Below are 72,089 nucleotides of genomic sequence, written 5' to 3' on the forward strand. Positions count from 1 at the left end.
AGTCTAAGTCTATAGCAGCATAACTAAGGGATGGTTCAGGGTCACCTGATCCAGCCCTAACTATCAGCTTTAGCAAAAAGTAAAGTTTTAAGCCTAATCTTAAAAGTAGAGAGGGTGTCTGTCTCCCTGATCCGAATTGGGAGCTGGTTCCACAGGAGAGGAGCCTGAAAGCTGAAGGCTCTGCCTCCCATTCTACTCTTACAAACCCTAAGAACTACAAGTAAGCCTGCAGTCTGAGAGCAAAGTGCTCTATTGGGGTGATATGGTACTATGAGGTCCCTAAGATATGATGGGACCTGATTATTCAAAACCTTATGAGTAAAAAGAAGAATTTTAAATTCTATTCTAGAATTAACAGGAAGCCTATGAAGAGAGGCCAATATGGGTGAGATATGCTCTCTCCTTCCAGTCCCTGTCAGTACTCTAGCTGCAGCATTTTGAATTAACTGAAGGCTTTTCAGGGAACTTTTAGGACAACCTGATAATAATGAATTACAATAGTCCAGCCTAGAGGAAATAAATGCATGAATTAGTTTTTCAGCATCACTCTGGTAAGACCTTATATTTACACTGTGTGAATTTACACTGTATGAGGACCACAGCTTTCAGGAAATCAATTGACAGTATCAGTTGACATATTTCCACTTATGAAAATGCCTGTAAAAATCCATAAATTAGCCACATCATTGCAAAAGCCACAGTGTTCAATGTGAAAAAAGTAGCGGCTTATAGTCCAGAAACTACGGTACAACAATTCACATTAAAATTGAGGAAATGCTTCAGGCAGTTTTTCTGGCTGTTTACATGGAATATGATGCCACACAAATTATATTTGTGCCACTCAAAAAAAACAAAAAAAAAAACAATTTCTGTCCAATGCGCATCAGAAACCCCAAAAATGTGTACAGATATTCCCACCTCAATATCCATGTGTATTTTTCCCTTATTCCTTGTTTTTTTGTAGCATTTTTTATTGGTGGTGGTGGTGTGTTAGTTGCCAAGAAAAAAAAGAAAAAGGTGTTTTGGACTTTGGGGGGAAGATCTTGACCTGCACCTGTGTTTTCCGCCCCTCGAGCCTGCTTCTGCTGGGGCAGTGTGTGTCTGCATCCTGCTCAGTGTGCCAGGAGTCAGCGTTGGGGCAGAGCTCTGTAGTGCAGAGACCTGGTTAAGCTGGAAAGAGAAGTGCACGATCCGATCCACTGAGCAGATCTGTGCGCACGTCTGTGAATCCACGTGCTCTCGTGTTCATACAGACCAGAACAGTAAAGTCCACTTCATCGTCAGACTCTCACACTCTGAAGATGACTCTCACAGTCATCTTCATGCAGTTCAAACAAAAAAAAGAAGAGAAAAAAATTGATGCATTGGTCTAAGACGCCTCATTATTTTGACGCACAAAATAAATAAATAAAATAACTACACCAGACACTAACTACACATGCTAAAACTCTCCAACACGCACACTAAAAACACACTCCAAGCACGGAAAATAACACACAACTTTCAATACTGATTGCTGTCTGCTTTTTGCTCCACAGGAAACCACAATTTTCCTTCGTTCAGCAACCAAATTATGTGGATTGGGGATCATTGTTTATTAGGTAATACATTTTACAACAGTGATAAAGAAAAAAGCTGTGTTTTTTTTTTTTTTACTTACACATGCACACAAGCGCAGCCATGTGGGGTCTGTGGGTTGTCATCAAACCCACATGGAGTTGGTGATTTGAAATGGTAAGCTCCTGAGTTTTCCACCAATGGTAAACACCCCTTTCTCCAGCTGAAGATGAGTGAGTCCTGTTTCTTCCCATCCCTCTCTCTCCTGCAATACAAAGAGGAAATTAATCTTTTTTTTTTTTTTTTTGCTGTGGGTGTCTGCAAAACGTGCAGCAAATATGAGAATATTATGCAGGCAAAAAACCTCCCTTAAATTATTTATCATAAGTCAAATTATACCTGGCCTATTACAAAATTTAGAAAGTGGTGTACAGGTTGAATTCCACATGTTCAACAAGCATTTAAGCAGAGTCTCAGAGTGGAGTGGATTGTGTGCTACATTCGCTTAATTACATCATGTGACTTTTTACACGGTGGCACCTCAGTCAACTCCAGAGTGTTAAAATCCTCTAAACCTTTTGTGGCCTACAGGGGTGAAAGTAAGATTAGATTCTTGCAGAAACTGCGCTAATCATTTTTTTTTTCTCTCGCGCTCCACCTGCTTGCATTAAATATATTAAAGACTGCTCTTTTGTGACTTTGACATTCTTAAATTCTGTGCATGTCCTTGAGCACATGATGTATGATGTTTGATACATACCAGACTTTATAGCAAAACATTTGTTTTCAGGTAAAGTGCAAACATATTTATGGGAGAAAATAAGATCAGAACAACATGTATAGCTACACAGTTGTGCCAAATTTAAGGAAAACTAAAAATAAAACTATGGTGTCTGAAGGAACCAGACTCAGCCTCAGCCCCTATAAAAGCCTGGATCCACTTCTTCTAGCAGTCCAGACCCTGTTGGAGTTGGTGAGCAGGGATAAGCAACACGTGGATGTGCTGTATATGCATGACTGTAAAAAAGTGGTTGTTCTTTTCTAAGAAGCAGTCTTTTTTCTGGAAGACCCACACATCTGTTAAACACAACAAACACAACTTTGCAAGCATCATCAACCACTGCAAAGCAACCAAAGGCACTCTGTGCTCTCAAATCCAAAATGCAGCTGCAAAAAATTCAAATAAAATGAAGCAGCCATGCCGACCAGTTTTGTCTGTACGGAAATCTTCCCGTCAAGTGTGTTAACTTCAATCATGCGCTGGACTCCAGAGGGAGCCGATCCATGTGTATGTGTGTGTGCGTCACAGTGTGCGTGTTTGTAGTCCAGAGTACAGATAACTCCACAGTCTCCTCTATCTCAGCAGGGCACAGATTCAAGCTGTCGTCTTTTATTGTTTTTGTCTTTTAAACTTATTTTACTGTAGGGGTGAAAGTTGCTCTTCCGAGGCATATCCCTGCGTACCAGCTGTAGAGGACTGTCCATTTTATCCCTGTACGGCATACCGCTGTGTTCTGGTTTACTTTCACCTCTGGTGGCCTATCTTTGGATGGTTTGCAGTGCATAATTGTTGGTAAGTGCATTTTAAATGAGTCCAAGTCCACTTTGTTATTTACACAGTGCAAAGCATTTGCTCAAAGTAAGGCACAGGGTGAAATAGTGATAGATTTAGTCACTTAATTAACCATAGGTATGTTTTGATCATAATATGAATTGCATAAATCAGAGTGACATGTCTTTCTGCAGCCTGTAGACATCATCAAGGCACCAACACTGTGCCAGACTGCAGTGCATAGATAAGGTCAACTACAATTGCTATTTAAACAAGTACAGTGGACAAACTGGACAATGACAGCTGTGTAAGTTGGAATCCAGTAATGAAACTGTGCTGGGTGTAAGATGGGGCCGCCATATGAAACAAGTGACAGCCAGCCACCAGGACCCTACGATTAGATTGATGAATACCTTCTCTGAACGAAGAACAGCATGTGGCCAGTATGACATTGAAGAAATGTACTAACAGCTCAAAAAAATGTGAAAATATTAACCTGATAGTGTTTACAAGAAAATAACAAAGAAATTCAATAGCATTGTGTCCCAACCTAAATGTCAAACAGACATTTTTGCATCAGAAATTTGGCATGTGAAAATTTCTAGTAGGTATTGAGATTCCTTGACATGACTATGATTTAACTATGCAGGTTCCGTGGCACACAGATCTGATAAATTTGATGAGATATACTGTGCACAACTGAAGTGGCAACCATCCACAGTTGTTGGCATGTTTAAAGTTGCTAACAAGGCCACATAGTGGGTTCACTGGTCCACACCTTTATCTAACCAAACTGACAATTTCAGAGGAGAACACACAGTTGTGTTTAGGATGACTTTACTTTATTTACCAAAAATTAGATTTGGTTTGCTGTTGAAAAGATAAAAGCATCCACTGACATTGTTTCAGACATCACAGACACCGGATCATGAAGGATAAAAGTTGCTGAAAGGTTAAAAGATTTTTTTCGGTGTTACTGAATTTTGCAGACCCCACTCCCTTACACACTTTCTTGCTCACTCCCTGACTGCATGAATCCTTTGCATGCCCTGCAAATTGCAGGTAAAGATTCCTTCAGTATTTCAAAAATGCTCAGAACATTATAATGGGGACAACTAAGCAGCACTTGAAACAATTCACTCAGCAGGAAACCGATGGATCGCCTAGTCCGGGTAGGGAATGCGGTCTTCCCAAAAGTGAAGAAGTTCAAGTATTCGGGGGTCTTGTTCATGAGTGAGGGGACAATGGAGCATAAGATAAGATAAAACTTTATTGTACGTAAAACGGAAAATCGACTTACACAAACTGCCAAAGCCTCAAGACGTGAAAAACACATCGAACATTCATCATGAAACACTCAGCATAAAATCATTTTAAAACTAGTGTGTGGTCTGCAACAACGTGTTCATTTGGTCTCCCTCTGATTTAAAAGTGCGATGGAGTGAGGCACAAATGAGTTCTTCTATCTCTTTCTCCTGTAATGATTGACTCTGAAGCGCTTCCCAGAAGGAAGAAGCTCATATTCACTGTTCAGAACATGGGCTGAGTCTGTAGAGAGTTTATCCGCAAGTTGTAAGGCTTGTTTCCTGCATTTCCTGGATGGAGAATCAGCGCAGCAGGGGTGGTATTGCATTTCCTCTACTGTACTGTTAAGGAAGCTGAGCCAAAAGGTGAAGCTCTTGATCTACTGGTCAACCTTCATTCCTGCTATCAGCTATGGTCTTGATGGTTGGGTCATGACCGAAAGAACTAGATCACTGGTACAAGCAGCTGAAATGGGCTTCCTTAGGAGGGTGGCTGGTGTCTCTCTTACAGATAAGGTGAGGTGGTTTGGGCATCTGGTAAGGATGCCCCATGGGCACCTCCCTAGGGAGGTGTTCCAGGCATGTCCATCTGGGAGGAGACCCCGGGGAAGACCCAGACCTCAGTGGAAATGTTATATCTCCACACTGGCCTGGGAACACCTTGAGTTCCCCCAGTCGGATGTGGTCAATGTGGCCTGCGAAAGGGAAGTCTGGGGCCCCCTGCTGGAACTGTTGCCCGTGACCTGATCCTGGATAAGCGGTTGAAGATGAGTGAATGAGTGTTTCAACAGCATGGCCATATACATTGCCATTTTTTTCCAGTATACTGTGTACATGTATTACACCAAAGGTGATTCTCTGCATACCTGAAATTCCAGGTGAAAACAGTTTGGTGTAGTGATAGTAAGTAAAGGATTATTCCTGTACCAGTATGTCTTTGATATCTTGCATGTTCAGGAAATACTTACTTTGGCCAAACTTTTCACTCAACCCGCATATGTAACATCCAACAATGCATGTTGTGATGTAATACAAGAAATTCAGCACTGGTTGCGTCACCGACATTTTAGAATATGGTGGAATTGCAGTGTTGCTGTCTCATTAAACACATTTGTATCACAGGTGTGACACACACGCTGCCATAGGACTTGCACTTTTTTTTTTTCCAATCGTGGCTAAAGCAAGTGCCTGGCTTTAATGTGATATTTTTTAATATGCCTGGGTTTGGGATGAGCAGCAATCCTCTGATGTAATGATCTGTTTTGTCAATCTTCCATAAAACGTGGAAATCCCCTGTCAAATCCACATGGATCATTTCAGTCGAGCGGACAAATAAGCAGCTGTGTGAGTCTCAGCGATCCTATCAAATGAACGGGAGAATGAAGAACAGAGACAGAAAGCAGAGGCAGAAGATAGAGCTGTTGTTATTGCCTTGCCCTGTCTGAGATTTTTCACCCACAGCAGTGTTGAGTGCAAATTGTGCACGGCCAGAGTTGGAGAACCCACAAAACAAGCACTTTCGTGTGAAAGATGAATCGGGTCTGGGAGCCGGCAAGTTTATTTGTGTTGCTAAACTTTGTAACAGAGGACTCTCTGCAGTGATGGCAAATGACGAAGAGGTGCGCACAAATGGCTATTGCAGCCACAGCTGGATGAGTTTGGTACAATATCTCAGCTTGTCTTCTGGTGTCAACACAACTCAAAGCAACAAAACAACAGCCGCGATTGCTTTTGACCTTAGAGACTTTACAATCATGAGGGATGCCTCAGATGCAGGATTGCACAGGTTATTTCAACATGACGTACTGAGTTCAAAGATGAAACAGTTTATCATGTTAAAGTCATTCATACTGTAATTGCAAGTGTTCTGTCATGGCACAATTTGAAAATTCACATACAACCCCTGGCAAAAATTATGGAATCACCAGCCTCGGAGGATGTTCATTCAGTTGTTTAATTTTGTAGAAAAAAAAACAGATCACAGACATGACACAAAACTAAAGTCATTTCAAATGGCAACTTTCTGGCTTTAAGAAACACTATAAGAAATCAAGAAAAAAGACTGTGGCAATCAGTAACGGTTACTTTTTTAGACCAAGCAGAGGAAAAAAATATGGAATCACTCAATTCTGAGGAATAAATTATGGAATCACCCTGTAAATTTTCATCCCCAAAACTAACACCTGCATCAAATTACATCTGCTCGTTGATATTGACCCTATGTGTCTTTTTGCAAGGAATGTTTTCACAGTTTTTGCTCTATGGCAAGATGCATTATCATCTTGAAAAATGATTTCATCATCCCCAAACATCCTTTCAATTGTCCAAAATATCAACGTAAACTTGTGCATTTATTGATGATGTAATGACAGCCATCTCCCCAGTGCCTTTACCTGACATGCAGCCCCATATCATCAATGACTGTGGAAATTTACATGTTCTCTTCAGGCAGTCATCTTTATAAATCTCATTGGAACAGCACCAAACAAAAGTTCCAGCATCATCACCTTGCCCAATGCAGATTCGAGATTCATCACTGAATATGACTTTCATCCAGTCATCCACAGTCCACGATTGCTTTTCCTTAGCCCATTGTAACCTTGTTTTTTTCTGTTTAGGTGTTAATGATGGCTTTCGTTTAGCTTTTCTGTATGTAAATCCCATTTCCTTTAGGCGGTTTCTTACAGTTCAGTGACAGACGTTGACTCCAGTTTCCTCCCATTCGTTCCTCATTTGTTTTGTTGTGCATTTTTCGATTTTTGAGACATATTGTTTAAGTTTTCTGTCTTGACGCTTTGATGTCTTCCTTGGTCTACCAGTATGTTTGCCTTTAACAACCTTCCCATGTTGTTTGTATTTGGTCCAGAGTTTAGACACAGCTGACTGAACAACCAACATCTTTTGCAACATTGCGTGATGATTTACCCTCTTTTAAGAGTTTGATAATCCTCTCCTTTGTTTCAATTGACATCTCTCGTGTTGGAGCCATGATTCATGTCCACTTGGTGCAACAGCTCTCCAAGGTGTGATCACTCCTTTTTAGATGCAGACTAACGAGCAGATCTGATTTGATGCAGGTGTTAGTTTTGGGGATGAAAATTTACAGGGTGATTCCATAATTTATTCCTCAGAATTGAGTGATTCCATATTTTTTTCCTCTGCTTGGTCTAAAAAAGTAACCGTTACTGACTGCCACAATCTTTTTTCTTGATTTCTTATACTGTTTCTTAAAGCCAGAAAGTTGCCATTTGAAATGACTTTAGTTTTGTGTCATGTCTGTGATCTGCTTTTTTTCTACAAAATTAAACAACTGAATGAACATCCTCTGAGGCCGGTGATTCCATAATTTTTGCCAGGGGTTGTACAAAAACAAATAATTTTCTGAGCTGGAAGCAGGACTTTGGGGTATGTCTTTTTTGTGCTAGAACATTCTATGTACACTGTTTCTTTAGCATGTGTAAGAAATCAACAGTTGCCTTGTGATACAGAAAGTGCCTTTGTGCCGCCAATTTGACTCCACCGTGTCATTTACAAGAATACCACAAGAACCATTTCCGTAACGCTCAGCTGAAATTTCACGAGGAAAGACTGAGTTACATTTCCATCAGACTTCCCTGACAGCTCAAGTCTGCATATACACGGTCCTGTTTCCAGGAAAGGAATACACATTTATGTCTACCCTTGGCTAGTGTATGGGAAAATGGTAAAGCAAAAAGAAAAAAGAAAATCTACTTTGCCACAAGAAATACTGTTTAATATTTTGCAACACTGAAGCAAAATACAATGCAAACATTGTGGTTGTAGAGGGGCGGCATGGTGGATTATTGGTTAACACTGATGCCTTCCAGAACGAAGGTTGGAAGATCCCTTCCCACTCTTTTGGTGTGGAGTTTGCATGTTCTCCCTGTCTCTGTGTGGGTTCAATCCAGGTGCTCCAGGTTTCTCCCACATCCAAAGACATGCAGGTTAGGTGAAATGGTAACTTTAAATTGACCGTAGGAGCGAGTGTGAATGTTTGTCTGTATGTGGCCCTGTGATAGACTGGTGTCCTATCTAGGGTGTACCCTGCCTAATGCCCAAAAACTGCTGGGATAGAGTTCACCCCCTTCCCCAATTGGAGTAAGCAGATATAGACAATGGATGGATGGATGGTTGTAGAATCTGAAGTTAGCAAGCACTTGTTCAGTTTGTACGTGGAGCAACAGAATGTGGAATTGAGCATTGTGACAAGTGCTCAAAAACTACCACTATTTTGCTGATATTGTCATATTTTCAAAGAGTTTGTTTTGGATTGTGCCCGATAATATTTTATTCTTCATTGGTTTAGATACATCAGGTCTCACTGTTGGTTCCTTAGTCAGCAGGGTATCTCAAAAAATTGTGACCAGTTTTCAAAGAAATTTCAGTGTCACCCTTGGGAAAAGATGGGGTTGTTGATTTTTTTTTTCTTCTGGATGCATGTCAAGGGGTGGATGTGGACTTTAAACTTTGATCTTTGGTCCTTATTCCTTTGAATTTCTAATCTGGAATTGTTATTCCCGTATTTTCTGTAGTAAAAATCATTTTTGTTGTTTATTAGCTTGGAATGTCCTCTGACTTATACTCTGGTGTGACTTATTATCAGTGATGCTAGTAACGTCTTACTTAGTAACGCGTTACTCTAATCTGACCACTTTTTTTAGTAACGAGTAATCTAACGCGTTAATCTTTCCAAATCAGTAATCAGATTAAAGTTACTTCTTCATGTCACTGTGCGTTACTATTATTTTTCATTGTGGGTCGATAGCAGCATTAAACTTGGTCTGTGGGCAGGAGGTCGGGGTTCGACTGAACTGCCCACTTTCAGCGAGCTGTGAGCTTTTCATCCACGGTTTTTTTGCAGCTGCTCGACTCGTCGTCTCCTCTTAAAGCACGGTGATCAGCACACCTGCACTGAGCTTTACAAAGACATTTTTATACTTTTTTCCCTCCTTTATTTAGAATTCTGAGCTGAGCCGCTCCGTATCGTCTCGTTAAAAACAGCTGATCCTCCGCGACGCGTCAACAACTAACACTATTTTCCACTCAAATGCACCTAAACTCTCTTTCTGAGGACCACATGATGTGAAAACGCAATAAAACTTTCTTACCTGTAAATCTGGTCATGTTTTCTGCATAAATAAATGTTATCCATTCTTTGTGCTCAAACGCCAAAGCAGGGGCGAATCCAGATGGAATGGGGGCGTGGGGGAGGGATGTGCCCCCCTCCCCCACAACACCCCTAGATTAAAGGTCCAGTTTTGAAGCCGTTTTTTTTTTACTACAACTACTAATATTGCTTGAAATAATAATAATTTCGACAAGTAAAATGTTTAGAGAGAATTTAAATGTTAGAAAAATGTTAGAATTTAATAGTTACATTTATAAACAATGTAGGTTTGAAATTGCAAGTTTTACTGTTACAGTGCTGTCAACAGTTAAATATGAGGTCAAGAAAGAGGTCTTTATTTTACTTTTTATAAAACAAGTATTTATTTTCATTGAAGTCAAGAAAGGGTGACTATAAAGTAAGTTTTGGCAAAACAGGTATCATTGTCATGTTGAGGTGGCAGAGGGTTGTTGTCGGCAGCTGGGGAAAGTAACTAAAAAAGTAACTAGTAATCTAACTTAGTTACTTTTACAATTGAGTAATCAGTAAAGTAACTAAGTTACTTTTTCAAGGAGTAATCAGTAATCAGTAATTGGATTACTTTTTCAAAGTAACTGTGGCAACACTGCTTATTATATACCAAAAAATGTACAAGTTTGTTATTGTAATAATACTAATTATAATGACTACTAACATAGAACTTTCCCAAGAATCAAAGCACTAAAATAAATAAACTCCAGTAATAAAAAAATAAATAAATGCCAGTTAAAAAATATACTATAACAATGCACAAAATTCCCAAATTAAATCATAACACAGAAAAAAGTGTGACTTATAGTCCAGTGCGAATTATAGTTGTATGCAAGAGTTTGGGCATCCTTGATGATTTCCATGATTTTCCTTTATAAATAATTGGTTGTTTGGATCAGCAGTTTCATTTAAATATATCATATAGCAGACAAACACAGTGATATTTGAGACGTGAAATGAAGTTTATAGGATTGATAGAACGTGTGCAATGATTCTTTACACAAAATTAGGCAGGTGCACAAATTTGGGCACCCCAGCAGAAAAAAATACATCAGTATTTAGTAGATCCTCCTTTTGCAGAAAGAACAGCCTCTAAATGCTTCATATAGCTTCCAGTTAGAGTCTGGATTCTGGTTGAAGGAATTTTGAACCATTCTTCTTTACAAAACACCTCCAGTTCAGTCAGGTTTGTTGGTTTAGTAGCATGGACAGCCCACTTAAAATCACACCACAGATTTTCAATAATATTCAGGTCTGGAGACTGAGATGGCCATTCCAGAACATTGCACTTGTTCCACTGCATGAATTTGTTAGTAGATTTTGAGCAGTGTTTAGGGTCGTTGTCTTGTTGAAAGATCCAGCCCCAGCACAACTTTGTCTTTGTCACTGAGTCTTGAACATTGTTCTCAAGAATCTGCTGATATTGACTGGAATCCATGTGACCCTCAACTTTAACAAGATTCCCAGTACCTGCACTGGCCACACAGCCACACAGCATGATGGAACCACCTCCAAATTTTATTGTAGGTAGCCTGTTTTTCTTGGAATGCTGTGTTCTTTTTCAGCCATCCATTGTTATGTCCAAATAACTGAATTTTAGTTTCATCAGTCCACAGCACCTTATTCCAAAATGAAGATGGCTTGTCCAAAAGTGCTTTAGCATACCTCAAGCGACTCTGTTTGTGCCGTGTATGCAAAAAAGGCTTCCTCTGCATTACATCATCTGTTTGTGCTAAGTGTGCTGTATAGTTGAACGATGCACAGAGACACTTTCTGCAGCAAGATCATGTTGTAGGTCTTTGGAGCAGGTCTGTGGGTTGACTGTGACTGTTCTCACCATCCTTCACTTCAGCTTATGTGAGATATTTCTTGGCCTACCACTTCGGGCCTTAACTAGTATTGTGCCTGTCTTCCATTTCCTTTTCCATTTCCATTTCCTCACTATGTTCCTCACAGTTGAAACTGACAGCTGAAATCTCTCAGATAGCTTTTTGTATCCTTCCCCTAAACCATGATGTTGAACAGTCTTTGTTTTCAGGTCATTTGAGAGTTGTTTAGAGGCTCCCATGTTGCCACTCATTAGAAAAATATGCAAAGAGAGGAAACATTTGCAAATGGCCACCTTAAATACCCTTTCTCATGATTGGAGTCACCTGTGTAAGGAGGTGAAGGGTCAATGAGCTTACTAAACCAATTTTGTGCTCCAATAATTAGTGCTAAATGTATTCAAATCAATAAAATGACAAGGCTGCCCAATGTATGAACCTGCCCAATTTTGTTTAAATAATTTTTGCACACTTTCTGTAAATACTAGAAACTTTATTTCACTTCTCAAATATCAGAGTGTTTGCTATATGATATATTTAACTGAAATATATGATCTAGACAACCAATGATTTATAAAGGAAAATCATGAAAATGATCAGGGATGCCCAAACTTTTTCTTTGGTGCAACCTATACTCCAGAAAATATCTTCAGTAATCGGAATGAAAGATCACTATTCTTCATTTATTTGATCCTGTGTAGAGGATCAAAGCTAACCAGCTCACAATCAGAGTGAAAATTCACTAATCAGCAACAACTGTCAGATGAAACATAAGTGAAGAGGAACAAAGACAAGTGCGTATACTAAAGTTCTTCAATCAAGTTCAAATTTCCTTCATCAAGATCGAGGTTCATGATAAAGTATGAGTAATAAGAATAAAAGTGCCACAGCTAGAATGAAAGGTCATTAATAGTGATAAGGATCAAAGTTGAGTGATCAGGAACTGAGTTGAGCAATCAGAATGGAAGGTCATTGCTGTTCATCACAGGTCAGGATTGAAGATGAGTGATGATGATCTAAGCTCCGCAATCAGGATTAAAGTTTAGGATCAAGATCAGCAATCAGGATCAAAGGTGATGGTTCACATCCTATAATTGTTTTTTTGTTTTTTTTTGTATTGTTGTCCAGAAGCAAATTAAGATCTAGATTTAGGGCACGGTATTTATTTTATGAACTCACTTAGTACTGTTATTTTATTTATTTATTTATATTTTTGGGGGGGGGGGGGGGTTAAGCCTATCCCAACAGAAATTTGGCAACAGGCAGGGTGCACCCATGACCAAACTATGACAGAGCCAACATGCATAGATGAACACATTCACACTGTCATTCAGAGCTGAGGCCAAACCCACACAGACACGGAGAGAAAATGCAAACTCCACACCGAAAGGACCAGTTTGTGAGGCAGCTGTGCTAACCACTAAGTCACAGTACCAACGCTGTGATATGTGTGCTGATATTTGCAAGAAACAAATTCAGCTTTTTGCTGACATCATCACAATGGTGATGTGCAAATGCACATAGCGAGGATGTTGTAATGTAAAATCAGTCACTTGGTAAAGACGTCCCTCTCACAACCTCTGTGGATTTCACATGTGAATTAATTGTTCCTGAATTACAATAAATATGATTTAGTGAAAGACCTGAGGAAAATTATGTAAATGAATAAATGATGTAATACACAAATGTGTGCAGAAAGAAGTTATGAAATTTAACACTCTAGTGATCACTGAATGCAAGACAGCTTCCACATACCCAAAATAACTGCAATAACAACAAGGTACACTCATGTACCGAGCATCCCTATACAATGCTGTGTCATTCAATCAATTTGTTGTTGGCTCGATCACTGTGGTAGATAAATTAGGAGGTATTCACTGAAGCATGTCTGTTGTGCTCTGATATTAAATTTAGAAATAAAAACTTCTAGCTGTGTTGTTGATCTAACCGTGATATCCCATTGGCATTTGGGAAAATATAATATTGGTAGCTCAGCTTTCCTAAACTGGAACTGATAGATTTATAATGGTTGTCAAGAAAATATTGATGTGTTTTTGTGGGTGATTGATTAGGGTAGGCGTATGACAAAGAGCTAGCTCATACTGGAAAAACAAACAAACAAACAACAATCAATGGCCAGTGTGGTATAATAATAGTAATAATAATAATGTTAGTCACAATTTTGGGTTTCAGCCTGCTCTTTCATGTGTGCTCTAATGCTGCTGTAATTTCAAACTCTGCAACTCCCATCGACTTGCCTTTTCATTCAATGGAACCGCCTGTCTTGTGTGTCCTCTCACTTCCTCATCTGTTTCCCTATTTCCTCAGTAGCTCCACAGTATATGCACAAGTCCATCTCATCAATTGATCAACCTGTTCTCTGCTCATTACTGCACAGCAGGGGGCTCTGTCAACAATATACTGGGATTCAGTTCCACGTGTGTCCCCTTCAGCATAGTCCTAATCCACCCTGCTATAAACAGGCAACAGCCTCAGCTTCACGCAGTGATTTCTGTGGAGAAGCACTCAGGTCCTGTATGGAACTTAAGCCAGTCCTGCCTGTTTGAACGACCACACCAAGATGCTCACAAACTCGATCTATGCAACGCTTATCACTTTGTTCGGATAAAGCAGGGAAATGAATGGAAAACAGCCTTTAATATGTCTAGAGGGGATTACAAATATTTAGTCATGCCATTTGGACTCACGAATGCACCTGCTGTGTTTCAGAATTTGTTTTTTTTTTTTTTTTTGCAAGAGTACCTAAACAAGTTTGTTTTTGTGTATTTACATGACATCTTAAAATTTTCCCCGATCTTGAAACTCGGTATGCAATGCAATGCAAAGCAAGTTCCACAGACCTAGGGTGTCCTTCCTGAGCTTTGTAATTGCACAGGGGGAAATTAAAATGCATCCGAAAAGGTAGCATTGGTGCGGGATTGGATCGTTCCTAATTCTCGAAAAGAAGTACAAAGATTTCTGGGTTTTGCTAATTTTCATTGCAAGTTCATATGCAATTTCAGTACGGTTGCAGATCCACTGCAAGATGTCACCTCATCCCTCTGTCCGTTCGTCTGGACGCTGGAGTACCATGAGGCGTTCAGAGTCCTAAAGAATTGCTTTACCGCGGTCCGGTGCTGCTCCTTCCAGACCCCTCTCATCAGTTTGTGGTTGAGGCCGATGCTTCTAATGTGGGTGTAGGAGTGGTCCTATTGCAGAGAAATCCATTGGACAACAGGCTGCACCCGTGCACCTTTTTGTTTAAAAAGTTGACTGCTGCCAAGCATAATTATGGCATTGGCAGCCGTGAGCTGTTGGTGGTTAAAGTGGCCTTGGAGTAGTGGCAGCAATGGTTAGAGGGGACACAAATTCCGTTCCTGGATTACACCGACCATAAGAACCTAGCCTATTTACGTACTGCTAAATGTCGCAATGCCCACCAGCCCAAATGGGCCATATTTTTCAGACTCTTTAATTTCTGCTGTCCTACTGTCTGGGCACCAAGAACGGTAATCTGGATGCTTTGACTCAGCAGGGGGACCCGGTGGACATGCCGGGACCATCTGGGTACCATTTGACCCGGCTCTTGCTTTGTGTCTGCCTTAACTTGGGAAAAAGAGTCGAGGGTCAGATTGGCACTGGCAGATGTGCTGGTTGCCTGCCAGTTGCCTGTTGGGCAAACCTTTTGTTCCCATGGCATTCAGAGGGGACATGATTCACAGGTGCCATGACATCCAGGTTTTCTTGTCATCCAGGGATTAAAAAGACTATGTTTGTCGTGCAGCAAAGATTCTGGTGGCCAGGGCTATGTAAAGTTGTTACTGATTATGTTAATGCCTGCCATGGATGTGCTATGCATAAGTCATCCAACCATCCTCCTGTGGGCACGTTAATGTCGCTTCCTGTTACCACTCGCCCGTGGCCACACATCTCTCTGGATTTCGTAACCAGTTTTCCACCCTCTAAGGATCATATTGTGGTTTTAACTGTCATAGACAGGGTGTGTAAAATGGTTCATTTCATTCCTTTGCCAAGTCTTCCCTCCACAAAAGGAATGGCCAAGGTGATGCTGTCACATTTTTTTTTAAATGACACAGGTTTCCTCAAGGCATTGTATCAGACTGTGGGCCGCAATTTGTTTCAAATTTCTGGAGAGAGTTCTGCCGTCTCCTCGGGGTCACACCCAGCTTAACCTCGGCTTCCATCCACAGCCCAATGGGCAAAGTGAAGGACTTAATCAGGAGCTTGAGAAGGGTCTCTGGGTTCTCACTTTACAACACTCCGTGTCATGGTCATCACAGCTTACCTGCATTGAGCTAGCACATAACAGTTTACCCTCAGCATCCTCCGGTTTCTGTCCTTTCCATGTAGTTTATGGTCATCAGTCTTCTTTGTTTCCACCTGTTAATTTCAACTCCTCTGTTCCCTCAGCTCATAGCCTGATTCTCCATTGCCAGCAAACCTGGGAGTGGGCCAGGAAAGCTCTGTTACATTCCACGGTGGTCTACAAGACTGCCACTGACTGAGGAGTTTCACTGAGCACAGAGAGGTTGCATTTCAGTTTTATGCAGCTAAAATCTAGAACAAAATTCCAGAAATGGTTAGACAGGCCTCGACTCTGACGATGTTTAAATTCAAGCTGAAAGCAGTTTATTTTACCTGTGTATATGACAATTGAAAGTATTTTATCTGCACTGTTTTCTTTTAATGTAATTCTTTAATGATTATTTAGATTTCATGAATTGATTACCAACTGTTTTGACCAACCTGCCTGTTGCAATGCACAAAAAAATCCAAAATTATAGAGCTGGTAATCTGGAAAACTTTCATTTATACGAGAATGCAATTAATATTCCAGAAAAAATGGTGCATAACAGCTTAATTAAAAAAAAAAAATACAAAAAACAAACAAAACACACACTTATAGTGAGGCAAATAGGTATTTGATCCACTTTCAATTTTGGAATTTCTCCCACTTAAAAATAATGGATAGGTCTGTAATTTTTATTTATTTTAAATATACTTTGATTTAATTTAACTTTTTTTTAACCAGGCTAGTCCCATTGAGATAGAGACCTCTTTTGCAAGGGTCTTTAAATGTGGGAGGAAACCGGAGCACCCAGACAAAGCCCACGCTAACATGGGGAGAACATGCAAACTCCACACAGAAAGGCCACAGGTGACCTTCTTGCTGTGAGGAAACAGTGCTACCCATTCAGCCACCATGCTGCTGGTGGCTGTGAAAGACAGAATAAAAAAAACAAACAAAAAAATCATATTGTATGATTTTTAAATAACTAATTTACATTTCATTGCATTAAATAAGTATTTGATACAATGGAAAAACAGAACTTAATATTTGGTACAGAAACCTTTGTTTGCAATTACAGAGGTCAGACGATTCCTGTAGTTCTTGACCTAGTTTGCACACAATGCAGCAGGGACTTTAGGCCACTCCTGCATACAGACCTTTTCCACATCTTTCAGGTTTTGAGTTTCAGCACCCTCCAAAGATTTTCTATTGGGTTCAGGTCTGGGAACTGGCTAGGCCACTCCAGGACCTTGAAATGCCCATTCTGCCCTGATCTCTGACATCAACAAGGCATTTCTTTTGACACAACTGCTGCTCACTGGATGTGTTCTCTTTTTTGGACCATTCTCTGTAAGCCCTAGAGATGGTTGTGTGTGAAAATCCCAGGAGCTCAGGAGTTTCTGAATTACTCAGACCACCCCATGTGGCACAAAATTCATGCCACATTTAACCCTCTGGGGTCCGACGGCATTTTTTTGGACAGTTCAATCGCCTGGCATAAATGATTTATTATTGCTGCTCTCCCTGCATCCCACAATCAAGTTTTATGTCTCTTTTTTCAGGGCAACCTATATTTTCAAAATATATATGCTATAGTTGTGTTTTATGCGTATTAAAGGTTTACAATCAGAAATAAGAAAGGCAAAAGTAAAGTGGAAATGATTTTCCACACACATTTATTCAAATACATAGCAAACTATAATAAACAACTGTTCTGACACTTTATAAAGGTCATTTGGGCTCTTGGGGGAAAGACTGTACAAGGAAAAGCTTCAAACAATAAACACAAATGCACATTTTGAACAATATATACAAAATGGTCTATGCGTTTTGTTTGTCTACATCTCAAAGCAATTTCTTTTTGCTATTACACAAATGTCACATCACAAACTTCTACTATGAAGTTGATTGTGTGTTTGTTCTCTCCTGCTCTGAAAGCAGCTTTCACACATTGAGGCTCATTAAGTTTGAAGAGTGGCCTCTCCCCCTCACTCCATTGATATGGTAAACAGTGCTTTACGCCGGAGCGAGAGAGCTTGCCACAGGCTTATTCAGTAACAATCACAGGAAAACTAGTCAAGCAATCCTGATACTCACACATTGTTTGAGCATGTGAGATTGTATCAGAGGCTCTCCGTCTGCTCACTTTCACTTTCGCTGTGTGTAATGGTGCAGGGCGCATTGGAGCAGCCAGGGGGCTATTGAAACAAGCCAACTTGTAACACATCACTCCTAAAAACAATCTTTGGTGTGTCACATGAGGTGAATCTGTCCTATGATTGGATTTTGAAAAACCATGTGATGGTGAACCAATTCCGATTGGACACCCACATTGCTCACATCATCACACAGCTTCTATGAGGAGTACAAAGATGAGGGACAGTGACTCAAAAGTTCACAGAGTTAACTACCAAAAAAAAGTAAGTTTCTATCTCATTAAAAAGTTATTTATAATTTAGTAAAGCTTGGTCTCAGCCATCGTATATGATGCCGTCGGCCCCAGAGGGTTAAGGTCACTTATATCCCCTTTCTTCCCCATTCTGATGAACTTCAGCAAGTCATCTTCTGATGAACTTCAGCAAGTCGTCTTAACCACATCTAGATGCCTAAATGCATTGAGTTGCTGCTATGTGATTGGCTGATTATCTATTTGTTTTAACAAGCAACTGACCAGGTGTACCTAATAAAGTGGCCTGTGACCGTGTGTGTCTTAATCAGAAGCACCTGGGGGGGTTCTCTATCCGCTCCCCTCTCCCTTCGCAGTTGCTCACATTTTGTGTTAATCATAAATAAAAATAATCCTTGGCGACTGCTTGAATCAGCTGGCAGATACTCTTGTGTCGCCCCCATACAGTATTTCACAATCAGAACACGAAAAAGACCGCCCCCTGGTTCCGTTCACTCACTATATAAATTTATGAAATAACCACTCATGAACTGTTATTCATTGGGCCTGTGTAATTTCCAAGCACTGAAATTAAATTTCCTTTTGTAATTTGTTTTCTTCAAATATATTTTTTTAAAACATTAGTGCTTGACGAGTGTCCAGGTATTAATGCTGTGAGATGCTCCACATGGTCAGTTTGCCTCTTCAACCCTTCTTTCAGCAGCAATTAGTAAAGCTTACTTTTCTCTTGGTACGGCCATTTTGGAACATGTGGCTTCTAAATCTAGGTGTGTGTAGGAGTGGAGTTTGTGTTTAAATATTCCCCTCGGCAACCAGATGGGGTGTATATCAAAGGAAGCCATGTAGAACCAAGAAAATAAGTAGGGAAAGTACATTCCTGGTCTGCAATGAGCTGAATTCCGCCAAGCCAAGTTTGAAAATGCTTGTACAGTATTCAGACCGTTGTGTTATGATTAGATGTTGTTTACTCAAAGAAAGGCTGTGTTCAGTAATTATAAGATGCCAACTGCCAGGTTCTAACAGTATGCCTTCTTGTTTAATCAGTTTAGTTGGAGCTCAATGGTGCAACTTAAGCACCAAATTCTGTTTTTGATTTGTACTTGTACTCAGTTCCAGTTGTTTTATTTCTTAAGTTCTGACTCTTTGTGAATTCTGTCCACTGGGAAATCACAGATCCTGTTGTCCTCTTTAGCAGTTTATTTTTCCTTGCTGATTAGCTTGAGGGTTTGATACAGATACCGAAGAGAAATGCAGACGCCAAATTGATCGAAAGACATGGACATGCTTCACTGCCAAGTTCAGCTGGGACAGATTGTTGTACTGCACATATAAACCACACAGATATACAATACACAAAGTGTAAAGGAGACACACTGTGCAAAATCCATTCTGATAATTTAGCAATTAAATATCGCTCAAGTTTTATTCTAAATGTTGAAGCTCACCCACTATTCGGTAAACTTTATTGTTTCCAATAATCCCCCTGGTGGCCCCCTGCACTTCCCAGAATGCACCACAGCGCCAGCAGAGTTCCGGCATCTCATAGCACATGTAAACTATAGCTAGTGAGGGTGTGGATGGCGTTGATCCAGCGAGTTCACGAGCGATAATGATGATGACAAGTTCTCCCAAGTTGAGAGGGTTATCTAGAAGAGGTGGAGCACCTGTGATGGACTTCTGCCATGCCCTGATGTTGTCTTCTTGTCCATACTTCACGAGGTGTGTTTACATTGTTCCCTAAACCAGTATCACCAACTGAACGGTCCCTCCTAATAATCACTCCACCCTGCCTTCACTACGCATGCTTCATTTCCGACCTCAGCTGCGTCATTTCTGTCACCTTGTTTCTGCTTCAAACTGCATCCCAGTCATCGATCTCAGTGACAGATATCTGAAGCTTTTGTACTACAATCATTTCCACATAAATTCAGCATTATTTCATAATGACAGACGGGAAAGAGATCAGAGTGCCACTGCGGCGCCCACATGATTTCAGAGCGTCTGTGATGATTCACCAATTATCACCTCGTTTCTGCTTAAAACTGACTTTAAAATGATTTAAGAGGTTTTACCATGTCATTTGATGGTTAATAATCACATTATTCCCTTTTACTGCCGAGAGGCAGTCTCAGATGTGCTGCTGTGGTCCCAAATGATGCATGCACAGTGTAGGCAGGGTGGACCAATTTTTAGGGGGGACGTTCGGTCAGCGACACCAGTTTATGGCACAAGGCTGGTTTAGGGAGCTCTGTTGAAACTGACCTCTTGCGTGAGTCACAGACCTCGAGATAGCACAAGATTCACAACTGTGAAACAGCAAATTAACAAAAGTTTCTGGTGAAATGTTTTTTTGTTTTAGAATTTTGCTACATACAGCAGTCTCAAAGGTTTACAGGCCCTAGCCGAATGTTTCTTTTCTTTTGATCATTTTTCAGAGAATATGAATGCTAACACAAAAACTTTTTTCACTCATGGTTAGTGGTTGGATGAAGCCATTTATTGTCAAATGACTATGTTTACTCTTTTTAAATCATAATGACAACAGAAACTACCCAAATGACCCTGATCCAAAGTTTACATACCCCTGTTCTTAATACCGTGTATTGCCCGCTTTAAGATCAACGACAGCTTGGAGTCTTTTGTGGTAGTTTGGGGATGAGGCTTTCTGATGGTAAAGCTGTCACTGAATATGTTTCAGACTTTATTTGCATCAATTACTAAGAAATACAAACAGTATGGCACTTTATGGTAAGTCTGCATACATAGACAGTTCTCAAAAACTGAGTGACTGTGCAAGAAGGAGAAGAGTGAGGAAAGCCACCAAGACACCCAGACAACCCAGAAGACGTTATAGGCGTGTGTGACTGTGATTGGAGAAATGCTGTTTGTATTTCATTGTAATTGATGGAAATAAAGTCCAAGACATATTCAGTGAAAAAAAAAAAGTTTTTGTGTTATCATTCATATTCTCTGAAAAATTGCCAAACAAAACAAATATTCTGCCCTGGTTATGGAAACACAGTGTATTGTTTTAATTTAAAGTGTGGTGCACTCAGATGGGCCTTACATAAGTGGGTTTGTGATGCATGCACAGGCTGCTTACCAGAGAAAATATCTAATAAAATTCATGGCACATATTGTCATCTGTACATATTCTTGTCATTGACATTATACAGTGACACATTGATATACTGTTGACTGCAATGGTGTATTAGTCTGATGTTGTTTTATGGCCACTATCGAGCGAGTAGCACTTTATGTTTCAATCCCATTGTTGGCACTGTCTTGATGTCTTCAGTGGGGAAAGGGGTAGTAACGTCCTACATTGATAGGCCCACAATACCTCCAGAAGGCTCAACAGTGACACCTTGTGTTCCAGGACCTCTCCGCTCTGCTTTTACTCGTACTCATCATTGTGCAGCCTAGTTGCAGGAAAATATGTACAAATATGGTACACAATGAGGAGGAAAAAATCACTAAAAACTTGTGAGGAAAATATTCAGAAAATGTTTATGTTAACTTTTCTCACAGAAACACAACATGTCACTTTGCAACCTCATCACAAAATAGACAAATATAACGACTTTCGAGATGCAGAAGCTTGAAACTTGGTTGCATCTTCATACTGTTGTATTTAATATCATTTATGTTACCCGAATGAATAGGGGATTTGTCTATGTGTGTGAGAGTGGTGAGTGTATGTGCGTGAGAGAAAGAAAGAGACATCTCTCTCTCTCTCAGACACATCGCAGATGTTGTCAATAGCAGTAATATGCACCTGGTTTTCAGGGCAGTTACAGTTCATTGAATTATTTGTAGTGACACTCTCAGCACACGTTGTTGCTGATGACAATATGTTCCCCACCATAAAGGTGATACATGTATTGTTGCGAGTAATAACACTGTGTATGCTTGGTGACAATAACTGTCATAATGTACATAATGAAACTGAACTGAAAACAGCCATTCAACCAAATAAAAATAAACACTTCGGAAGATACAAAAGTTCACCTGACCACTTCACCTCAGGGAGCTTTGGTGGCTGCTTTCCACTGGTGTGTTTGTTCAACTGAGTCTGACTTGTCAAGTCTGCTTCTCATGAACAGAGGGATAAGTGACAGGCATAACTGTAATAGGCTGATATTTATGTGATGTCCAAAACACACCCATGGCTAATTAGGTGGTTAATCCAGGTCCTGCACTGCTAGCATATTGGTTTGCGCTAAGATTTCCTGATATGGAAATAGCACTGTGCCTTTGGACACACCCCAACTGCACCTGTGCTTTGCCTTTCTGAACAGGCACATCAACTGTCAAGACAGATTTCCTTGTGATGTATTAGCCCACTACAAATGCACATAATATGACCCCTTTAAAGCTTTGCAACTTTCTTGCCAAATTCTGTTCCATCAACATAATGGTGACTCATGATATTTGGCCTGTAGTGTGTTTCCCTGGGATATAATCTTTTTCTTATGCTTCGTCTCCCTTCTGTCGGGTTTTAGCATAAGTGAAATCACATACTGTCACCATTATTAATGGATCCTACAGACTCTGGACTCTATGTTTTGTCTGCGACTGCCGCATTATGACAAAAACCACATTCATTACCTCGCACATTCTCACACGCGATATTTAGAAAGCAATCCGAATAGTAATAGTTACCATGACAGTCATTCGTTTGAACACTGGAGTGAAACAGGATTCTTTACTGTGGGTTTGGGGTTGCAGCAGGGAATTGGGTGCAAGCGTGGCAGTGGAAAAAGGAGAGGAGGGGTACGTAGCAATGATGGTGATAATGCATAACGGATGCCCCTTCTGCCATGTTGGGGACTGTTTTTCTTCTCCAGGGCCACTGATGAGCCCCAGATGGAGGGGCAGCTGCTTTTGGTTTTTGAGCCTGGGGTAGTGGACGTCCCACAGGGGAAAATTGTGTGTGAGTTAGCATGCAGGTCAACAGGGCATGCTGGCATAAAAGTGTAGACTTGAGGCTATAACTTCACATGTACCACTTGACCAGGAGGATTTGTTGTTATTAGCAAGAAGGGCTTTGAACATGCAATGCAGACCCTACACCTTGGCTAAAAATTTGGGTTATTGTCTGTCCTGCATGCGTCCTGGTTCGACTCAAGATCTACATCAAGATGTTGGCCCTGCAAAACCTCTGTGTACAGTTAGGTGGATCAGTATTTGTCATCCATATAACCACAGCCCACAGATGTGTACACTGTGGATTTTCTGCCCAACCAAGAGAGACAACACAAACAAAGGGGCTAAGACAAAACAAATGTATCAAACCATAGGATGTGGCACAGCAGACATGGATCTTTGCCTTTTTTTCCCCCACAGACCACTGGATGCACGAGACAAATGAAACATAACAGGGGCGATGAGTTGGAAGAGTATGAAAGTCATTTCATACTCTTTTGGGGGAGGTGATGGTCTAGTGGTTAAGGTGTTGGGCTTCAGTCCAGAAGATCATGGGTTCAAATCCCCACCTGACTGGAAAATCACTAAGGGCCCTTGGGCAAGGCCTTTAATCCCCTATTGCTCCCGGTATGTAGTGAGCGCCTTGTATGGCAGCACCCTGACATCGGGGTGAATGTGAGGCATAATTGTAAAGTGCTTTGAGCGTCTGATGCAGATGGAAAAGCGCTATATAAATGCAGTCCATTTATTTACCATTTCAAGATATAGCAAGTGTTATAGAAGTGAGACCAATAAGCCAGACGTTGTTAATGTAGCTGAATTCATTTCAGATAGTGAGAAAATGCAATTTTTTGTTGCTGTTGTGTGGGCCGCTGAAGAGGAGGTACTGCTGGCTCACCACCACCGGATGGCGCCCTGCTTGGAGTGCGGGCTTCAAGCACAAGAGGGCGCCAGAACCACTGGGAGTGACAGCCGTCAATCATCCTCAACACCAGCTGTCACTCATCATCTCATCATCACCATCACCATAAAGGCCGGGTGGCGACTCCACCTCCTCGCCGAGAAATCTCCTACGATACAAGGTAATCTCTCTGCTGACTTATCCGTCAAATAATAATCTGATCTGTTTTGCAGCTGTTTTTTCCTGGTGGTATTTCCTTGACTGGATTTTCGGAGCTGCACGTGTGTATGATTGGAGGTGGAGGCTCTCCCTCCACAAGAATCAATAATCAAGGTTGCTGGGTGTGAGGATTCACACTCACTACCTTCTGTTTTTTCTGCCAGCAGTACCAGGGCCGACAACGGAGGACAGAGACCACCTGGGGACTCGGGGCTTGGCGGCTTCGGTGTTCTTCAGGCCGTTGGTGGTAGAAGCGGTGTGGGTCCCGGCTCTTCGTTCATCTGAGGTCTCCTATCTTCGAGCCTGCCCGCAATCCTCTTGTGTGTGATTGGCAGTACCTTTGTTTATTTTACGTTGTGTTCTTGTGCAACATTAAATTGTTACTCCTTCCCTTATCCATTGTCCGTTCATTAGCGCCCCCTGTTGTGGGTCCGTGTTACGACACCTTCCCAACAGGATTTCTCGGCCATTCGTCATGGATCCCGAGGGGCGTCAACCACAGCTTGAACAGCCAATGGGAGAACAGGGAGCGCAGGCGTCAGCAGGAGGCGTGGTAAGTGATCTGCAGCAAATCCTTACCGCTTTCACTGCTCAGTTACAGCTGGTAACTGAGCAAAATGCAAGCCTCAATCAGAGGATGGAGGCTCTCACCGCCAGAGTGGAAGCACGCGAGTCAAGCGTCGCTGCAGTGTCTCCTCCTGCTGGTCCGGGGCCTAATGTAGATGTTCCACTGGCCGTTCAACTACCCCCCCCACCGTCCCCTGAAGCTTACATAAGTCCTCCTGAACCGTACGGAGGCTGTGTGGAGACGTGCGCAGACTTCTTGATGCAGTGTTCGCTCGTTTTTGCACAGCGTCCAGTCATGTACGCGGCAGACGCCACCCGGGTGGCTTATGTAATTAATCTGCTTCGAGGTGAGGCACGCGCTTGGGCTACAGCGCTCTGGGAACAGCAGTCATGGCTTCTGACGTCATACGCTGGGTTTATACGGGAGTTCAAACAGGTGTTTGATCATCCCAACAGAGGCGAGACCGCCTCGACCGTGCTGCTGTCACTGAGACAGGGGCGTCGGAGCGCGGCCGATTACGCTGTCGACTTCCGCATCGCGGCTGCGAGGTCGGGTTGGAATGACGTCGCGCTCCGCGCCGCCTTCATAAGCGGACTGTCTCCAGTACTGAAGGAGCATTTACTGGCTAAGGACGAACCGCAGACTTTCGACGGGCTTGTCACTCTGGTTATACGCTTAGACAACCGTTTGAATGAACACCGTCGGGAGCAGGCCGGGGGGCGTGGCCGGGCACAAGCCGTCCCTCTCTCTTCCGGGTCTGACGGGGTGACGTCGTCCTCACGCTCCATTGCCGGTGGGCTCCGTGTGGCAACAGCTCCCCCTGCTGACGAAGCTATGGACACGAGCAGGGCTAAAGTGAGATCAGATATTAAACAAAGGAGACTGGCCCGCGGGGAATGTTTTTACTGTGGCTCATGTGAGCACCTGTTAAAAGACTGCCCCAAACGGTCAAACACCAACGCCCGTCCTTAGACACTGGGCTAAGGGTGGGCCATAACATGTGCACGGGAAGTTCCCGCAAATCAGCACGAATCCCAGTGGTAATCCTGAGTGGGGATTTAACCCTTCACGCCCCAGCACTGGTGGACACGGGGTCCGAAGGGAATCTGTTGGATAGCAGATGGGCAAAGGAAGTGGGGCTCCCCCTAGTGGCTCTGCCTTCGCCCTTGAAGGTACGGGCACTAGATGGCACTCTACTCCCGCTAATCACACACCGGACCCAGCCTGTGACCTTGGTTGTGTCTGGGAATCACCGGGAGGAGATAGTGTTTTACGTGACATCTTCTACCTCCCGAGTGATTTTGGGTTTTCCTTGGATGGTGAAGCACAATCCCCGGATCGATTGGCCGTCTGGGGTCGTGGTGCAGTGGAGCGAAACCTGCCACCGGGAGTGTTTAGGATCCTCGGTTCCCCCCGGAATGACGGCTAAGGAGGAGGTTAAAACCCCTCCCAATCTGACGGCGGTGCCAGGGGAGTACCATGATCTGGCTGACGTCTTCAGCAAAGATCTGGCGCTCGCCCTTCCACCACACCGACCGTACGATTGTGCCATCGATTTGGTTCCGGGCAGTGAGTTCCCGTCCAGTAGGCTGTACAATCTCTCATGTCCGGAACGCGAATCAATGGAAACCTACATCCGGGACTCCTTGGCCGCCGGGTTGATCCGGAACTCCACCTCCCCGATGGGTGCTGGTTTCTTTTTTGTGGGCAAGAAAGACGGCGGACTTCGTCCATGCATCGATTACAGGGGATTGAACGAGATCACGGTTCGCAATCGATACCCATTGCCCCTCTTGGATTCGGTGTTCACACCCCTGCATGGAGCCAAAATATTCACCAAACTCGATCTTAGGAATGCGTACCATCTAGTTCGGATCCGGAAGGGAGATGAATGGAAGACGGCATTTAACACCCCGTTGGGTCATTTTGAGTACCTGGTCATGCCGTTCGGTCTCACTAACGCCCCCGCGACGTTCCAAGCCTTGGTTAATGACGTCCTGCGGGACTTCCTGCACCGGTTTGTCTTCGTGTATCTGGATGATATACTCATCTTTTCCCCGGATCCTGAGACCCATGTCCGGCATGTACGTCAGGTCCTACAGCGGTTGTTAGAAAACCGGCTGTTTGTGAAGGGCGAGAAGTGTGAGTTTCACCGCACTTCTCTGTCCTTCTTGGGGTTTATCATCTCCTCCAACTCCGTCGCCCCGGATCCGGCCAAGGTTGCGGCGGTGAGGGATTGGCCCCAACCAACGAGCCGTAGGAAGCTGCAACAGTTCCTCGGCTTCGCAAACTTCTACAGGAGGTTCATTAAGGGTTACAGTCAGGTCGTTAGCCCCCTGACCGCCCTGACCTCCACCAAAGTCCCCTTCACCTGGTCGGACCGGTGCGAGGCCGCGTTTAGGGAGTTGAAACGCCGGTTTTCATCTGCTCCAGTTCTGGTGCAGCCTGATCCTACTCGCCAGTTTGTAGTAGAGGTGGACGCCTCAGACTCAGGAATAGGAGCCGTGCTGTCCCAGAGCGGGGAGTCCGATAAGGTTCTCCATCCTTGTGCCTACTTTTCCCGCAGGTTGACCCCCGCTGAACGGAACTATGACGTGGGCAATCGAGAACTCCTCGCGGTGAAGGAGGCTCTAGAAGAGTGGAGACACCTGTTGGAGGGGGCTACGGGGCCTTTCACGGTTTTTACGGACCACCGGAACCTGGAGTACATCCGGACCGCCAAGCGGCTGAACCCCAGGCAAGCCCGCTGGTCCCTGTTCTTCGCACGCTTTGACTTCCGGATCACCTACCGCCCCGGGACCAAAAATCAACGATCTGATGCATTGTCCCGGGTGCACGAAGAGGAAGCCAAGGTCGGGTTGTCGGACCCCATCGACACCATCCTTCCCGAGTCCACTGTCGTGGCTACCCTCACCTGGGATGTGGAGGAGATCGTCCGGGAGGCCCAGACTAAGAACCCGGACCCGGGAAACGGTCCGAAGAATAGACTCTACGTTCCACCAGAGGCTAGGGCTGCCGTCTTGGACTTCTGCCACGGATCCAAGCTCTCCTGTCATCCTGGAGTGCGTAGGACCGTGGCAGTAGTCCAGCAGCGCTTCTGGTGGGCGTCACTGGAAGCCGACGTCCGGGACTACGTCCAGGCCTGCACCACCTGTGCCAGGGGCAAGGCGGACCATCGCAAGACCAGGGGTCTCCTCCAACCCCTGCCTGTGCCTCATCGCCCCTGGTCCCACATCGGTCTGGACTTCGTCACGGGCCTCCCGCCGTCCCAGGGCAACACCGCCATACTGACGATAGTGGACCGGTTCTCCAAGGCGGCCCACTTCGTGGCCCTCCCGAAGCTCCCAACGGCCCAGGAGACGGCAGACCTCCTGGTTCACCACGTCGTGCGTCTGCATGGGATACCGTCGGACATCGTCTCGGATCGTGGTCCCCAGTTTTCCTCGCAGGTCTGGAGGAGTTTTTGTAAGGAACTGGGGGCCACCGTGCGTCTCTCGTCCGGGTACCACCCACAGACGAACGGCCAGGCAGAGCGGGCGAACCAGGAACTTGAACAGGCTCTTCGTTGTGTCACCTCCGCTCACCCGGCGGCCTGGAGTAACCATCTGGCCTGGATCGAGTACGCTCACAACAGCCAAGTATCCTCTGCCACCGGCCTCTCCCCCTTTGAAGCGTGTCTGGGCTACCAGCCCCCGTTGTTCCCACTTGTGGAGGGAGAGGTCGGGGTACCCTCGGTCCAGGCCCACCTGCGGAGGTGCCGCCGGGTGTGGCGGGCCGCCCGCTCTGCCCTGTTGCAGGCCCGGACGAGGGCCAAGGCCCATGCAGACCGCCGGCGTTCCCCGGCCCCTACATACCAACCAGGGCAGGAGGTGTGGCTATCCACCAAAGATATCCCGCTCCAGGTAACCTCCCACAAACTCAAGGACCGCTTCATCGGGCCGTTCCCCATCGCCAAGATCCTCAGTCCGGCCGCAGTGAAGCTAACTCTCCCGGCTTCACTGCGGATCCATCCGGTTTTTCATGTTTCCAAACTCAAGCCATACCACACCTCACCGCTCTGCTCCCCCGGACCCGACCCACCTCCTGCCCGGATCATCGACGGGGAGCCGGCATGGACCGTTCGTCGGCTCCTGGACGTCCGTCGGATGGGTCGGGGCTTTCAGTACTTGGTGGACTGGGAGGGTTACGGACCCGAGGAACGCTCCTGGGTGAAGAGGAGCTTCATCCTGGACCCGGCCCTTTTGGTCGATTTCTACCACCGACACCCAGACAAGCCTGGTCGGGCGCCAGGAGGCGCCCGTTGAGGGGGGGGTCCTGTTGTGTGGGCCGCTGAAGAGGAGGTACTGCTGGCTCACCACCACCGGATGGCGCCCTGCTTGGAGTGCGGGCTTCAAGCACAAGAGGGCGCCAGAACCACTGGGAGTGACAGCCGTCAATCATCCTCAACACCAGCTGTCACTCATCATCTCATCATCACCATCACCATAAAGGCCGGGTGGCGACTCCACCTCCTCGCCGAGAAATCTCCTACGATACAAGGTAATCTCTCTGCTGACTTATCCGTCAAATAATAATCTGATCTGTTTTGCAGCTGTTTTTTCCTGGTGGTATTTCCTTGACTGGATTTTCGGAGCTGCACGTGTGTATGATTGGAGGTGGAGGCTCTCCCTCCACAAGAATCAATAATCAAGGTTGCTGGGTGTGAGGATTCACACTCACTACCTTCTGTTTTTTCTGCCAGCAGTACCAGGGCCGACAACGGAGGACAGAGACCACCTGGGGACTCGGGGCTTGGCGGCTTCGGTGTTCTTCAGGCCGTTGGTGGTAGAAGCGGTGTGGGTCCCGGCTCTTCGTTCATCTGAGGTCTCCTATCTTCGAGCCTGCCCGCAATCCTCTTGTGTGTGATTGGCAGTACCTTTGTTTATTTTACGTTGTGTTCTTGTGCAACATTAAATTGTTACTCCTTCCCTTATCCATTGTCCGTTCATTAGCGCCCCCTGTTGTGGGTCCGTGTTACGACACCTTCCCAACAGTTGCATAGTGACATAATGTCATCATGTTTTAGTAATGTCATTTTGGCATCACTTTTGATGGGTAATTGATTCACTGTTTGATTTAAGCCTCATATCACCTCTCTAGCCCTGTTGGTTGTGGGGGTAATTACAAGACGCATTTTTCTAGGATATCAAGATGTTTTAGTGAGGTCATCACGATGCCATTTATAACATGTAATATAATGTAAACTAGAGTGGCCCGCTCGTAGCACACAAAGCTCCACCAACACTAGTTTCCAATTCTACAAATTTTTACCTAGGAAAAAATTGTCAAGGTCAAAGTCCTGGCTTTTGATAAGATTAAAAAAAAATTCAAAAGTATAAATCAAAAGAGCTTTCCAATGTTAAAAAATAATCAAATATCTGCTAAATCCACAATGTGGATCAAATGAGATCAAAGTTAGTCTGTCCATTGAGAGTGCCAGTTTGCACATCATTGTCACAAATGCGAGTGATGGAGGCACTTTTGATTGAGATATAATGCAAAATGTTCATCAAACAGGCTTTGGATATTAAATTCAAATATCCACAAAATCCATATTCTGGATCAGATCTGCATCACACTTTGTCAGGTGATAGTGAGTGCCAGTCTGCACCTCACTGTCAAATTTGAGAGTGATTGGGGCATGTTTGATTAAGATGTAATCTACAATATAGATTAAATAGGGTTTTCAATATTCAATTTAAATGGCCACAAAATCTGTAAACTGGATCAGATCTGGATCAAACTTTGTCAGATGATAAAAGATACCATCCTGCATAATGAATATGAAACAAATCTGAAATAAATTTGATCTTTTTTGAAGTTTTGAAAATTTGTTAAATGTTAAACAAGGGGAGTTTTCTAATTTTCCACAAATTTTCCTGTCTTTGCCTTTTGACCTATGACCTTTAAAACTGAATCATATGTTGCATTTCAGGATATGAATCGTAAGTCAAAAAGTCATAATAATATATGAAAAATTTTGGGTTAAAGACTATTCACAAACAAACAAATAAATAAACCAAAAAACAGAGGTGATAACATAACCTCTGCCAACTTTGTTATATATATATATATATATATATATATATATATATATATATATATATATATATATATATATATATATATATATATATATATATGCATTGGATCACCTCTCTAGCCCTATTTGCTGTCCTTATAAAAATAAAAATGCTGTCCTACATTTTGATGACTTTGACTTTTGACCAATCAACTCCAAAAGTTATCTTGAGGCTCTCATCCATTGAATATTCCTACAAAATTTGGTGGAAAATCTGTTTATCTGTATCCAAATTCTGCTTTGCACAGGCAGAGAGACACACAGACATGAGCAATCATAATATCTTATTCTGGTGTGCAAGGCATTAAGAATATTTCCTGCTGAAGATTGATAACGTGTAGTACTAAATTAATTGGAATTTGCTGTATCATTGTGAAAGCAGACCAAGAATGCTGTAAATAAACTGTAAACCTGACACCCATAAAACAAATCTATTTCCAGAAGCTAATTGTGGTTATTCAACATGAGTCCGCCCACCATTCCAGTTGCCACCCTAGGGTGTGATGTGAACAAGGTTTTGGGAAGGACAAGGCATTAAGTTACAACCATTTGTGAACTTCATTAACATCTCTCAGACTTCTCAAGAGGTGGTTGGATGTCTCTATGCTATGTCAGCTGTAAAACCCCTATAAATAAAAATATCTCACAAAGCTTTTCCTCTTCTCCATCCACCGCAGCATTAATTAAGACAGATTGGAGCCTGTGTATATCCCCTCACCGAGAACACATTCAAGCAAATTCAGTGCTGAAAAACACAATGAATGGGAGTCCAACATCATTCTCTCAAGTCAACAGGTAAAAAAAAAAATAAATAATAATAATAATAATAATAAAATAATAAATAAATAAAAAAAACTTGAAGGAAAACTCATTACCTAATTTCCTGTATTGAAGAAGCCAGAATGTTGTCAGTCATGCGGATCATCATGAAGCCAACCTTTGGGTTTTGTTTAAATGCAAATAAACTAAATCCACATTTTGTCACATTAGTTTTATGTTCTAGGTTTTATTTATTTATTTATTTTACTCGTCATTCATGGCACAAGTCATAGGTTTCAAAAAGATAGAAGCGACTGCTAATGCATTAAAGCATGCATGACAACTTACCCTGAACACAACACATCTGGACACATCTTGTCTCAAGTCAAGTGGAGCAGCTTGTTAACTTGCTACAGATATTGGACAGAAAAGCTCCCACCATCAAAGGTATGGCATTGTGCTGACAAAATAAAGCAAATGTCCCTCATCTGGAAACTATCCCTCTCCTCCCAGGCCTCCGCCTCGCTCATATGCATTGTTTGGTGAGCAGCAATTACACATACTTGCCCAGTTCAGTTTGAAATGAAAAAGAGCCAAGATTCCACTGTATTCTTTTGGTTGGGCCTGAATGTCTGATGGGTTCCAATGACAACACTGCAGTGTATTTTTTGTGTGTGTGTGTGTGTCTAAAAAAAAATCTAAAATTATATTCCTTAAACTCAAACTCAAAGCAAATCTCTGCAACTTGATATAAATGAATTAAAAAAATATAAAAGCCAAGCTGATGGGTTGCATAAGTAATGGGCCCCTTTGGCCCCTTTATTTGATAGTTGGAGTCAAAGATGGCAGGGCAAGAGGTTCTTTGGCCTTGGAATTGAACCTGCGGATGTTGCAGGCCTCATTGGCTCATCAGTGGTCAGAGACTTAATATCTCTGCCACCATTAAACCCTACTACTTAATTATTAATGTTGACCACCATTATAAACAAGTAATGTAAAAAAAAAACTGTCCCTGCATGAGCTCACATTTAATTAATGATACCTCCCACCAAGGGGGTAATGTTTTTTGTGCCATTTGTTGTCTGACTGTTTGCACATTATAAGTTGAATTGGAGGGTCCTTGGAACAAGGAAACGATGATTAGATTATGAGCCATATGTGGGTTCAGGATATTTTTAATGAGTGTTTTTTTTATGTCTCCCATTGATTCTCTCTCCCATGTTATTTGACAATTGGAAAAATATCACTCCTACCCACCCTCCATCTCAGATAAGGAAAGAAACAGGAAGTCAGGCTTTTGCAGAGGTCTGGACTCTCTGAGTGCTGTGTAGATAAATCTGTGGAATGTGTGGCAAAAAATGTGTGCCAGATCAACATGTAGATCTTTGTCAACAACAACTGACATCATCCCCGGAAACGTTTCCCTGCAGGGACAATTAAGTATATTTAATTTGATTGGATCCACTCATCCAAAGTACTGTATTTAATCTGTTTGCACTCACTACCGGGTTCAGGCATTACAGTGGCAGCACTAGAAATTCCCACCTCCTCCCTCAGCATTCACAATCAATAATTCAGCAATTTGTTTGTGTGTTTTTTAAATAATAAGTTTGTTTGTTTGCATTATAATTGTTCTATTCACATTTCAACAAATGATGTGGTTTAGCTCTTTTGGAAGCATCCTTGATGCTATGTCAATGCATACATAGCATCTCAATGCATAAGTCTTTGTCATGAATCATATTTGAAGGAAAAAGTGCATTATGGAGTTTTCATCATTATCTAGCAATGTTTAAGATTGCAACCAGCCCTCACCCCTCCCTTTCCAAGTGTGAGCCCAGGCATGAGCTCACACTTATACTGTAAGTGAGCATTTTGGCTACACTGAAAGAGAGATGTCACACACTGGAGACAACAAGGCTGACCAACTAAGCTGTAGGCTATATCATGCAAAAATTGTCACAAATAGAAAAGTTAACCCATATAAGCAGATTTGACAGACTCTGGTTGTTGTTGTTAGCTGTGCATTGGTTTAATTGAAACAAAACTAATGTGTAACATTTTTGTTTAATAAATGCAAGGTTGAAGTGTTCCTGCAGGGTATGCCAGTACTTTTCTATCAGGGGAAAAAAAAAGTGACACTGTGTATATATCGTTTCAAACTCCGGTACATCGCTGTTGGGTAGTTCACTACCAGCCAATATAGCTTACCTGTTCAATAGGATCAAAACCAAGTAAAGGTCAGTTTTGATCTACAAAACTAAATGTAGGTCACCCTGATTTTTTTTCTCCAAATGCTATGCATATGATGATAAATGTTTTTCTTCCCAATGTTATTCCTTGTTAGTCCATGGGCCAATCAGGTTTTCAGTACCACTTATGGGATGAAACGACACTTAGAATCCAGCCTCAGTGTACCATACCCTACACAAAAATGTATGATAGCCATGCCAGGGGTGGTAGTTATATCCAGGTACGTGTCAATGAAGAATTACACAGAGGTCAAAATATAAAATTGCTCCAATCATATTGAAAAATATACTGCATTATTTGCCTGATCATAACAAATCCAAAAAGGTATAGTTTGGACTATGACTGAATTCTATGGCGTTATTGGGTAAAAATGGCCAAAATGGTGACAAAGGTCAGTTTCAGTTTGTACATGGGTCAAAAGTTATATTGGTTGAGTTAATAAGGTTTTAAAAAGAAATCGTTTTCAGCATTTGTCATGCTTAGTCATCACATTACACGGTAACATATGTCATAGAATCCAATGTACATTGACCTATTTAAACTTAAGGGCCCCTTCACACATAGCACAGATAAGTAGGAATCAGGGTGAATCACCGCAAAACAGCCCACACTAAAATGTCTAGCCGATGTCGGGAGGGACACACGGTCGGGCAGGCATGAACAACCGCTGCAAGTAGCTGGAGCGTGTGGAACAACATCACGCTGCTCCTATGGAAAAAAAAAAGAATAAAAAATAAAATACATGACACCCCGGGATTCAAACCTGTGATTTACAAAAGCTCAGATTGACAGACAGAAACTTTACCACTGCGCTACCATTGCTATATCCTATAAAAGGTGCATAAAATTCCAAAAATCAAAAAGGAGATAAGCATATTTAAAAAAAATAAAAGCACACACCATAAAAAACACTGTATTTTATTGAATCCCTCTTATTGAGCGGACAATACAAGTATGAACCGTCTGTTCCTCTGTAGATGACCCATGGTCACAGACGTACAGTCATGAAATGACATGAATGAAGCAGCTCTTATCATGTCCACATCTGCTGGCCCGGCATGTCCTGTGGATGGCACGCCACAGGACAGACACCACGTCATGTGGAACAGTGCTCACGTGGGTGACGTGACATTCAGATCGCCCGCTGCCTGTTATGATCTGATGGTCTGTTTCACCTGGGGCAGCCTGTCAATGTGCATGCCGTGTGCTTCCTCAATGCAGCCCGTCACAACAGCGATATATGTTTTTATGTACACTCAACAAAAATATAAACGCAACACGTTTGGTTTTGCTCCCATTTTGTATGAGATGAACTCAAAGATCTAAAACTTTTTCCACATACACAATATCACCATTTCCCTCAAATATTGTTCACAAACCAGTCGAAATCTGTGATAGTGAGCACTTCTCCTTTGCTGAGATAATCCATCCCACCTCACAGGTGTGCCATACGAAGATGCTGATTAGACACCATGATTAGTGCACAGGTGTGCCTTAGACTGCCCACAATAAAAGGCCACTCTGAAAGGTGCAGTTTTATCACACAGCACAATGCCACAGATGTCGCAAGATTTGAGGGAGCGTGCAATTGGCATGCTGACAGCAGGAATGTCAACCAGAGCTGTTGCTCGTGTATTGAATGTTCGTTTCTCTACCATAAGCCATCTCCAAAGGCGTTTCAGAGAATTTGGCAGTACATCCAACCAGCCTCACAACCGCAGACCACGTGTAACCACACCAGCCCAGGACCTTCACATCCAGCATGTTCACCTCCAAGATCGTCTGAGACCAGCCACTCGGACAGCTGCTGAAACAATCGGTTTGCATAACCAAAGAATTTCTGGACAAACTGTCAGAAACCGTCTCAGGGAAGCTCATCTGCATGCTCGTGGTCCTCATCGGGGTCTCGACCTGACTCCAGTTCGTCGTCGTAACCGACTTGAGTGGGCAAATGCTCACATTCGCTGGCGTTTGGCACGTTGGAGAGGTGTTCTCTTCACGGATGATGCGAAGGAGATGTGTTGCACTGCATGAGGCATATGGTGGTCACACCAGATACTGACTGGTATCCCCCCCCCAATAAAACAAAACTGCACCTTTCAGAGTGGCCTTTTATTGTGGGCAGTCTAAGGCACACCTGTGCACTAATCATGGTGTCTAATCAGCATCTTCGTATGGCACACCTGTGAGGTGGGATGGATTATCTCAGCAAAGGAGAAGTGCTCACTATCACAGATTTCGACTGGTTTGTGAACAATATTTGAGGGAAATGGTGATATTGTGTATGTGGAAAAAGTTTTAGATCTTTGAGTTCATCTCATACAAAATGGGAGCAAAACCAAAAGTGTTGCGTTTATATTTTTGTTGAGTATATGTCCACGTGAGGACAGTAAGCACACACATGCACATCACAGTGGATAGTTGAAAGTTCATGTCCATTAAAACACGATACATGTTCCCCACCTGGGATGACCAGAACTAGAGATCTCAACAGCTGCTGCTGTCGGCGGATACAACCCCTGTCAGTTCGGTGCACACACCAACATGTCACTCTCTGTTATGTGATCATTTTCTTTTCATTATTTGTTATGTAATTGTGTATGTAAGTAGTGTAGTACTTATTAATATACCTGTCTGAGCTGTGGTCTTGTTTGTAATGTGACATGTCATGTGCACTGAGCCATCATCCAGCTGTCAGTGTGCTGTGCTCAGCTGACAGGTGGCTCGCCGTGCTGTGTGCGCTCTGACATGACTGTCTGGCCTCGCATGTGATCCAATGCAGTCTCACGGCAAGTCGTGATTCAGCAGCATGAAATATACATTAATCTACTGGTTCATGAGATTGTGACAAAAAGCGGCTCATTTTCATCATGGCAGCACAAATTCATTCCAATGTGATGGTTGCACAAAATTAAAAGTGATGTGGGGTGGGGTCGGGGGTGGTTATGGTTAGGGTTGGGGGAAGGAGTAGGGTTAGGTTATGGTTAAGGTTATTGTTGGGGGTAGGAGTAGGGTTAGTAATAGTGAGTTAAAAAAGTCACAAAAATTTCACTCATTTTGTGATGGGAGCACAAAAAAATATTGAGACTGGGCTGTGTGATCATGTCAGTAAATGCATATAAGCATTGTATGCAAGTGTGCTCCCCCTGCATGCCACATGTGTAGTGGGGGAGCGTGAAAGACAGTTGCGCCATGTGTGTTTCGTGCACACGTCCGAGACACATGCACCACATCTGTGTTGCTTTTTGCAATGCCACACTCATGGGGGCACTTAGACAAATTTCACATCCAGCTCGAACGTGAACTTCTGCTCACTGTTTTTGTACTAACAGCACGAATGGCCACACATTTTCTAAGTGTCCCGTGAGTGGTGTTGAATGTTTCACCTGGAATTTGACCGACACCTGCCCTGAGAGGGATCAAATGGGCTCTCACAGAACACTCTCTGTCTTTCAACCACTGGTGTGTGTGAATAGTTGGCACGACACGTTCGAATCCAGCACAACAGTTGTCTGCATGTTCTCTACCTTTGTAATGGCTGTGCGAATTTGGCTAATTTTGTTAAGTGCCACATGAATGTTGTACATGGAAATTGAATGCAGCTCAAATTGCATGAAGATCATTCGAATGTCCATTTGTATGCCATTCGTGCTCATCCGTGCTCTAGTGGGATCGGGAGGATGGTTGAGACATTTGGCCAGGATTGTGTGCTTGAACAATTCGTACAGCCCCTCAAATGCAATTCGAATGGTTCAAATTGCTTACGAATTGCAATACGAATGTCTTACCGCATTCATACGGCAGTCAGAATGCGGTAGAACTGCAACTCAACCATGTTTCGAATGTTTTCCAACACAAGCACAACATGAATGTAGAGTGCATGTGCTCTGGCTACACATATGTCCCAAATGCTGTACGAGGTGTTCCAGTGCAGCTAGAATTTTCACAACTTTTGTTTGAATCGTCATTTGTGTTCTAGTGTGAAGGGGGTATGAGTGTTGTCACTACCCACCTTTTCACAGGCCTTGATTGTCATTTTTCATCTCTGTGTTTTTGAGCCTATTGCCTATTTTTTTTACCTTGATTATTATCTCCTGATTTGGATACCACTGCTGTTTATTTCCTGTTATTTTTTGTATTAAATACTTTTTTTTACACTGCATACCAGAGTGAGTCTTGCAATTGTGTCCTGCAGTTTTGTGCCAAAGTTCATGACAGTCCTCTGCAACTAAACTGAACAGTTGGTGTGAGACAAGTGAGGGAAGGGTTGGTGTATGAATTTTGGGGATTCACCTTTGTCAAGTGGATCTCATTGTTCAGAATGCTGGTGGACTGCGAAGGAAATTCTCAACTAGCATTTCACCTGACATTTAGCTGGGAATTAACTGAACATATTACAACACAGCTCATAAAATGAATTTGTTTTCTATCAGGTTGTTCTCCCTCCCATACTTCAGGGTGCAGAGATAAGGTCAACTGTCACAGGGGAATGTTTGCCAAATAAAAATTGATGAAGTACAAGCTGGAAACCAGGTTTAGTTTGGGCTTTTTCCTGCCTGCATGTTGGAAATCCTGACCTTTATTTGAATCATCTCAATATCATTCACCCCATTTGTTTGTTTTATCAAGGTCAGCACATTTGGTTACCATATGCCACAAACATTTTCATTTTGTGTTTATTTTGTTTCCATATAGTAGAGCTCTTCAAATCATTTGAGAAAAGGCCGAGAGGGTGCAGGTTTTCCTTGAAACCACCTACTCAACCGGTGTGATTTCACTGATTCCAACTGCTCAAAGTGATGTTAATCAGTGAAATCACCTAGTTGAGTGGGTAGTTGCAAAGAAAACCTGCACACTCATGGCCCCTTCTGGAATGAGTTGAAGACCTCTACCATATGGAGATACACTGAATCTACTTTTGTGGCTATTTTATTTATGTATTCATTAAGAAACAAATGCAATTTGTAGAACTGGAGGATCAAAATGCAACTTCAGGAGTTCATTATAATTTTCTTTATTGCAGAAGGACAATTGTTTTTTTTTCCCTAGGTGATGGGAAAGTTGAGGCCTATAGACTATAATGTGGGGAATCAATGCAAGATTCATGATATGTTTGTGTCCACCCCTCCAGTTTATTAAAATTATATGTAAAGTCCAATCTGGGAAGATACACTGGGACATCATTTCACCACATCCTCAACACCACAGAACTGCCTTGGTTCTGAATGGCAACCACCCAGACAAACAACCACTACATCCCCACATTTCTAAAATAGCCATCTATCTGTCACAGCCAGGTGAAGTGTGGATGTCCTCTTGGCCTTCTCCAGGCATTGAGGTCCTCAACACTCAGGCACCTTCCTGCTGGATTATGCACAGAAAAATGTACCACCTTATCAAATGGTCAAAGCTGACATTTCCCCACAACATTGATACACATCAGCTTTGTCTCTCTAAATAATCACAGTTTCCATTCCAGCACTTCCTAAAGATCCTCCGAAGAAACATAGAACCAAAGACATCCTGTTATCACCTTAGGTCATTAGCTAATGCCCAAGTCTTACAACTATACACTAAGAACCTGCAGAACACTAAGACTTGAACCTTCCCCTCCTGCAAAGATATCAACATCATGGAACACCAAACAAAATGATTAATAAAATGGATAAATGCTGCTATCTTGTAAGTCTCAAACCATCCCTGGTTCTCAAGACCAGGCACCTAAGTGACTCTACTCTACTCTTTTCTACTCTCCTATTTTACTCTTCCTTTTTAGATATTTAGATATAGCTTTATATACTAGCATAGTTCCACCTTAAAATTGGAATATAATATCTAAGATATATCTTACTGAATTTTCATGTAGTGAAGATAAATGACTAATGGTCTCAGAGCCAATCCTTAATATTATCCCACCTCCACCTTGACAGATGTGTTCAAGATGGAAGTGGAACACTTCTCTGAGCTCTTTCTTCTTTACAATGATGAGGGATAGGCTGATGGATATGCAGAAAAAAGAGAGAAATGTAGAAGCACTGTAAATGGTTTAACAAACTCATAAGCAGTCAGTCAACTTGTCAACTAGCCCATTCTTTCAATTTCTAACTGCATACTCCGATTAAGGGTCACAAGGAGCTGGACACTATCCCAGCAGTCATAGGGCATGTGGCGGGGTACACAGCGGACAAAAAGCGAGTCTGGCACAAGGACACATATAGACAGACAAATACGTTGACACCCACCTACAGACAATTTAAAGTTTCCAGTTCATCAACCAGCATGCCTTTGGATGTGGGTGCAAGCTGGAGCACCCGAAGGGAACCCATGCAAACACAAGGAGAACATACAAACTCCACAGAGAAAGGCCACAGGTGGGAATCGATACCATGACCTTGTTGCTGTCAGGCAACAGTGCTAACCACTAAGCCACTGTGCTGCTCAGTCAGCTAGTCATTTTTGTTTATTTCTTCATCTGACAAATTATGTGCAAGCACTGATCTCAAGCCCTCTGAAAAATCTTGTAGTTCCTTGAATGGCCACTGAAGGCTGCCCTCAGCAGTTGGGAAACAGCACACTTCCAGTCTCCCTCCTTCCCTCTCTCTTTCTTCCTCCCGTACTCTCTTTTTGTATCACTCCCTTGCCTTTCCTCTTTCTTGAGAGATGCAAAGATTTGGTGTGGAATGAATGTGCACGCCATGCTGTGCATGACCTGGGTGGGATTCAGTGAGTAACAACCTATGGTGATGGCACACACAGCACAATGACTCCCTTCTGAAAAGTTGAGAGATTTTCAAAAGAAAGCTCCCAGAGTAACTAGGGGATGGGAAGGGTTGCACATGAGTTTTTAATCTCAATGAGAAATGTATTTGTGTTTTAATATTGCAAGATCTCTTGCCACAAATTTTGTTTCAGTGCAAAAGTTTGTTATAAATGATCAGTAACTGAACCAATTGTATGACTTAACCTTTTGTGTTGAAACACATTCCAAAAATAGTTGGGATGCTAAAACATTTACCACTTTCTAATGTTGTCACTCCTTCACACAATGCTACAAAGACATTATGATATTGAGGACACAAGCAAAAAGGCATGGCAGGCGTTATTTTGTCCCATTCTTCCTGAAAATACATCCTACGGTGTGCAAAACTACGGCATTGTTGTTTTTGCATTGTTCATTAAAACATTTTACACATAATCTCTACTGGGGACAGTTCAGGAACATAGGTAGGCCAGTCAAGTAACATTAGTCTCCTCTTCTGCAGCCATGCCTTTATAATGTGTCCAGAAAGTATTTTTTTTTTTCATTGTGTTTTTGAAAAATGCATAGACATTCTGAAAAATACATCAACTTGAAGGCAGTATAAGTTGCTCTAAAATCTCAAGGTACATTTTCTGACATCATAGAAGTGTAGATTACATTTGCCAAGGACAATGACACAACCCCATGCCATGATAGACCCTGACTTTAGGAATGAATTGTCATGATGGTCATTTAGGTTTTTTTTTGTCTTGAGCATTTCATCCATTTCATCCAAAAGAAATTGATTATGGTTTCAATTGACCACAGTACATGTTTAATTGTGTGACAGGTAAGTCCAGATGCCAGGGAAGTTTTGCATACTAGGTTAACACAACATGTCTTTTCTGCACAGTGAAGTTTAAATGGTATTTGTGAGTATAACTCTATTTTACAGTGCTAAATAAAGTTACCCCAAAGTAATCCCTTATCCATGTGGTTATATCCCGTATTGAAGAATGAAATAACTCCAGACTCATTGAATTGTTTAATATTGTGCACTATAGAGTGACAAATATGCAAATCCCATCAAATCTTTCTTTGAGGAATATTGTTTAAAATATTTCAATATTTTTTAATCCATTTACTGACAAACTGGACATGCCTCCCCACCACCCATGTTCCAATTTATTACAGTCACCTGTTGATGTCACCTGTTTGAATTAACGTCATTATTTACATATTTACACATTTATTGATTTATTTTCCTTATAACACTAATGTTTCCCTGTTACACCTTGTTTGGAGTGTATTGTAGATGCCGGAATGGATATACATTGGACACATGACATGAAACTGACAGCACAAAACATGAAATATATTGTGTTTGTATACTCTGCAATGAAAAAGAAGTCAAAGTATATCTATCTATCTATCTATCTAATTTTCTATCTATCTATCTATCTATCTATCTATCTATCTATCTATATATATATATATATATATATATATATATATATATATATATATATATATATATATATATATATATATATATATAAAAGACTCACTGAGGGGGTGTTTTAAAAAATTGCATTTTCCATACTTTCCCAACATTTCTCATTTGTGGTTGTATAAATATATTACAGTAGGGAATTTTATCGGTTTTAACTGAAAAAAAGTGGTCATGAATCAAAAGTGCATGTCAGTAGCCTGTTGGCTTTTGGCAAGGATGTGCTCTCTCGTGAGTGTGTGTGGAGTTTATGCATGATTAATTTTTTCCTCCAGCTTTGTTTCCCTTGAATAAGAGCAGGTGGAGAGATTTAACACAGTGATGTGCAAGATTCAATATACTGCCTGACATTTGACTTCCTGAGCACATTGGCCAATTAGCAGGATACAGCATTCCCACAAGAGTACATGTGCAAATCTGTGTGTTTGTGTGTGTGTGAGTGTGCGTGCACCCATATGCACGCATGTGCTTGCATGTTACATATGTGTTCTTGGTGTTCATGTTGACCACATGTATACATAAATATATGTGTGTGTGTGTGTGTGTGGGGGGGGGGGGGGGGGGGGGGGGGGGTGTTTGTATGTGTATCTTTCTGTGCTGCACAGATCATCTTGAATGAATGAGACAGAGGTCACAAACTGCAAATGACATTTGTTTCACAGCTTTTAAAACCCAGCAGAGCAGACTGAGGTTATCATCTTACAGGGTGTTGGAATGACTGAAAGGTAGTTCTTACCTGATTAGCTGCTGTTGTATTATTTCCCGAGAACAGAAGGTAAGGCAATATGCTTGTGTATGATACTTTCGGTATTTCAGCTTTCCATTTGGTTGTATGACTTTCAGTATGTTGTTACTCTACATTGTTGGGTGATGGCATGTAATGTGAAACTGCTATGGTGACAGATTATGGATGACCCAGTCTTGTTTTGTCAGTATTGTGTTTGGTGTCGTAACATCTTCCATTTACTATAAACCATACCTGTATGGTGGGCTTCTATTACCCTCAAAATTATTCAATTTGAAGTAGTGAATTGAACAAAAAAACACTTAATGTAAGCATAAAATACCTTCAAATACTGCAAAATAAATAAACAAAGGTTTTACACTTGCATTAGGTTGTTTTCAGGCAATTAAATGCCATATTGTGCAAAAGTGGAATTGAAACATTCATTCATTCATTTTCTATAACAGTTATTCCAATTAAATGTCACAGAGGGGCTGGAACCTTTACCAGCAGTCATTAAGCAAGAAGTGGGATACACCCTGGACAGGCCGCCCGTCTATCACAGAGCTACATATAGACAGATAAACACACTCACATGCCCACTCAAAGTAATGGTCAGTTTAAGTTTCTTATTTCATCTTTCCATAAATGAAAATATTATTTCCATTGCGTGAATGGAAAATGTTCATTATTTATTTTATATGACACCCAAATAGATCCAATCCATTTTAAATTATTTTTAAAATTAGAAAAGTGTTCCTTCTTGGAGCAGGATTGGACAACAGCAGAGCCCAGAGCTGTTTTTTTTTTTTGTGTGTGTGTGTGTGTGTCTGCACAGTGTAATGAGGTCAGCAGGAGTCGCTGTTCAATAGTAGTCAGTAAACATGGTTCCAGCCTCCACCTCCCATGCTGGAGATCGTGAGTTTGCGTCCTTAGAGGAGCAAGTGGGAGGAGTAAACAGAACACAATGCAGCAGAAGCAGAGAGTACAACTGCTACACCAGCAGTTAACTGTGCTCCACATGCAACACGCCAACATATTGCTGAGCTTAGCATAGCGATGTTGAGGAGCTCAATAGTATATGTTGAAAAAGCACTTATACAGCAGCTAAAGATGTCCGTAATGGATGCATCTTCCCTTTGTGATGAAAGTATTTCAATGAAAATACAATGGAGGCATTCAATTGAGGAAAACATACAGGGGACAAATTGCACAGTAAACTGAACCAAAATAAACAGTACATGGCAGCAGTCATACAACTGAAGAAATACTGAAAGTCACAAGCACTGAGCAAATGACAAGGGCCTACTTATGTGTCATATAAAGGTCACATAATGTACTTATATATATATATATGTATATATATATATATATATATATATATATATATATATATATATATATATATATATATATATATATATATATATATATATATATAAAACCCCAATTCCAGTGAAGTTGGGATGTTGTGTGAAACGTAAATAACAACAGAATACAATGATTTGCAAATCCTCTTCAACCTATTTTCAATTGAATACACCATAAAGAAAAGATATTTAATATTCAAACTGATAAACCTTATTGTTTTTGTGCAAATATTTGCTCATTTTTAAATAGATGCCAGCAACATGTTTCAAAAAAGTTGGGACAGTGGTATGTTTACCATTGTGTTATATCACCTTTCCTTCTAAAAACACTCAATAAGCATTTGGGAACTGAGAACACTAATTGTGAGTGTCATGACTGGGTAAAAAAGGAGCATCCCCAAAAATCTCAGCCATTCACAAGCAAAGATGGGGTGAGGATCACCACTTTGTAAACAAATGCGTTAAAAAATAGTCCATGTTTCCAATGAACAATGTTTCTCAACATTCATTTCCAAGGAATTTATGGATTCCATTATCTACAGTCCATAATCAAGGTTGGGTATGATTACTTTGTCGCTACATTTACAAGTGCAAGTTAAAATTCTATGATGCAAAGTGAAAGCCATATGTCAACAACATCCTGAAATGCCACTACCTTTTCTGGGCCCGAGCTCATTTGAAATGGACAGACACAAAGTGGAAAAGTGTGCTGTGGTCTGATGAGTCCACATTTCAAATTATTTTTGGAAATCATGGATGTCGTGTCCTCCAGACAAAAGAGGAAAAAGACCATCCAGATTGTTACCAGCGCAAAGTACAAAAGCCAGCATCTGTGATGGTATGGGGGTGTGTTAGTGCCCATGGCATGGGTAACTTACACATCTGTGATGGCACAATCAATGCTGAAAGGTACATCTAGGTTTTGGAGCAACACATGCTGCCATCCAAGCAACATCTTAGATCCCTGTTTATTTCAGCAAGACAATGCCAAGCCACATTCTTCATGTGTTACAGCAACGTGGCTTCGTAGTAAAAGAGTTCGGGTACTAGACTGGTCTGCCTGCAGTCCAGACCTGTTGCCCATTAAAAATGTGTGGCACATTATGAAGCGCAAATTTGACAACGAAGACCCCGGACTGTTGAACAACTGAAGTCGTACATCAAGCAAGAATGGGAAAGAATTCCACCTACAAAGCTTCAACAATTAGTGTCCTCACTTCCCAAATGTTTATTAAGTGTTATTAGAAGGAAAGGTGATGTAACACAGTGGTAAACATACCACTGTCCCAGCTTTTCTGAAACATGTGGGCTTTTTTGAAATGTGTTGCATGCATCCAAATATTTGCACAAAAGGTTTATCAGTTTGAACATTAAATATCTTGTCTTTGTGGTGTGTATTCAATTGAATATAGGATGAAGAGGATTTGCAAATTATTGTATTCTGTTGTTATTTACATTTTACACAATGTCCCAACTTCACTGGAATTGGGGTTTTGTATATATATGTAATATTGGATTAAAAAATAATGAAATGCCAACATTTAGCAGGACTTCCTTGTGGAAAAATACAAAACGTCACCTTACTACTTTAATGCTTAACTCAGTGAATTTTGGTGGCACCTGACCATAGTAGCGGTCAAGCAGGTTGGTGTAAATCTGTTAACTAATCAGAAAATGTCTCTTTTGAGTTTGCTTTCTAAATAGGCATGTGCCTGGCTGCAGCATACAACAGCACTTTGATTGGTCGGCCTTATTTTGATTCATACATTATCTGATTTGGTCATAGTATGCCCAAAACCAACCTGTTACTAATGTAGATGATAATTTCAACCCCATTATGCCCATTTGTTGCTCAGATTAGACATCTCCTTACTGCCACAAAGGACATGGTAGTGCTCCAAATCCACTTGCACTTTATACCATGCACTGTCGATCCTTAAAATCACAGCTGCCCAATTTGGGGCCACAGACCATTGCATTATGTTTACCGAAAATAGGTATTTTTTATTTCTGACACAACAGCAGTCTTTTTGGGTTTGCTGCAGGTCCATATCTGACTACTTTTTTCATGTAGAAATGGTGGGGTGCTGTGATGTTCAGGTGATAATCAAACCTTAGCTCTTTCTTTGAGGGCACATAACCATTTATTGTGCTTAGAAAAAAAACACCATATTCTTAATGAGGCTTCGTTGCTCTCACTGCCTCATGAAGAAGTTATGCAAGATCTTTTTCATGGCTTTTTGTAATCTCTAACTACAACATTGTAAACGTAGTATCTAATATTGATTTGTTACTGCATTGTCTTTTTTTTTTCAAGATCAAGTGAAATTTCCATTTTTCATGACAAAGGTGTACAATACCAAGACTGAGCATTGAATGATTTGTGTTATTTGTTTTAACTATGGTAAAGCAAATTGTGACAATATATTTTTGCCGTTTTTTTCTTTTCTCACCCTGCTACACCGACCAAACCAAATAAGAAATGGTAAAGGCAAAGATTTTTTTTAAGAATTTAATTAGTATAAGACATTTTTAGAAGGAATATCAGCTCAGATCAGATTGAGAAGCATGTACTTTCTGTTTTTCATTGCTGTATCATGAAGGCACCAAACCACTCCCTTCTTGTGGTGTCAAACTGGGCGACTGCTTTTTCAGTTTCTGGAATGGCTATACTGCCACAAACCCCTTTTGGAAAATAAAACTAATATGTTTTGATAGTGGTATGAAGCCAGAGTTCCCTGAGTAAATCCATGCATACATGGGAAGAACATGTAAACTCCACAAAGAAAGGAACCAAACCCTTGACCTTCTTAGTTTAAGGTAAGGTAAGGTTTAAGGTAAGATTAATTATCATAACACCACTGCGCTGGCCCATGGTGAAAAATATATGGCCCTTAAATAATTAATAGTAAGCCTGCTGTGAATATCAAGTGGAAATAAAAGGGTCCTGATTTACCACTGAGTTATAGATGTTTGGCACCCCAGAAGAGGATCTATATGGATATAAATTTTCATGTATTACAAGCTTTAAAAAAGGCTGGGCAGGGCAAATGTGTGATTTATACCATTTTAGAAAGTATTTCCAATCACTGTTGTTTCCAACAAATAAGCATATCGTCACAGCATAATGAACAGTCCTGGCTTCTGCTCATTTTACCTTTAAATTCAGTTAGAATAAAGGTGATATCACTTGCAACAACTGAATGATGAAAGAAAAATCTTTAAAAGCTTTCTGGAGCATCACAAGGTTTAGTTTATTCTTTGTACTATTAAGCTCACAGTGCTTATACATGCCTTTGTCAGTGTCCCTAAACCTCAAAACTCAAAAGATGTAAGTAAGAGATAAACTGTTGTGAAAGTGTTGTGACACGGACCCACAACAGGGGGCGTTAATGAACGGACAATGGATAAGCCAAAAAGTAACAATTTAATGTTGTGAATCACACAACGATGTACAGACAATAACAATACAGTGACTGTCAATCATACACCAGGTGATGTGTGGGCAGGCTCAACGATAGAAGACGCCTGGCGAGAGAAAAGCCGGATCCACACAGCTTCCACCGCCAACGGAGCTGAAGAACACCGGAGCCGCCAAGCCCTGCGCCCCAGGTGGCCGCTGTCTTCAGCAGTCAGACCCGGTACTGCTGGCAGAGAACAGAGACAGTCCAGATGAGTGTGAGGTCGCACACTCAGTAATCCCACAGTCTGTATTCAGTAAAGGAGGGAGAACCTCCACCTCCAATCACACACTCGTGCAGCTCCTGTCTAACCACTTATCTGGTTGGAGTGTGAAGCGAAGCCGTCGCTGATCACACCAAACGCCAATCCCACAGATAAGGCAAACACCACAGGATAATGGCTGCAAAAGAAGTTCAGACTATTACACAATGTTTTTGTTCAGCAGAGAAAATTACCTGATAGGTAGTTGATTTCTCGGCGAGGAGGTGGAGTCGCAGTCCAGCCTTTATGGAGATGGCGATGAGTTGGCTGAGTGACAGCTGGTGCTGATGAAGAGTGACAGCTGTCACTCCCAGTGGCTCCGGTGCCCTCTCGTGCTTGAAGCCCGCACTCCAAGCAGGGCGCCATCTGGTGGTGGTGGGCCAGCAGTACCTCCTCTTCAGCGGCCCACACAACATAAACTATCAATCAGTTTATTTTTTTGCCTACACATGAGACTTGAAAAAAGCTCCAGCAAAGTTGGTCAGAGCAGCACCACAAATGCAGGAATGAAGTACATTGTCTGATAAAAAAGAAAGAAAAGTATCTGGGCCTGAACATCAGCTTGGGTTTAACAAGAAGGGGCATCACTAGAGAGAAACTGCTGAGAAACTGGACACTAGTGTACATCACTGCATAACCAAGACGGGTTGACTCTGATTTCACTAAAAAAACAAACAAACATAAGCATGGAAGGCAGATCCAGAGACATGAACGTCACAGCCAAATTAAATTAATCTCTCCAGTTTTACACTTCAACCACACATTGCTATACAAACTTTTGATGGTTTCATCCATGAAGTCAAAGAAGGCCTGAATCTTATTCTCACTCAGCTTCTTCAGGTGAGCAATCTAAAGGGAAATGACAAGGGACCAAGAACACAGCACTGAAGTACACCATATTCATATGCAGAAACTTTAGCATGGTATTAGTTTTTTAATGAAATTACACTGGTTGGATTCATCCTGTGGTTTATCATGTACAATTTAGATTTGACTTTGTTTAGTTTTATTATTATTATTATTATTATTATTATTGTTTTGTTTAAAACACTATTTCACACAAAACATAATTTTTACAGTACACATTTTTGAATACTGAAAAGAAGCACTGGGTAGGATCCTTAAATTTCAGTCATATCCATTTACATGCAATAGTAATTCTCTTTATAATGAGTAAAATTGAGTTTCAAGCACATAACAGCACAAGAATCTTTCAACACATTTTCAGCACCCTTGAATTTTAACCCTCTGGAGTCTTGGGTATATGTGGGCATTTTTGACATCTTTTGGTTTTGCCTTCATAATTTACCTTAAAAAACTGTTTACTTTGCCTTGTTTGGTGTCATTTTTTTAGCACAACCTCACCTGTGTGACTTTAAAGTTTTTCTTTCATTCTGACATACTGCATTAAAGCAGTAAACCCAATTTCACACAAAAACTAAAATCAGACTAGGAAAAAAATTCTTTTTTTTCTATGAAAATCACAAATGTGTAACAAACCATTTTTATAATTTAGAATGCAAATATAATTTCAAAAACATATTTAGAAATGTATATAAAAACAAAATTATATGTAACTATTTGCATTAAATGCAGGAAATGATTCAGTTTTTTTTTTTTGACAAAACAATTAGATGCCACACAAATTATATTTGTGCCACTCAGAAAAAAAAAAAAAACAAATCCTGTCCATCAAAAGGTCCTGTGTTGAACATATCAGGCCTTACACGTCCTCCTGTTGTCCATTAGAGGCATCATTGGCCCTTTGAGGCTTTTTTGTTCTCTTTTTTTCACTTCTCTGAGTGATATCTGCACCCACATGGTGGGTTTTCATTGTTGACGTCATACGTTTCCACCAATGACGAAGGGCAAGACCTTTTTATTTTGCAGCAGCCAGAGGTGAAAGAGGCAGACAGATGTTTATGCGCACATGAAGGCAACACTCTTCCGCATCCAAATAAGTCGGTCTGTGAAGATTGTGTTTTATCAAGTGGTGAAAAAGCAGAGGCAGTGGCTGGGAATTATAATTGTACCGATCAGCGAAAACAGTGCGTGAGAAAACCTTGTTCAGGCATGCATGCATGCTGGCTGAAGCGATTGCATTGAGCAGTGCTGCAAACATTAACATAAAAATTCCTGAAAAAAATTGTGAACATTATTAATCATTTTTCAGGTTTTACTGGGTGTATCAACAAAATTTTAAACCTGGTATGTAGGTTGAAGTCTGCACTTTCAACAAGCATTCAAACTGAAACTGAAAGTGTGAAGAACTAGATGGAAGGACCACCTAATTTGGTCACATGACTTTTGATGCATATCCACGTCAAACAATTCTAGAAGGTTAAAGGATTACTAATCAAGCAAGCGAGGTTAATAATGTGTTTATTATATGGCTATTATATATATAAATGCGCAAACTTACAGTATCAGCCGAATATGCTGCTGATGGTGTTGGGCTCGTTCGCTTTCTTCACCTCTATGAACTACTTGGTATTGCATTGCACATCAATTGTCATGGTAACTGGTCCGATATGGGAAATTATCTAACTGGTAATCAGCCAATCATAGCACACATAGCATCCCAGCCAAAAAAAAAAAAAAAAAAATGATATTGAAAGGAAAGGTTATTTTTCCTATACAATGCATCTGGAAAGTGTTCATAGTGCTTCACATTTTTTATTCCAAAATGGATTAAACTATTTTCCCTCAAAATTCTAAACACAATACCCCATGATAGCAATGCAAAAAAGTTTTTTTTATTCACGCAAATTGCTAAAAAATAAACAAACAACAACAACAACAAAACTAAGAAATCAAAGTATTCATACCATTTGCTCAATACTTTGTTGATGAACCTTTGGCAGCAATTACAGCCGTCTTGAATATGATGCCACAAGACTGGTGTACCTATCTTTGGGCAGTGCTGCCCATTCTGCTTTGCAGCATCTCTCAAGTTCCATCAGGTTGGATAGGGAATGTCGGTGAACAGCTATTTGCAAATCTCTCCAGAAATGTCCAATTGGATTCTGATCTGGTCTTTGGATGGGCCACTCAAGGACATTCACAGATTTGTCCTGAAGCCACTCCTTTGATATCTTGGCTGTGTGCTTTGGGTCATTTTCCTGCTGAAAGATGAGCCATCACCCCAGGCTAAGATCAAGATCACTTTAGAGCAGGTTTTCATCCAGGATGCCTCTGTCCATTGCTGCATCCATATTTCCCTCAATCCTGACTAGTCTCTGAGTTCCTGCCACTACAAACATCCCATCAGCATAATGCTTCACTTTACCAACCACCATGCTTCACTTTAGGGATACTGCCTGGTTTCCTTCAAACATGATGCCTGGCATTCATGCCAATGAGTTCAATCTCCTCTCTCCACAGAGGAATGCTGGAGCTCTGACAGGGTGACCATCGGGCTCTTAGTCACCTCCCTGACTAAGGCCCATCCTCCCCGATGTCTCAGTTTTGACATGTGGTGAGCTCTAGGTCCTAGTGGATTAAAGGTTCTTCCATTTCTGGATGATAGAGACCACTGTGCTCACTGGGACCTTCAAAGCAGCAGAAACATTTCTGTACCCTTCCCCAGATTTGTGCCTTGAGACAATTCAGTTTATTTCATTTATATAGAGCCAAATCACAACAAAGCTGCCTCAAGGTGCCAAGTTTAAACACATCATATATGTAGTTCTGATGGCTTCCAAGACAATCCTGGCTCAGAGGTCTACAGACAAATGCTTTGACTTCTTCCTTGGTTCATGCTCTGCCTTGCACTGTCAACTGTGGGATCTTATATGGAGACAGGTGTGTGCCTCTCCAAATCATGTCCAGTCAACTGAATTTACCCCAGCTGGTCTCCAATTAAGCTGTAGAAACATCTCAAGGATGATCAGTGAAACAGGATGCACCTGAGCTCAATTTTGTGCAATTCTGTGCTTATGTTTATGGCTGTGAATACTTATGCATTTGTGGTTTCTTAGTTTTATATGTATAAATTTGGAAATATTTCAATGAAACATTTTTCACATTGGCATCATGGGGTATTCTGTGTGAATTTTGAGGAAAAAATAATTTAATCCATTTTGGAAGAAGGCTGTAACATAACTGTGGAAAAATGTGATATGCTGCGAATCCTTTCCAGATGCACTGTAAACACCTTGCTCTACAAGTATTGAATATCACATTTCTAGTGGCAGAACAAGGGGTATGATCCAATTTTGTCATTCTTGGAGCAGCTGTGACATTTTTTTTGGGGGGGGGGGGGGGTATACAAGTACATATTCACGAGTGCTAACACACAACCCTGCAATTATATTTTCACAAGACACTGTTCGCATTCTGGAACAGAGCTGCATTTTCTCTGAATAATTGTTAGTCATGGTGTAACAGAACTATCCTCTGGAGGTGAAGAAAAGCTGACATGATGTGATTGCCAAATCACAAACTTTTGATGGCTCAGAAAAAAATGAAATTACCTCGCTGACATCTTGAGAGACATCTTGAGAGATTACTTCTTCCCTCTTGGACACCGAAAGACCATCTTCCTGCCTTCCTCGATCTGTCACAGCACACATGAACAGAGGGGGCAGGAGAGAGACAAATATATAAATATTGAAATGAAATTAGAATCAAACAGCAGAAGCGGACTGATATCACCTCTGAACCACAGCCAGTGAAATAAATGGAAGCTGGGACATTAATTTCCATCATGTCAGGATCCCAGGAGGGATGGAGCAGTTGGGATGTCACAAAGGAGGTGTTTGTGTATGTGTGTGTGTGTGTGTGTGTGTGGAGGGGGTTCTGCCTTTTACAATGTTGCAAAGATGTCATAACATCCAAAATCCTGTGGGACTGCTTTAATTTCCTTAATTAAATAAGGTAAAAGGTAAGATGTACAGTAGCAGTTTTTCACTTAAGCAATTTAAGTTTATAAAATATTAAACATTCAGTACTATGCAAACATTTTAGGCATGTCAGACTTACAATAAAAGTAGCATTTGCTGCCCCCACCCCCTCTTTTTTTTGACACATCATGACAAAACCAGTTCTAACAAAAGATGAATATGTGTGCTATATTTTTAATTCAATATGACAATGACTATTTCTACTGCCACTAATAATAATTATAATATTCATAATTATATTATTATAATTAGATATAATTATAATTATATTATATATATATTATCATATTTTATGTGGTGGCCAGTAGAATACAACACAAACACAGTTGCAAATGATCGTGCTACATTAAAATGATTGTAAAACACAATTACTCACACCTTAATGATCCCTTCACACATAGTGCGAAGTGTGGACGAAAATGGTAAAACAGTGCAAAACAGTTTGAAATTAGCGCACCACGAAACATCGCGCCGACGAGTTTGTGACAGTTTGTGCAAGCGACGGTGTCTGTTGAGCAGGAACAGCAGCTCACGCTGCTGCTGCTGCTCGCATTGTGTTCCATGGGACAAGCTGCACCACATCACGCTGCTGATTTGGAGGAAAATGAAATTTAAAAAAAATAGCTGTATAATCACTGTTTTGATATAAAAAACAAAACACACAAAAAACAAACAAAAAACACAACATTCACAACATTGAACCTGGGTGGTGGCCAAGTGGTTAATGCACTTGGTTTCAGTTCAGAAGGCTCCGGGTTCAACTCCCACCCCTGCCACATTTCTCCATGTAATGTGGATTTGTGCCAGGAAGGACATCCGGCATAAAACCTGTGCCAATTCAACATGCGGATCCACCTTGGATTTGCTGTGGTGACCCCAAGTACAAACAAGGGAGTAGCCGAAGGGACTTACTGAACCTGCACATCCTAATTACTAGACAGCAACTCTACCACTGCACCACAAGGACTGTCTTGTAAATGTCTCTAATCAACAAGCAGACAAATGTATTTTCTCAAAAAAAAAAAGCGCTGTGTATTTCTGCTGATAGGTTACTGAAAGTGGCATATTTGTCGTACTGTTGGCCTGTCATATGGTCCTGTGGCACCCTGCTCATTGTCCTGTTAGACAGACATGACATTCAGATCGCCCGCTGCACATAAACTGATGGTCCGGTCCAGCTGGACCTCTAAGTGTGTGTGCTCTCCAGCCCGTCACAAGCGATATATGTTTTTATGTTTTCGATGTGAGTACAGCAAGCGCACACACACACATGTGTTCGTCAACACACAGTGTGTGTTCTGCAGCTCTGATGTCCAGGTCCAGAGATCCGTTCAGAGCACAGACCAAAGTGTCCCCCTGTGATCAGATGAGATGTGCCTTGCCCGGGGGGAGGGGCGCGAACCACACATATGCACGTGTTGGGGGAGCACGCAACACACACATACACACACACACACACACATACACACACACACACACACACACACGTGTTGTGTGGGAAGCCGATGGCACGCCACATCTCGGCAACTCCACTGCTGTGTGAAACCTAGACAAATTTCACTCCTAGTATGACAGTGGTCATCTGTAAACTGCTGTTGTACCAAGAGTGTGACTGGCCCCACATTTTCTAAGTGCCATGCGAGCGGTGTTAGATGTCCGTGCGTGTCACCTGGAATTTGGCCGACACCTGCCGCGAGAGGGTGCGAGGGGTTCGCACAGCGCACACTTTGTCTTTCAAGGCACTTATGTCCACAAATAATTGTAGCAACAGGTGTACGAGGCGTTAGAAGCAGGGACGAAAGTACATGATTTGCACACGATTCCTGAGTCATGTGCACTAAGTATGCACTTCATCCAAACTTTGCACTATGTGTGAAGGGGCCCTAAGGCATGTTATTTTTTAAGATAGTAATTGAGATTGGACAACATATTTACCAAAAATTGAAATGGAACTAGACCCCAAGTTTCATATAAATTATCATTAAAGTTTAAATTAATTACATTTAATTTATTTGTATTTGTCAGATTTTCATATTTTTAATGCTTTTATGGTGCCTTAAATATGCCTAGTACTCTCTCTCTCTCTCTCTCTCTCTATATATATATATATATATATATGGTCAGCTGGAAAGTTCTGCCTCCAGTGTGATTTTTTTCCCAATAACATTCATGATATAAACATGAAACTAGTGCAAGTGTAGTCCATTATTTCTTGACTCTCGCTACACCAGATGGTTTTAGCCTTCATTTTGAGCTGTGTGTGTAGAATCATCTTCGATGTAGACACATGCACACTGTTGTCTGTAAAAAAAAAAAAAAGCAACATCGATGGACATTCATTTGAAATAACATGCTCTTACTGAATTCCTCACGGCAGAAGTTTCTACATCCTTGGACATCCATTAATGAATGAGTGTCATCTATGGCATCGCTTGGGTGGGTGTCAGTACAGTTAGAAAGTGTGTCAATCGTGGGCATCCCATAATGGACAGCAATGCACAACATCAATCGAGGATGCGATGGAACTGACAACAGATAATTTTTGAAACATATAATTATATAGTTGTTTAAAATATAAATAGCTGAATTTGTCAATGAGCCAAAATACTTTATTAGCAAATACTATGAGGAAAACTACTTACAGTGTTGTTAATGAATAGTCTGCATTTACATAGCTCAAAGCCTGCAAATCTTTTTACCATTTGGTAAAGATATAAAATGGTAAATGGACTGCCTTTATATAGCACTTTTCCATCTGCATTAGATGCTCAAAGCGCTTTACAATAATGCCTCACATTCACCCCGATATCAGGGTGCTGCCATACAAGTTGCTCACTACACACCAGGAGCAACTAGGGGATTAAGGACCTTGCCCAAGGGCCCTTAGTGATTTTCCATTCAGGCTGGGATTTGAGCCAAGGATTCTCTGGGCTCAAGCCCAACACTTAACCACTAGACCATCACCTCCCCAGAGATAGTTATACATTGTGCAAAAAAGTACAAAATCCAGGATTGTCCATATGACCAGAGTGTAAGGGAGTACACAATAACCAGGATTCCTGGTGTAAATAATGGGAGAACAGTAACAATTTAGCCACAGAAAAAAGAGCAGGAAAAAAAACAAACCCTGGACAACATCAAGAGTCAGTAACATGGAGTCAATAACATGAAATCAATACCATGGATGTGACAGAATAGTGCAAACCCATTACAATTTGGGGACTGTGATTTAACCCAATACCACCACCCGCCTAATTTTGGCTTGTCAGTATCTCACAAATAAAAACTGAAATTTCCCATCGATGGGATATACAGGCTTAGAAGGTCTTAAAGAACACTGAGCACTTAAACTGTTAAGTGTGTGGGCATTCAAATGCAGAGGTCAACATAACATAGGTCCAGACTAACATAGGAGGCTTGTCAGAATAAAAGCATGAAAGAAGACACAGAGGGAATCAGAAATTACTCATATTGATTATATAAATATTTGAAAAAAGGAATGGAACCAAAATTGTGACCTTTTTATTTTTATTTCCCAAGCCTAGGTTCGGTGGCCATCGAGTGCACCATTGCCTGATTAAAAATGATGCAATTACTTCAAGCACAGATTACAAAGTTGAAATCAATAAAGGCCTTACATAACATTCTTAGATAAAATGTCACATAAAATGTATTCAAAATCTGCCGCATTGACCTACAAATTTAATCAGTTCTTCCTTGATTCAAGGGCTACCACTGCATGGTATTTTACTGGTCTTTTTGAGTTTACTCTGCTAACAGACAGATAGACAAGGACAGCAGGCAGAAAACATTGTCATTGCATGGAAGGACCTTGGTGCAACTCTACCAAGGCCCATCAGTCCTCTGTTTATCTGACTTTAAAGAAAATGGTGGTGTTTTGCCAATCCACAATGGGAAACATAATTAAAACAAGGAATAGCAGTTACCCATAACAATCAGGTAGAGATATTTGATTATTTTTGCAACGTGTTCAGAACACATTACTCTGTTATATAAAACAGTACATTAAAGTGTCAGTGACTGTATGTCCTTGGCGGTTGGGCACAGTGGCCATTTTGATTTTATTTGTTGTTGTTGTCCACAGAGTCTGTTATTATTAAAGGACAACATGGTGGTTTGTGTGGTTAGCACTGTTGCAAACATAAACGTGATCTGGTCCTTTCATTGTGAATGTTCTCCCCATCATGGGGACCTTCCCATTTTCAAAGACATGCAGGATAAGCAAAGTGGAAACTACACTGACCATAGGTGTAAAGGAGATTGTCCATGAGTTTGCCTGTATATCTGTGTATCGACCCTGCAATAGACTGGCAGCATGTCCATGTACCCCGCCTGTTGATACAGCTCCCCATAACCCTTATCAGAACTAAGTGGGTTTAGAAAATGCATTAATTAATACATTTTTATTCATTCGGATTACATTTCTGATTTAGTTTTACAGTCCACATTGGGTTAGGGTTTGCGGTTTGAGTGTGAAGCAGTTAGGATGAGAAAAAGCACCTCAAGTTCTCAGATCATGCCATTTGGCTTTCCCCAATGGGTAGGGAGTGACTTGCTACCCCAAGTGAAAGACTTCAAGTACCTTGAGGTCCCCCCCCCATGAGCAAACACTTGGCGACAGTGGGAAGGAAAAACTCCCTTTTAACAGGAAGAAACCTCCAGCAGAACCAGGCTCAGGGAGGGGCAGTCTTCTGCTGGTACTGGTTGGGGCTGAGGGGAGAGAATCAGGAAAAAGACATGCTGTGGAAGAGAGCAGAGATTAAATTAATGATTTAATTAATGAATTAATGATTAAATGCAGAGTGGTGCATACAGAGCAAAAAGAGAAGGAAACACTCAGTGCATCATTGGAACCCCCTGCAGTCTGTCTATAGCAGCATAACTAAGGGATGGTTCAGGGTCACCTGATCCAGCCCTAACTATAAGCTTTTTCAAAAAGGAAAGTTTTAAGCTTAATCTTAAAAGTAGAGAGGGTGTCTGTCTCCCTAATCCGAATTGGGAGCTGGTTCCACAGGAGAGGAGCCTGAAAGCTGAAGGCTCTGCCTCCCATTCTACTCTTACAAATCCTAGGAACTACATGTAAGCAGCAAGGCTGAAAACCAACATTGAATGCCCGTGACATCGATCCCTCAGGCGGCACTGCATTAAAAACTGACATCATTGTGTAAAAGATCTTACCATGTGGGCTCAGGAACATTTCAGAATACCACTGTCAGCACAGTTTGTCACTACATCTATAAGTGTAAGTTAAAACTCTGCCATGCAATGCGAAAGCCGTACATCAACAACATCCAGAAAAACTGCCGCCTTCTCAGGGCCTGAGCTCATTTGAAATGGACAGATGCAAAGTGGAAAAGTGGAAAAACTGTGGTCTGATGAAAAAAAAAACAATAAAGTTTATCAGTTTGAACATTAAATATCTTGTCTTTGTGGTGTATTCAATTGACAGCCCAGTCTCTTTTTTTTTTTTTTTTTGTGCTCCCGTGGTGAAATGAGTCAAATTTTTGTGACAGGTTTTTTATTAACTCACTATTACTAACCCTACTCCTACCCCAGCCCTAACCTTAAGCATAACCTAATCTTACTTTCCCCCCACCCTAACCATAATCACCCCGACCCCCCCCCCCCCCCCCGCTTCACTTTTAATTTCGTGCAACCATCAGGGAATTAATCAGAATGAATTTGTGCTGCTGTGACAAAAATGAGGTGCTTTTCATCACAATATCACAAACCAATAGATTAATATATACTTCATGCCGCTGAATCACAATTTGCCGTGAGACCAGGTTGTCAATTGAATATAGGTTGAAGAGGATTTGCAAATCACTGTATTCTGTTTTTATTTACATTTTACACAACGTCCCAACTTCATTGAAATTTGGGTTGTACATTCATTAATAATTTGATGTTGTGTTGCTAACTGGGATATGAAAAAAAAGTGACATGTCCTTTAGGGCCCCTTTAGACATAGTGCAAATAATTACAACTCAGGGTGACTCATGTTTTAACAGCTCATATGAGTGAAACACACAAACACTGTGCCAACGAGCAGGCATGCATGATCCCGGTGCGACAGTTTGTGCACACGGGAACACAGTGTCAGCAGCTGTGCGACGTGTAACCGCATCACGCACCTGCTGTGAAGAAACAATAAATAAAAAAGATTAAAAAAATACTTGCTGCGATGGTTCCGTGAATGTGGGAACACAGCAGCTTTCCACAGCAGCTTTTTACATCAGCTGTGCGATATGCAACCACATCACCCAGCTGCTGTGAAAATTAAAAAAAAAATACATGCCACTCATAGGAATCGAACTCTCACTTTTAAAAAGCTCTGATTGCCAGTCAGAAACTTTGCCATTGAGCTACCATTGCTATCCTGTGAAAGGTGTGGGACATGGACATATTAAAAAAAATAAAACCACACACCATATAAAAATTGAATCCTTCTTATCAAGCGGGCAATGCAAATATGACCACCTGTTCCTCTGTAGATGACCCATGGTCACAGAGATACAGTCATGAAATAACATGAATGAGAAGCAGTGCGCTCTTATGTCCACATCTGCTGTCAGCGTGTGCGGCCGGCCCCGCGCGCATCCAGCCATATATATATATATATATATATATATATATATATATATATATATATATATATATATATATATATATATATATATATATTTTTTTTTTTTTAAAGTAGAAACATATAAATCTAAAACTAAGGGGGGGATGCACCCTCCTGCATGACATGAGTACTGCACCCAAGTCTTCCTGGACTGTGCCCCCAGACTAGATACAGCAAAGTGTGCCATACCTAGGCACAGCACAGAGCACTCACTCAATTCATACAAATTTGATATCGGCGGGTCAAATGTGCTCAGACACAATATGGATTGCCCAGTATGAGTATGTCCTTTGATGTATATTTCTTTCTGACCTTTTGCCTGTCAATAAGTAGATAAAAAGAGCTTCAGGACACTGAGCTTTGTCAGGGTCCTTTAAGTATAATTTATGATATTGCATTACATAAGTGAATAGAAAGAAGGTTTTCACAGTCTCCACTGCCAAGCTTTATATCGGCCCAGGGGTTACAAATTTATTCATGTGTTATGAAATGTACATTTATATTTTATTTGAATATGATACACACTTTTCCAATGCTACTGAAGCTTATTAGGTGAGTCAGTTACACAGAAAAGAAGTTTTAAGTCTGCAGATCTGACAGAGAGACTCTGCATATAAATGTGAAACAGACATTGTGGATAAGTGCAATTGCTCTCATTGCTCTAGGCAGGTACCTGAGTATATCATGGAAAAAAGAAAATATATATTCTCTTTTGGCTTCAGAAGGTACAGAAATAATTTGATTTCAGGGGCATGAAACATTTGCATTTCAACCATGCCTGAACATGGACCTCAGCTTAATGTATTCAGTCTCCACTGATCTGGGAAAGAAACTGCTCAAAACCAAGAATATTGAGCGGTTTCACACCAAAGACTACTCAAATAGAAAGATTGCATGAGAGCATAGGCGCCATTTCCTCCTGTTCTCATGCCTTCCAGCCTGGTCAGGCATTTTGAGGACCTCAGAGTTGGGAGAAGGCCAAGGAAATGTTTGCATTTCACCTGGCTGTGGCAGATAGATGGTTGTAAGAGGTAAATGGACCGGGTGTCAGCTAAGGTGGTTGCCATCCTGGGCCCAATTTGGTCTTCTAGATCTTAACTGTCCTGTTGAAAAGAGAGTTGGTTCCTTGTCTAGTTCTGTATAAGGATTGCAACAATCAGATGCATAAGTGGGTTGACATACCACATGAATCTGACTTGTTTGTACACATCATCACCTGCAATAAAGTAATATTATTATTATGAATGTGTATTCTGCCCACTGTAGGCTCAGACAAAAGCAACTAAAAAGGTGGGAGAAAAAGCCTCCTATATTCAATGAGCTCTAACTGTCAGAGAAGGCAAAAATACATACACAAAGAAAGTGATTTGAATAGAACAATTAAACAAAAGTAAAAAACAAACAAACAAATAAAAACCTTTTTTTCATTCACTGCTTCAATTCAGGGAGCTTTGGTGTCCACTGCATGCTGATCATTTAATTACCAAAATTTATTTCACTTGTGTCCACTTATCACAACACTGGGGCACTGTGTGGTCATCACAGTCCTCAAGGAGAGGACCATCACCATGCTGAGCAGCAGCAACTTTGCTCTGTGTGATCCTGTTCCCATCAGATCTCAGAAGCTAAGCAGGGTGGGTCCTGGTCCTTAGTGGGTCCTTAGTAATTGAATGGAAGACCCATAAGGAACACCATCGGGTGTGTCGGTTTCTCCAGGTAACTCCAAAGTTACATCAGGAAGGGCATCTGGTGTAAAAGTTGTGCTAAATCCCTAGGAGGATGTGTGGTGGATACACTGTGGTGACACTGAACATAAAAGAGCAGCTGAAAGTACAACAGCTGCCACGCTCATTGTTTGGGATTATGTGTTCAGACAACAATAGCTGGGGATAACCAATTGCACCATTGGTCACTGGTGCAGACCTATAGGTCTGGCCTTAATCAGTGAGTCATAATAGTTGACTATGACTAGCTAGTACCCTGGCTGGTGACTAATTTTCTTCTCATTGAGAAGAGGGATAACTCATATTTCCAGTACAGCTGTCAAAATTAGAGATAGGGTGCCCATGTGCAGATGATTTCACAAGAGATAATGCAATAACTCACATGCACCCACCAGCAACCAGCACTCACTTCACTTAAATACAGCTGTATCTTGTAGTGCCACAAACATTGTTCGTTGTGTTACTTCTATTTTTCAAGTTGTGGAGAAATGCTAAATGTTAGGGTAGTGTATGATATACCTTTGAAACTGTGGCCCCTTGAAATTTATTTTAATTTCTCTGCCGAATGACTTTTTCAGTTCAATTTCCAACATTCCTTTGATATGCATGTTGTGCTGTAAAAATCTGACTAGGGATCTTTATTTTTCTCCTCCAAGACTGTGAAAATAGCTGAAAAAATAAAGATTATGCCAACTTTGAGAGCTTCTCACTAATGAAGTGTTCAACATTTTTTCTGATCATTTACAGTGCATCCAGAAAGAATTCACAGTGCTTCACTTTTTCCACATATTAATATGTTAAAGCCTTATTCCAAAATGGATGATTTTTTGAAATCACATGTACATAAGTATTCACAGCCTTTGCCATGAAACACAAAACTGAGCTCAGGTGCATCCTGTTTCCATTGGTCATCCTTGAGATATTTCTGCAGCTGAATTGGAGTCCACCTGGAAAAATTATAAAAGGTATACACCTGTCTACATATACGGTCCCAGGGTTGACAGTGCATGTCAGAACAAGCACAAACCAAGCATGAACTCAAAGACCCTACGCACACAGCCAAGATATCAATGGAGTGGATTCAGCACAACTCTGTGATTGTCCTTGAGTGGCCCAGCCAGAGCCCAGACCAGAATTCGACTGAACATCTTTGGAAAGATTTGAAAAGTGCTGTGCACTGATGCTCCCCATCCATCCTGATGGAGCTTGAGAGATGCTGTAAAGCAGAATGGGCAGAACTGCTCAAGGATAGGTGCACCAAGCTTGTGGCATCATATTCAAGAAGAATGGAGGCTGTAATTGCTGCCAAAAGTGCATCAACAAAGTATTGACCAAAAGGTGTGAATACTTACATAATAATAGTAGTGCTATGTGACTAAAAAGATTAATCCAGGTTTTGAGTTGGTTTAGTCATTTTCGTTAAGTGTCATATTGCTGTTACTATGAGTGAGTTAAGTGTCATGTTGCCATTTCCATGAGTGAAATGTGCAGTGCATTTGATGTCTGCCACCACCATCTCTGTTTGTGGGTGTGTAAAAATGTAAAAAAAAGTACCTGCTTGCAGCAGAATGCAGAAAAGACGTGTGTGCATTCGTGTGTGCCTACCTGCATGTGTGCTTGGTTTTTGTACAACTTCGATCACAGACTAACTGGGGAGAGATGACATTTCCCATTTGGTATTTTGGGTCAAGGATAAACTCTTCCAGAATGGAATGGAATGTTCAGGGGCAGTTATGGTTAGGGTGGGGGGAAGGAGTAAGATTAGGTTATGGTTAAGGTTAAGGTTGTGGTGGGAGTAGGGTTAGGAATAGTGAGTTAAAAAAGCTCAGTCACAAAAATTTGACTCATTTTGTCACGGGAGCACGAAAAACAAAACATGAGACTGGGCTGAAATACATTAAGGCACTAAATTAACATAAAAAAGTGTAATTAACATGAAATACAGTGGCTTGCGAAAGTATTCAGCCCTTGGTATCTCACGCATTTTAAGTTGTTTATGGCATTTCAAATACAAAAAGTAAATCAAGCTTCTCAAAATGAAAATTTCTTAAATGATCTTCCTTAGACTCGAACTGAAAGTAAATCTCTACAACTTGATATAAATTAATTCAAAATATAAAATCCAAGAAGATGGGTTGCATAAGTAATCAGCTCCTTTAGGAAAATACCTGTAAATAATCAATTTAATTGCCAGTCAGGGGATGGATACATGAACATTTTCAAGTCACTGAACATTTATTGAACTTTAATTACATCAGTTATGAAGAAATACAAACAGTATGGCAATGTATGGCAAATCTGTGTGTAGTAGACAGTTCTCAAATCTGAGTGACTGTGCAGGAAGGAGAAGAGTGAGGAAAGCCACCAAAGGGGCTGATTACTTATGCAACCCATCATCTTGGCTTTTATATTTGTAATTAATTTATATCAGGTTGTAGAGATTTACTTTCAGTTTGAGTCTAAGAAAGATATTTTTAGAATTTTTATATTGAGAAGCCTGATTTACTTTTTGTGTTTGAAATGCCATAAACAAATTAAAATGCGTGAAATATCAAAGGGCTGAATACTTTTGCAAGCCACTCTAAATGGGTTGAATTCTTCTTCTAAAAACTGCTGAGGTCTAAGGTTCTAAAAACATTCTGCACTCACATGCCATTCCAATGATGCATAATATATTGCTACACTTGAAATTGTCAGCTACCTATTTTATAAACACTACCCAATATCGAGCCTGTGTATTCAAATGGGCAAAACACTAATTTATTTTATTTATATAGTACCAAAACACAACAAAGCTGCTTCAAGGCCCTTGAGACGAGTGATGTCTAACCCTACCAATCCCCTAAACAACCACACAGTGTTAGGGATCAGGCTTTGCCTTCCCCTTTCCTTGTGTGTCTTGTCATTTTCCCTCCCTGGTCTGTCAAGTTTGTTTAAGTATGTCTCTGTGTTACTGGGTGGGGACTTTCTGGTCCCTCCTCTGGCCTGCCCATTTGATTCTCTGCAGCTACTGTGTCTGCTTACTTGCAACCCATCTGCAGTATAGCCAATGCAGGATTTAACAGAGGTTCAGATATCCAGAGGCTGCCAGATCTTTCAGTCTCTATTGTGGTGCTAACATGTAGGCCTCGCCTCTGAAGTTTTTTCATGTTTGTATTTTTGATGTTTGTCTTCGTGAAACTGCCACATGTAGTCAACCCATATTTGACTCCTCTGCTTGCCCTGCCCAGCTGTTCCTGTCCTCCACTATCATACCACTCCAGTAAAGCCTGCCTGCATATCAACAAAAATTAACTGTAAAAAACATTTTCTGGTTCCAGGTTAGGTTGAGTCTGCACTATGGGTGGTACCTTTCAGTTCCTGGGTCATCCATAACACACAGTTCACAGTGGTAAGGAAAAAACTTCCTCTGGTAATAATGAGAAATAAACCTTAAGCAGACCAGATGCAGAGGGGTGACCCACTGCTTAGGCCATTCTAACAATTACAAGGGTTTTACAAATTGTACAAGAATTTCTTTACAAATAGAAAAGCAACAAAAACAGATTCCTTAATTGAAACTAAAGTAGAGTCTATCTTTGGTCTCTAATATATTGGTGTCCATGTCCAGCACTGGTGCAACAGGCTTGGCATCCCAAGGTCAGTCTGGCTCCTGGGTTGTGGGAACAGGATCCATCATTGGTGTTTTCAGTGCCTCAGAAAGAAAGAAAAAGAGCAGAATTAATTGGCTGCAAATAACTGCACCTGAGACATCAATTCATCAGCAGTAAATCAACAGGGAAACAAAGGCATTGTTAAGGTGATCTCTGGCAGCTGGCCCTGTGCTTCACTATCAGACCCAGAATTTAGATGAAGTAAGGTAGAGACCTGTTCCACTGCTAATAATATGAATTAAAAGGAGAGGAAGCATAGTTCCGTACTACACTGGTATGCAAGCTATACAAGAGGAAGAATAGATGCATGTTTAGCCTGGACTTGTCTCTATGGAAGTATCTCTGCAGAGAAGTCATTCCACAAGGCAGCGACACGATAAGAGAGGGCTCTGTGGCATGCTGACTTTTTTGTTTAACTTTAGGCTCACAAAATAGTCCTGTACCCTGAGAATGCAGAGCACATGCCGGTACGTATGGTGTAATTAGTTTAGCTAGGTAGGGAAGTGCAAATCCATAAAAAAATTTTATAAGTTAATAACAGAACCTTAAAACCTTAACAGAGACAATAAGTTAACGAAGAGGGGCCAAAATCAGTGTATTATGGTCAAACTTTCTGCTTGTAGTCAAAATGTATACTTTCTGCTTTAACATAATGTTGTCAGAATTAATACTAACCAGTGACCTAAAATAATGAGTAAATATCTTTGGCAATAGGTCTGTTTGGAGAATCCTTGAGTACTACTGGAATGACTTTGTGTCAAATGAATTGTTACTTTTGGAGACTAAAATGAGGAGTACCACTGGTATTATGAAGGACTATTAGCAACAACATTGTGGCCAGGTGGCCCATTTCTCTTGACATGATCCAACACACAGTTGCCTCAGTACTGAAGATGTTATTGTTTGGAGAAGACTGAGGGGATGCTCACATTTCACTTAGCTGCAGCAGGAAGATGGTTACTTTTGAGATGCTGGGATTGACCAGTTGTCAGCTTGGGTGACTGCCATCTTGAACTCAAGGTGCATGCATAGTATGGTGGATGCAATGTTGTGAAGCACCAGTACATTAACCATTCCTCAAAACAGCTATTTTTTTTTGTCCTAAATACATAAGAATTGGGCCAGAAGTGTGATCTTAGCCTGTGGTCTTCAGTTTTAACCTATTTTTATGAACCTTGTGGGATCCATGCATGCCCATCCAAGTATGCTTTGTCATATTTCTATGAATAGATCAGTGATGGAAGATTACAGAGTTTTGTTCATCCACTTCCTCTTTTTTGGAATGTCCTCTGCTCTGTGGTGACCAGCGAGTGTCAATACTGCACTGCTCTGCACATATTTTTTTATTCTACACCTTTTTATAGTTGTTACAACGACAACCTTGTTGTAACAGCTAGTGCTTAAGTGTTGGGCTTCAGACCAGAGGATCTTTGGTTCAAAACCCAGCATGGCTGGAAAATCACTAAGGGCCCTTGGGCAAGGTCTTTAATCCCCTACTTGCTCCCGGTGTGTAGTGAGCGCCCTTGTATGGCAGCACCCTGACATCAGGGTGAATGTGAGGCATTACTGTGCTTTGAGCGTCTGATGCAGATGAAAAAAGTACTATATATAAATGCAGTCCATTTACCATTTGTTTTCTTTAATGCTTTTGCTACTTGAAGACTTTGGTAAACCCAGGTTTAACACCAGAACTGTTCTTCCACTGGAACAAAGATTTATTTTTTTTTAAATGAAGAATTTCTAAAAATACATTTCATATTTTCACATTTACAGCCAACTTATATTCTTGGAAAAGTGTTCCTGACAAATATTTGACTTATTTTCAGAAAACCTTTTTTCTGAACATTTTGATAAGCAGCACATAGGCGTTATACTGTATGCAGGTACCTTTAAAGGTAAACTTCTGAAGGTATGGTAAACTCTAGAAGAAGCCCAGTCAAATGACTTTCTGCTAGTACCATATGGTAATTGTTAGCATAGATCTGCTTTGTGATGACTCTGGCTTGATAAAGAACACATTGATTTTGATTTGATTTGTTTATTTAGCACAAAATAAAAGTCATACAAAATAATGAATATACATAAAACAACAAAAGAGAAAGGGAGAGAAAAAAATACAATATAAGTAATGTGCAACGGAGTGGTGGAAGCCAAAAGGCATAGAGAATCCACTCCCAAACAAAGCAAACATAACAGAATACAACAGAATTACACCTTTTTTTCCAGATTAAAACAAATCATTGTAAATACTCTTGCAAGATCTTCGCTTTTAGTCTGTTTTTATATGTATATAAGGTGCTAGATGGATTCACGAGATGTACATTATCATTCCAAGATTTAACGCCATGATATCTGATGTGATGCTGATAACGAGTTGCTCTATGCAAAGGTAAATGCAAATGTGCAGCCTGCCTGGTCGGATAATTATGAATTTGATGGTTATGCACAAAATAATATTTAGTGAAGGAAGGCCACTTAATATCATACAGAGCTCTGAAAACAAATGTACAATTCAAGAAAATATTTATGTTGAAAATATTTAAGAGCTGCAATTTAAGAAACAGAGGTGCACTTGGAGCACAAGGAGTAGCTATTCGAGCAATTTTTTTTCTGTAGATGAAATATTTTGTTTATATAAGTTGCAAAGGTACTTCCCCATACAATATTACAATAACTTAAATATGGATAAACTAAACTATAATATAATGTTAAAAGACATTTGTGATGTATTAAATATCTTATTTTGCTTATGATTCCTATTGACTTGGTTATTTTTTACAAACATGATCAATATGTTCTCTCCAAGACAGTTTCTCATCTATCCACACACCCAAAAAACATATAGATGAGACCCTTGATATTATTTCATTATCAATGCAAATTTTCATTACACCATGATTACATTTTTTATTGCCAGCACATAACATAAAATTAGACTTTTTTATATTTAACGATAATCTATTGGCTTTGAACCAGGTTGAATAATTACAAAGCTCATCATTTAAAGTACTAACACATCTGTGCAACACCAGTTCACTTTTTTAAGCTTGAATATGCCTGGGCAAATCAGTACATATAACTGACCATCAGTCTTCTGGCATTCCATTTCACCATGTAATGTGGAGTTGCGTCAGGAAAGACATCCAGTGTAAATGTTATGCCAATTCAACATGCAGATCCACCTCAGATCTGCTGTGGTGACCCTGAGTAAAAACAAAGGAGCAGCCGAATAGACTTACTAATCTTCTGGCACTCTTTTTTTTTGTTTCTTACTTTAATTATGTGACTGTAGAAGTAATTTTTTTTTTCAGCCTGTCACTCTTTTCATGTAGGACATTATGTCACTGTGATTGTCTTTAATTTACAGGCAGCTGTGAGGAGGTACAATGGTGCACCTTTTTATTAAGCAGTACAGTAATGACCACCAACATACGTTGCTACGTAACGGTTCACATTTACCCAGAAAACACAGTGATTCAGTCAGCCGTGGGCAGAATTATGGTGCCATGACAATAAATTTCTAGAAGTGTTAATTTATAATCACACGTGCAGGTGCTCGTCCTTTCTTGTACTGTCCCATTTTGTTCTTCAGCCATTTCAGCTCGATAAAAAATAGCTTTTGGCAGGGATTACCGCAGCAGGGAGTGATTCAACTTCATAGGCTTGCCCCCAGTGTTTTTTTTCCCTCATCCCTTCTGTTTTTTGTTTCTCATTCTGGAAAAAGCGTCTCAATATTTCAGCTGTAAATAGAGAGCTGCAACAGGGCTCAGCGGAGACAAGAGTTTGGCCTTTATTCAGATGTGGGTTTAAATTGTCTGAGAAAGTCGGCACCCTTATTCCTCACCTGCACCACAAAGCTGCAGCAACTCAGAACAAAAAAAACAAATCCCCTCAGAAGTGTGGCACTGAAAGTCATGCAGCGCCAATAAAATCTCCAGGGGAGCAGAGCAGCGATTTCTCTCTGCAGCCATCACACACACAAAAAACCTTTTCACTTTGATGCTTTCAGGTTCGACGTGGTTGCTTGAGAGTGAAAATTACGCTTTTTAGTTTATTTTTCGCCATTTTGAAGTGTTATTCAAATTGGAGTCATGTCGTGTGTAGCTGAGCACTGATCTCAGCTGAGTTTCCGAGAAAAATACAATAGCCTAGTGTATTCTGTTGCCATGGCATTCACAGTTCTGTCGAATTGGCCTTAAGGTTGTTTATTTGCTTTCATAATTACCCCTCTGCTACATATCCAACCACCATGGAAAGAAATTATTTGAGTCAAAGCTTGTAGTTTCAAATTGCTTCAAACAATACATGGTACTATTAGTTTTTATTACCACGGTTAAGCATGTAATGCTTTTGCCCATGTCTGCTTGTAAAATTGCAATCAGAATTCCTTGTTACTGACTGAACCTCTTGTAACAGAAGGTTGGACTGACCTTTAAGATATGAAAACATTTTTTTTAATGATTATTTTTCTATTAGTTACAGCCTTTTTCACTGAAGAAAATAAATAAATAAAAAATAATAATAATTGGTCACGCCTCTTGACATGAAACTGCATCTGGTACTGCAGGCAGTCCTCCAGCCTGCAGGTGGCAGAATTGGCATTCTAGTCACCTCGAAACAGCTCACAAAAAGCTGCATTATTTTGTTTTTGTTTTTCATAAATTCATTGAATTCAACCTTTGTTTTAATATTTAATGGTTTTTAAATTAATTTTAAATCCACTAAACAACCACTGCATCAAAATAATGGGTAATCCTTGGAACAATAAAGCATTTGTCACCGAGACAGAGCATGAGCTAATTGTTCAAGCGACAATCCTAAATTTATTGTCTTTTATTGCCAAAGCAGGGGGAAAAATGGCTGTTGCCGCAAACCTGACCAGCTCAGATAATTTCATTTAGGGCAGCAGCCATCTTGCAGAGGTCATGTACATAAATCCTTAAATGTAAAAACAATTATACAAATTTTCACTCTAATGGGCTACATGCTAACATACCTGCATCGGTCACAAAAGGCAATAAATTCCATGTCATTGTGTGGACAAACAGCTCATGCTTTGTCTGGAAAAATAGCACCACTTAAACATTAGCTAGCTACACTCACTGGCAATAAAACATTTCAAACAGGTTATTGACTTCACAAAAACATGAACAAATAACATCCAACCCAGTAAAAACAGCTTAGCTTTAATTGTTAAATTAATTTCTTTTTTTTTTAATGTGTTTTACAAGAACATTTTAATCATTTTGTCCACGGACATTCACGTTACTTCAATGATAAGTCATCTGCCACTCAGAGTATTACCCATAAACCTTTGTCTTTATTATTCAATGCAGTTACAGCGTTTTGACAGCAGGTGACATGGTTTGCCCATTTAGTGGGATTTAAACTGAACTATTTAACTACATCAGCAAAGATGAGCATCTTCCATTGATATCAGGGAACATTTGGAAGGTCAGCAATGCAGTGCTAGTGCTTTATGATGATCATACACAGTGGTTGGATACATATACTGTTACAGCTGAGCAGACTAAACCAAAATTGGACACAAAAAGCAGGGAGCTGTGGTGAAAGGCAAACATGTTCGGAAATGGAAGACGTTCGGATCCACCAGGACACTTCCTAGAGCTGGCTGCCCATCTAAGCTGAGTGACTGGGGGACAAGGGGTGTGACCAAGAACCCAATGGTCACTCTGTCAGAGCTCCAGCATTCCTCTGTGGAGAGAGGAGATTAAACTCACTGGTGTGAATACCAGGTATCATGTTTGGAGCAAACAAGGCACCATCCCTACAGTGAAGCATGGTGGTGGCAGCATCATTCTGTTGGGATTTTTTTTTTAGTGGCAGGAACTGGGACACTAGTCAGGATTGAAGGAACGATGAATGCAGCAATGTACAGATACATCCTGGATGAAAACCTGCATCAGAGCATTCTTGACCTTAAACTGGGGTGAAGGTTGAACTTTCAGCAGGACAATGACACTAAGCACCAGTGGCGGCTGGCCCATAGGGGGCGCTCGGGCGCTGCCCTCCTAGATGTGGAGGGGAAAAGTCATAATATATATATTTAAAAAGTATTGTCAATGTCAGTTTTACTTAACAGTATGTGCCTACATGTAATATGAATGATTAAAACACTTCCTCCAACTGACTCTCATTCAACAGTGCATTTCCACCGACAGAAGCAGAGAACGTATCATTCCTCGTCTTGGGCGCTCATTCAAAGCGCCCTTGAAGTGCAGCGAAATAACCAGTTGTATGTAGTTGCTAGGGAAAATTAATAAATATTTGGCAAATCAACATTGCCAAAATTAATGGCTTTGGGGCGCCAGAATTTTAGCCCTTGCTACAAAAATGCGGGAACGTTAGATTGCTGCAGTCAGTGATACACGTGACGCTGCAGCTGCTGCTGTCAGTCAGTCAGGCAGGAAGAGATGATGGTGATGACAACGTTTGGGTTATATTTATTTATTTTTATTTTGTCTCCGTGTGTTTTGCAGGAGTAAGTTGAAGAACCCTTCGGAGGTTTAAAACGGGACAAAACTAATCAATCAATCAATCAATCAATCAACTTTTTTCTTGTATAGCGCCAAATCACAACAAACAGTTGCCCCAAGGCGCTCCACATTGCAAGGCAAGGCCATACAATAATTATGAAACACAGTCTACGTCTAAAGCAACATAACCAAGGGATGGTCCAGGGTCACCCGATCCAGCCCTAATCAAATCAATGACACCAAAGTTTGGCGGGAATCCTTTTGGAGGCGCATGGAGGTGCGTACATCAGATCTTTCTCATGGTTTAATGACAGTTGCAGGTCCCGGTTGGAGGAGAGACGTTTGTCTGACTCATTATAAACCGTGTCAGGCTTCATTCACACTGTCAGCGTGCACACGTCATGGAGGCTGCTGATCTGCGCTCTTTACTGCGGGGTGGAAAGGAGCGCATCCACCTCTGCCAGCTGCGGACTGACTCCTCTGGATCCACTTCAGCTCAGCTGGTGAGCTGACGAGCTGCTCGGATTTATTCCTGAATGTTGCTCCTGGTGTGGAAACGAGGGTGAAAATTTAAGATAAAACGAATGAGTGATGGGGGTTTTTTTTGTTTGTTTTAGGGGGTCAAAGCTGTGATCTTTATTGGGACAGCAGACCAGTTATAATGGAAATAGGGGAGGCCGGGGCTGTTTGTAACAGTGTTCAAAGCTGCAGGCTTAGAACAACTCTGTGA

Source organism: Thalassophryne amazonica, chromosome 14 (genome assembly GCF_902500255.1).
Source record: "Thalassophryne amazonica chromosome 14, fThaAma1.1, whole genome shotgun sequence".
NCBI classification, from domain to species: Eukaryota; Metazoa; Chordata; class Actinopteri; order Batrachoidiformes; family Batrachoididae; genus Thalassophryne; species Thalassophryne amazonica.